The sequence below is a fragment of the Xyrauchen texanus genome, chromosome 16 (genome assembly GCF_025860055.1).
Source record: "Xyrauchen texanus isolate HMW12.3.18 chromosome 16, RBS_HiC_50CHRs, whole genome shotgun sequence".
In the NCBI taxonomy this organism is placed as follows: domain Eukaryota; kingdom Metazoa; phylum Chordata; class Actinopteri; order Cypriniformes; family Catostomidae; genus Xyrauchen; species Xyrauchen texanus.
Window position 1 is genome coordinate 7311912 of NC_068291.1, and position 72089 is coordinate 7384000.

The window sequence follows — 72089 nt, forward strand, 5'->3', positions numbered from 1 at the left end:
AGCATTACAACAGTAGATGCTGGTAGTGCGATTCTACCTTGTTCATCTCTTAAGATACCAACTTGATCTGGTTTTACTTCATTGGCTGCCCAATGAGTCAAATCATCTTGAGTAGGATTCGCTTGTTAGATTTTAACATCCAAATCATTAATCAACGATGAATTCATCATCGGCACTTCACTCTTTTGTTCATTTACATGCGGACTACGTATTGCTTCTTTTGCTGCCCATTTCGCTACTTCGTCCGAAAATCTGTTACCTTTGGCCTCGTCAGATTCACCTGTTTTATGACCAGCTACTTTAATTACGGCAAGCTTCGATGGTTGCTGTGCTGCACTAATCAGCTCGGCCACAATGTTATGATGCGAAATTGGTTTTCCTTCGGAGGTTTTGAAATTTCTTTCCTCCCACAATTTAGCAAAATCATGGACTACGCCATAAGCGTATTTGGAGTCAGTATATATGTTGATACACTGACCTTTTGAGATGCAAACAAGCCGGAAGTCCCTTAGCGACCGAATCAAGGGTCTTAGATAAATAAGCTATTGGACGGAAAGTGCCCCCATGCTCTTTGGCCAGGATTGCTGCGGCTGTGCCACCACTTTCGTACACGTATAGATGAAAGTCTTGTGTGTAACAGGGTAGGCCAAGGGCAGGCGGCCTTAAGAGTGATGATTGCAAATGTTTGAATGCTTGATTCATCTCACTTGTCCATGTAATATCATCTTTGTCACCCAGCGTAGCTTCTCGCAGGATTTTGTCATACATGGAGCAATGCTTAAATATAGCGATGGCTTTGATCCTGTTCGCAGACAGACGAACTTGGCCTTGTGACAGTTCATGTCCAAGGTAATTGACTTTTCTCTGCACCCATTGAAGTTTGTCTCTAGATGCCTTGAAACCAGCCTCTGCAAGAACATTGCAAACAATCTTTGAGGCAGCAGCACACATGTCCTCAGAGGCACCAGTGACAAGAATGTCGTCAGCATATTGGAGCAGACAGGTGTCTGGAGGAAGCTTGACATCTTTCAGTGTATCGTGCACTACAGCGGAGAAAACAGCCGGAGAATCTCTGAACCCTTGAGGGAGACGTGTCCAACTGTATTGACAATTCTGAAAATAAAATGCAAACAATGGCTGAGTCTCATAATCAACAGGAATACTGAAAAATGCGGAGCTTAAATCAATAGCAGAATAAAATTTATGTTCTGAAGGAATAAAATTAATTATAGCCTGAACTTCTGGTACAATAGGAGCAAATGGTTTGATAAAATCATAAATTTTTTCAGGTCTTGCGTTAAACGCCAAGTACCATTAGCTTTCTTAATTGGATTGATTGGTGTATTATAAGGTGAATGAGTTCGAACCAGAACGCCTTGTTCCAAAAATCGAGCAATGAGAGGTTTAAGCCCCTCCTCTTATTTCTTTGAAAGCGGGTATGGTTTCTGAAACACAGGCCTAGTATTTATCAAATTCGCCCTGTAGGGCTGGATATCTATTAACCCTACGACATCCTTGTGTTCTGCCCACAATCGAGGGTTGACTCCCGAAATTTCTGGTAACAGCACAGTTGCAGACAAATCTTCAACAAGAGCACTTCCTGTGTCGGTTGTAATGGAAAAAACTGAAGGAAACAGAAGTGTCAATGAGTTAGAATCAAAATGCAATTTTCATACCAAGTTTATGCATCAAGTCTCTACCTAACAGGCAGAATGGAGAATTCGGTATGATTGCAAATGAATGCATTTTAAACAATGTCAGTACATCCTTAGAAGTAATTGGTAAGGTGGGCGTCAATTCGCATTTCACAGGAACATTATTAATCCCTACAGAATTAATTTTCTTTCCCGTGATGGAGCCTGAGTACACATCGGAAGATAACGAGGACACCGAAGCGCCGCTATCGATTAAAAACATGTATGGTTTATGGTCAACATTTAATTCAAGGAATGGCAAAACATTTGATTTATTTAGATATTGCATCGAAAGTTGTGACAATTCAGACTCTTTTGCTCTCACACCGTCAGGCGCGATTCCATTCAGTTGGATATCTCCCTGAATCAGTTACACTCTGTCTCTGAGTAGGAGAAAACGAAGGAGGGGGTGTTTTGTCATAGACATTTGAGCATTTACACATCTGGTTTGTATTAAGCTGCTGCCTTTTTCCTCTCCCCTCCGGCTGTGAGACTGACTGTGCACTGAGATGAGCCCTTTGTCTGCAAAACTTTGCAACATGTCCTAAGCGACCGCAGCAGTAGCATTTAACAGGCTTTTTTGTGTGAAAGAACGGACGTTTCTGAGCCGCAGCATCAACTTGTAACATTATCAGAGTTTTTCCTTTGGAGGAAGCAAAAGGCTCCAGCAGAGGAAAGCTCACGTAAACGCTTGTCAAGGTCATCAATTGACATCGTTAAAAAATTAGTCGTAGTGATAGCTATAACATCAGCAAAAGGCAACGGATGAACCTTAAATCCTTCTGCAGTTTCCACGAACGGAAATGCAGTCGCAGCTTTCAAATCAGGATACAGTTTATTTTTCACGGGCTCACACACTAACGGAGCCTGAAGATAATCATAACTCAAAAAAGTTTTGTCTTTCTCCTCAGGCTGTGAGACTGACTGAGTAACACTCACCACTCTGTCAGACTGCGCTCTGAGATCAGCCCGCGGGGTAGAAAATTTAAGATCTTTTTTTTTTCCAGCAGCTTTGTCTATCTCAGGTCCACGATCCCAGTACTTTTTCATCATTTCCCAAGTTTTATAGGATTGTTTCATATAATCAAAGTCCCATTCTGGATCACCCCAATTGCCATAAATCATGTCTTTTGCTGCAGACATGTCTGTATCTTTGAACGATCCTTGACGGGGAAATGCATCTAATTGTATTTTGTCCTCTGACCAGCCAGCTAAATTTGATAGATAAGGTTCCGTAAAAAGGGCTTGATTATTTCTATCCATAAAATCTTTCGGACATTCATTAAATAAAGGTGGACTTATTTTATTTCCCATTTTTGAAACCACACAAAAATGTTCTCCTCTAAACCAAATAAAGAAAATTCAAATAATCAAATAGAAAACAAAAAAGAAAAATTCTGCAGTGTCATTTGTTAGTAAAGCATTTTTGTCAAGGAAGCAAAGAAAGAAGAAGAAGAATAGAGAAAGAGGGGAAAAAAATAAAAAAAATCAAAATAAACTGTGCATTGATTCACTCACAAAAACCCCCCAAAAAACGATGGAGGTTTTTTATGAGATATCTCGCAACAATCCTTCTTACAAAAGTAAGGAAATCACACAACGAAGAAAATTGATCACGTTTTCTTTACGTTCGTCCCGTAGGTTATCAAAAACTTACGGGGTACTCACATAACAAAAAAGAGAAGGGATCCTTTTCTCTTTCTTTGTTCTTCCCGCATTTCATTAGAAACACGAGGAAAACTCTTCCCGCATTTATCAAAAATACGAGGAAACCGTACTAATGATAAATAAACTTGATCATGTCCTTTATCGCTCTTCCCGCATTAATTAAAAATACAAGGAATAACGCAATACGGCACTATCATACCATTATAATCATATACTTAAAAATTATTTCTCAACAAACAATAAGAATCAACTCCTCATTAAAAGGAGAATTAGATTAGATTCTTACCGTTTGGAGATTCCCGATGACGAGCCCCCAATTGTTAGAAATAAAAGTCTTCTAAACGATAGCAGTGCCTTTTCTCTCCGTCTTTTATTGAGTCGTGAATGAATCAGTACAAAGCATCCAACGTTGGGGAGCAGATAAAGAATAGCTCACTCATCTACAGTGTAACATGCAAGGATATACTGCAATAAGAAAAGGGGGGTTACAGTATTATCCAATAGGAGCACGCATTACCTCATACAGATAACAATTCCATACGGCAAAAGCTCCTCTCTTGCTTGAGAGCCTAAGACTCACATGGAAAAGGCTCCAAGTTCTATGGTAGCCTGTCGGACCAATGTCATACACAATCGTACAAAGTACACAAACAGTCGATGTATGCTCAGACAGAGTGAGGAGGGGGCCTCCACAGCTCCATCTCAATATGAAACAGATGTTTGATAATGCATACAGAAAGGAATGCAGCAACTCAGCATCTCTCTTGGACAGAGCTGAGATGTAGAAATAACATTTCTATTTCTTACAACGTATAAACCCGTTAATCCGACAAAGCTGTCAAACGAGACAATTTGCAAGTGTGCAAGGTTGGATCGGTCTTTTCACGTTTTAATCATTTGTAGTGTATTCAAAATCTATACGTTCAAAGTGAGCGGTGCAATATGCAATGAATCCAAAATAATTACAAAGTGCTTTTCGCTCTTGTTCTACAGCTTATTTTCGAGTGTCAAGTGATGTTTCTTCAGTATTCATTTTCCTGTGCCAGCACGAACGAGATATATCCAGCTGCAGACCCGCAGCACCACCAGTTTCAGAACCCCAGTTTCAGAACCAAGCATGGCGGAGAGCACGGTGAGTTGTGATGTCAACTTTTTTGACATCATGTGGTGAAAAATTATCGCATATATTAAGTTCAGCGTTTATCTGCTAAATATTTAATTTGTGCATAACTTTATCATCTTATTGAAACTTGAATATGTTGTCATACTTTATTGTATTAAAAAAAAAATTCTACGGATGGTTCGATAAATTTTTGCGTGTTGTAAATGGGCCTTGCGGTGATAAAGAAGTCTGCTAAAGTTGGGACTGCTGAATTGTCAAACCCTTAATAAACTCATGCTTTTTTTTTTTTAAGGATATCCCCCAACAGATTGGTGGTGTAGACTGTGGAGTCTTCATGTTGATGGTGATACATTGTTTTGATATAATTAAACCAATGATTGGTGTGGTGGTGTTTTTATTTTAATTTTTTAAAGTTGTTAAATACGGAACAAGGAAGAATTTTTTTAATTTGACGTTTACAGAGATAATGTTCCTTAATTTTTGCTGTTTTCCAGTATGCTCTACATCTTGTCTTGGGAGCACCCTTTGATTTTACATCTGTAAGTAATTACCAGTTCAAGTAATTGACCTTTATGATGTTTTAGCAGTTGAAATATCAAGATTTCTCTATTTTTGTCTTCCAGTGCGACTTTCCGAACATACAGAGATGGTGGGCTCTTATTCTTCTGGAGAACTTTGGGGTTTTCTCTGAAAGGTAGATACTGGACATTTACTCCAGCCCACCGTTACATTTGCACCCTCTTCTGATCAATTTTAAATTAACCAAGATATATATATTCCAGTGCAGAAACCCTACAAGAGTCCCTTCCATGTGAAGAACAAGCTACGCTTATCAGCAGTGAGGCGGTGTGTATATATTTATATATATATATATGTATATATAATCTCTTAACATATAATACATTTATATGTCACATTTATAAAGTCACATTTTCCTTTAATATTCTGTAATGAAGGCACTCCCAATAATCCGGCACATGAAAGAAGCTGTGAAATGCTCAGGGGTCCAGTGGAAAGAGCCTCTTTTCATTCGAATGAATGAAGACGACAAGGAAAAGGCCCGCAACAATCTCCTGGAACAGTCAGAAGCTTCCAGAGAGCCCTTTCTATTTCATTTTGTGTTCAGGGATGACATGGAGTTATTTTTGCAAGAATGTAAGGACAAAATGGACCTGAGAGTGAATTCCTCATTTGATACATTTTAAGTTTAAATTATACAGGACTGTCATGATAAAATGGGCCTAGGGGTGAATTGGTCATTTGTTGTATATATTTTTATTGTTTCTTTTAAAATGATGCTGAATTTTCTCTCTTTTTTAGTTTTTTGACATGTTTTATTTTACATAAAGAAAAATGCATGCTGCACATGTTCTTGTGAAATAAAGTATATTTTATATAAAATGCCCATAAGTTTCAAGCATTATTTTTCACCATCATGATCAGGAAGTAACTCTCATAATACATTGAAATTGATAACTATATACAATTATATTACACAAGATCAATGTTTTAAAATGCTTATTGTACTGTACCTTAATGTATCATTATAACATACGTATAAAGTATGATGTTTCGTTTGTAATAAAAGCAAACTACGCTCCAAAACGTTAGGTGGCGCTACTCGGTTTAGAACGTAAGCTCCGCCCCTCACTTCAGGTTCTGGCGCTGGGGTTCTGAAACTGGTGGTGCTGCGCATAGACATATTTATTATGTCTATGGTGCTGCGGGTCTGCAGCTGGATAATATTGGCACGAACAGCGTCTGCTCTCTGCCTCACATTACTTCAGGTGGATTTTTCACAAGCGACAACATTGGAAAACAAAAGTGCTAGCTAATTTTTATTTAGCCAGTTTCACCGAAATTTGCTTAAAAACAGATGCTAGCAGCATGTCCGATGAACACAGTAATGTCATTTTTCCAGAAATAACTAGCATTAGGCCTACTCCTACAAATAAATACTTAGTAACTAAAACGTTTTGACTTTCAATAGAAAATACAGACAACACATGTGAAATAACGTTCTTACCTTGCAGTTTTTAATTTGAAGCAGTAAGTCCAACACTGGAATAAATCTCTTGTGATATCCCCTCTTTCTCTTCCCATTCAAATGAAGGATGACGGTGATGATACATTTATTATTCTTGCCCACTATATACCAATTAACCAATTACATGTGCACATGAGCTTATATTGTCATGAGTATCTGGGCAGATTTCAGAAATAAAATCGGTGATTGGATGGTGAAGACACTGAGACAGGAACCATGGGAATAATTGTTCCCAAATTTGAACGCTCCGGCTTGAAAGGGTTAAAGGTTCTTATCAAAGATTGCATCCGCAACTCCGTTGATGTATATATTGAGTGGGGACACATTGTTTTCATTTTTTTTAATGGGATTCAACTGCAAAACACCTCAACCAATTCATGAACTCAGTCCCCGCCCATCTGGACTATTGGGAATCATTCAACAATGGAGCTTGGATCCCCTCTATTGGACATTTCTATTATTAACCCCTAATAATAATATGAAAAATAATAAGAAAATTGGAACAAATACAATAGAAAATTCATTATTTTCCCTTACCTTTGGTGCTTGGACCCCTAAAAATCCTATGAAAAACAATATGGTTTCTAGCCCTTCGGGTTTGAACCCCTAAATATAGCTGCAAACAGCGATTAACAGGGTTCAAACATTTAAGATCACATGCAAAAGATATGAAGTATTAATTGGCCTGAAAACAACTAAAACAATATTAAGTGCCTTAATTTGGAGAAACATCAGGTGAGGTATCACACAGATATGGTATTGTTTATATTCCTGACTGTTATAGCGCCAACAAGAAGCGCTATAACTTAAATAATTTAAACATTGGCCCTGTTCACTTCCATTGTATGTGCCTCACTGTAATGCAGATTTGTTTTTCTTTTTTTAAGGAAAAGGAGTGATGACTAAAAACGTCTCAGGTTACATGTGTAACCCTGTTCCCTGAAAAAAGCGGAACAAGATGCTGCGCTGCTAAGCGCTACGGGGAACACGTCTCAGTGTGACCAGCTGTGAATATGTATGCAACAGGTCAATGAACATTGACTGGAATTTATAGCCTCTGCCGATGTAATCATTGGACGCACCTGGCGCAGTGACTATAAATAGATGCGTCACCGGTGCATCATCAGATATTTCGTCTGAAGAGCAGTCTGGGACGTCACAGTGCGGCAAAGAAGCTCAGCATCTCGCTCTGCTTTTTTCAGGGAACAAGGGTTACACATGTAACCCGAGACGTTCCCTTTACAAAAAGCTTCACTACGATGCTGCGCTGCTAAGTGCTACGGGGAACGCAATACCCACGCCGCTGCACTGGGGCTATCCGGACCCCTACGGTTGTGGTGTGCTCACAAGAACGCGAGAGGTCTCAGACATGAGCTTGAGATGTCGACTCAAGGGTGTAAGAGCCCGGAGTAGCATAAACATCTAAACCATAAAATTTTATTAATGTGTGCAGAGAGGACCAGCCTTCCGCATCACAGACTTGTTCAGTGTCAACTCAAGGGCGTAAGAGCCCAGAGTGGCAAGAACATCCAAACTATAAAAGTTTAATGAATGTGCGCGGAGAGGACCAACCTGCCGCACCACAAACTTGCTGCAGAGGGAGACCTCTAGCCAAGGCTTTAGAGGAGGAGAGTCCTCTGGTAGAGTGCGCCCTAAAACCTACTGGCGAAGTTTGGATGCCTCTTAGAGGGCACCCCGCCCACCAAGGCGTGGCAAACCGAAGTGGAGGCCACATAGAACCTGGCAGTGGTGAGGCAAGTGCCCGCTGACAGTTCTTTCTACAGAGACTCCAAAACTGAAGCAAACTGGCAGTTAGCTGGTTCTGTAATATGAACTTATTAGAAGGAAACGCATGCAGGCACATTAGTGCCATGTATGCGCCACCACGATCAGGGGGGTTAGTGGCTCAGGGAGAAGTAGAGGAGACATTGCGCTATCAACATAGGCGAAGATGTCCTCTTCTGCCCTGTAAAATCTACCCAGATCAGTTCCAAGTGGAGGGAGCCCTAGCACTTGAAATGGTCTCGATAACCTCAGGAGAAAGCCCTGAGAACCTCAGTTGGTACCCTAAAGGGGCCAAGCATGAAAGGATTCACAATTCGGGCCGAGGATGAATATGTCCCCTGAGCCTGAGAAAGAAGGTCCTCCCTGTTCGGAATCGACCAAGGCGAACCGTAGAGGAGAGATATTAACTCCGAGAACCATATCCTGTTCGGCCAGCGCAGCGCCATAAGTAGGAGACAAGACCCTTGCTGGTGAACAATGGCCAACTACTACCTTAGGGTGGAGTTTTCACTCCCCCATTGGTATTTTCTGTCTGGACAGTAAATCTGCTCCCACATACAGGCATCCAGTTATATAAACTGCCCTGAGTGACAGGAGCTGCCCTGGGCCCCAGGGAGAATCCGCCGCATCAGAAATACAGCTTGTAAGAACATGGATCTCCCTGATGGTTTATGTAAGAGGCTACCGCTGTATTGTCCACCCGCACCAAGACATGGCAGCCTCAGGAGGAAGTATTTCAGGGCCAGAAATACAGCCATCAACTCGAGACAGTAACTGTGACAACTGAGCTGATGACCCTCCTATCCCCTTAAGCTGGACGACCACTTAAGGCCGCTACCCAGCCCATCAGGGAGACGTCTGTCGTTAGCAGCCTGCGACAACATGACGCACCTAGAGTGGGACCCAAGGTAGAAAACCGGGGTCTGAACCACATAGAAAGGTAAAGAAGCCCAAGGCGCGTAACCCTTATTAGCCTAGGGGGTTTGGCCCTTGGAAGAAATCCCCTGGCTTTGAGCCACAACAAAAATGGTCTCATGTGCAGAAGGTCCAAAGGGATCACCGAGGACACGATCACACTGAGACCTAGTAGAACCTTGACCTAGCCTAAATTTGCTCAGGGTATATTGAATGGACTCGATTCTAGCGGGAGACATTTGTGCCCGCATAGCAATTGAACCCCATACCCAATGGATAGCTTTTCATGGTGTTGAGCCCCAACCCCATGAGCTAAAACGGTATCCCTGTGCTGAACTGCCAGTTGCTGGAACTGTGCTAGGATCAGCCAGTCGTCTATGTGATTCAAAATGCAGATGCCCCGGAGTCACAAAGGAGCCAGCGCTGCATCATGCATTTGTGAACGTGCGGGTTAAGAAGGCTAGGCCGAATGGAAGAACCCGATACTGGAAGGCTTCGCCCCCGAAAGCGAACCTCAGGAGCTTCCTGTGAAGTGAAGAAGTGCGTCATAAGACCAACGGTGACCAGCCAAATGTGACGTTGGGCTTGTGACATGATCATCTTGGTAGGCAGCATCTCGGATTGAACACCCAGACTGGTAGTTCAGGATTTAAGATCTAATGCCAGACGCAACCCCTCACCCGCCACGGGAACCAGGAAGTATATATTATAATAACCTGACTCTCTCTCTGGAAGGGGAAACGTTCTATGGCCCCTTTAACCAGAAGATTTGCATTTTTTTTTTTGACATGACTGATCCAGTTTCACGGAGGTGGAGACCACGTTGTTGAAATGCTGAGAAGGCGAGAGAATTCAATTCTGAAGTCACTTTCTACTGTTCTTAGAACCCACATAGAAATACCAGGCAGAAGTTTCCATGCTGCCAGGTTTTCTAGGATGGATACTAATTTCAGAACTTCCTGTTGAGGGGATGTCAGGTGTTCCGAGTCCTGAAATAAGGCAGGAAACAGCGGTACACGACTCGCCACGCTCTGTTTTTGAGCCTCTCTTCTAAGAGCACCGGGGTGGGACTGATGGCCACCCAGAGTGCGGCGAGGGAAGAATTGTCCAAACGCTTCCTCATGGCTTTTTGCCTCCTGGAACCTGGAGATAACCGTAGTCATAGCATCTCCGAAAAGCCCAGAAGGCGAAATTGGGGCATCAAGGAGAAAAGTTTTATCTTTGTCCTTGATGCCTGATAGGTTGAGCCATAAATGCCTCTCCGTGCTGAGCAATGCGGACATAGACCGGCCAATAGCACGGGCTGTCTGTTTGGTCGCATGAAGAGACAGGTCCGTAGCTCGACGAAGCTCAGAAAATGCTTCCTTGTCGAGCGCGGAACCTGCACTCAGGTCCTTAAGCAGATCAGCCTGGTATGCCTGCAAGACCGCCATGGTGTGCAGGGCAGCACCAGCCTGACCCGCCGCTTGATACGCCTTCCCCACTAGCGTGGAGGTGGTCCTGCACGGCTTCGTGGGGAGTGAGGGTCTTTTCATTGATGATGCCGAGCCTGGTGAGAGATAACCCGCAAGTGTCTCTTCAACCGGCGGCAAGTGTCTCTTCATCGAATATCCCCGTGCCTCAGCACCCACGATAGTCGAATATATCGACGTCGAGGGCACGTGAATACGGGAAGTATAAGGTCTCCTCCATGAACGAGAAAGCTCGTCATGGAGGTCATTAAAGAAGGGAAGGGACTGATGAGGCGTTCCCTTCCCCCAGCCACCAGACAAAAATCTATCCTCCAATTTGGAGCATTTGGGGGTCTCTTGTTGTCGTGGCCAGTCTATTTTAAGCTTGGCCACAGCATGAGTACCCACGTCGAGCAATTCCTCTGTTGTTTTATTATCAAACCCGGAATGCCCGGAGGTGGATAGCTCTATCTCCGCTGAACCAAATGAGTCACGGTCCTCCTCATGAACTGAAGAGGCGCCGTAGCGCGCTTCGAGATCACGGGAAGGACCGGCTGGATCTGAGGAGAGAGCGAGCAAAAGGGGCAAACCGGTCTCTCGCTCCTCACTGGCTCCTCCACAATCCATGCGAGAGCCCCACGAATGAAGTGTGGGCGCTGACTCCCGGAGGTGAGCGAGGTGAGCGTGGAGCATTTTGCCCGAAAGCAAATCACAATGCTCGCACCCGCCCCGCCCCAACGCGAGAGCAGCATGCTCTTCCCCCAAACAAATTAAACAAAACTGATGCGTGTCCGTCTCGGGCATAGAGCGGAGACAGGGAAACACGCATCGTTTGCCTTGATTTTCATCGCATCATCGTCATTTTTTTTTAAACAACAGATATATATATATAGATATATATATATATCTATATATATATATTCTTTTCTTTTCAGAGGAAACTGAAAAGAGAAAAGGTTTCAACTGCACACTGCCTAACAGAATCTAACTCCTAACAGAGGAAAGAAATTTTGACAGATTGTGAAAGCACACATCACAGAATGGCTCTGAAGACGAAATGTGCGATGATGCACCGGTGACGCATCTATTTATAGCCACTGCGCCAGGTGCGTCCAATGATTACATCGGCAGAGGCTATAAATTCCAGTCAATGTTCATTGACGTGTTGCATACATATTCACAGCTAGTCACACTGAGACGCGTTCTCCGTAGCGCTTAGCAGTGCAGCATCGTAGTGAAGCTTTTTGTAAAGGGAACTGATTTTTGTGGTAATCATTATGTCACAAATGCTTTCAAATGATCTAAACTTGGTTTTTAACCTGGAATATTCCTATAATTCAATCCATAATGCTCCATTGATTGATGTCTTCCTGATGTCTCAGAAGTCAAAGTCTGCAGGTTTCAGAGCCTTTTAGATGGTTTACCCCTCATCATGCAAATTATGCTTTCACATCTATCACGTTCCTAACTAAATTTTTCCCCATTTATTTGAAAATAACAATGAATAGAAATTAAACGTCACATGTTCTTAGTAGTGCCAAGGCTTCAACATTACATGGCTATTATTATTTTTGGATTGTGCAAGTTTTTATATTGTGTGGTCTCCAAAAAAATAATGTCCATCATGTCCCGATCTAAACAGGAAAAAACTTGCCTACTTGCACTGTGTTCTTTACATGTGAAGTTAAATTTCATGTTTTACTGCAGAACTTGGCTGCCCATACATAATCTTAACAAGCAATTTTTTTTTATCTGTCAGCAAAAATTTTTTTATATTCAACCATTATACTTTTTTTATTTCTCTGGAATAATTAAATAAACCTGAATTACCTGAATAAAGTCTTGATGGTAAAAATCAGATGCCTCAGCCTCACACATATATGATGCAGAATCAGGGGAAGGCTGAATGATGCTTGTTTGGATGTCATTATCCACGTTTCCTCTATTGGGCCAGTGCGAGCCAAGGCCAATATACGCAGACCTTGAGCAGCAAGACCACAATTGACCTGCATTCTCACCATTGGCAACCATCACAAAACCCACCCATTTCACAAGCAAGATGTAAGCTCAAGCTGAGGTATCAGCCTTTGGAGACTAGCTGGCCCTCAAAATGAACATGGTGGAACTGAAGCTGCTGTCTGTTTGCTTATTTTGATCTTTGGTGGAAAGTGAGACCTGACTCTGTGAAACTCTGCCTTTGACATTGACCCCGCCTCAATCCTCAGTTGGACTTCTTTGGTCAAAGGGTAATTGGCGGGCCAGAGGTGCTTGGCCATTGGATCCAAGGAGGTATGAAGAAGCCTCTGAAGTAACAGTGGGAACACAATTGGCCCTGGCACGCACTATAATCACACATTTGATCCAGTAGTGGAAACGTAGCTATTGGGTGTCAAATGCTTATCGATTATCCACAGGACCGCACATTCTCTATAAGAAATTAACTCCCGATGGGATCTTAACACCCCCCTCCCCCTCTTTTAGTTTTTACAGATTTACACAATTAATGTGGGTCACAATTTTTTGTCAAAAAAACTTAATTCCAGATCAATCCGGAAAAATCACATCCCTGCAAAGGAGTCGGTCCATTTGGGAGCCATCCAAATGATTCAGAGTGAATTGCAAACTGCTTGTGTATTTCACTGAAAATAATTAACCGAATCAGAACAGGGTCTGTGCATGCTTTCTCCATGTGTACATCAAGGATTAACAAAATAAAACAATTCAGGCCTGCATAAATTGCAGTTTAGTCCAATCTGGCCCACAACATAGAATGAGTTTGACACCAATCTTCTATGTAATGTCATCATTAATCACCATAGTTTGTTTCTCCTTTCTGTAATGATATTCATTGATTGTGCCTGTTACTCAAGAAAACCAATAGATGGCACTGTGTTAAGTGTTATGCATTGGATACTATGCAACGTGTAACGAAGAATAACAACACTGAAAATAAACAGACATGTTGAGATTGTATGGATAAGTATTTTATTTGAAACGTTGAACAAAACACGTTCGTCCTATGTTTCTGTCATTATTTGGGGAAACCAGGGCTAGTTGTCACACAGGAAGATGCAAAAAGGCCTATATCTCAGAAACTGTTTTGAAAACGTCTACAGTTTTAAATTTCAATTACACAAATGTGTTTTCTCTAGCAATGGTTTTGTATGCTGGTTTTCAAACACCTAGTTCAAAAATCTTTTAAATAAGAATAATTTTGTCCACACTAAAACTTGACTGGCATATATTTAGGCTAGAGTCAACATTCAGGTAGTGTCCCCCCACATATTCTATGATTTTATGTGGATTAATTATCTTTCTGTGCTTGATGTCCTGGTTTTTGTTCTTGCTCTTTGACGTGGGAGATACGGATCATCACAATTTGTCACAGCAGGCACTGGTTGTTTTATTTTTCCACTCCACTCATTCGGTCTCTACTGGTGCCATCATTTTGGACTATGCTTTGGAATTATGTTGTGTTTTTAGTAAGGATTTTGTGTTTGTATTTATATTGTTAGGTTTTCTTTGTTTAAATGATACTGTATAGGTTTTAGCACCTTGGGCACTGGCACACTCCGTGTTGCTATTTTAACCTATTTATTATTAGTAGTAGTAGTAGTGCTATTAACTTGAATCATTACAGGGCTAGTCATGTGATTGCAAAATGGTGAGGCACTTGAGGGGGCAACCTGCTCCAAAATAAAACTATAATTTCTCATGTGAGTGTACATAATTTAAATGATATTTCTCAAAAGTACTATTAATTTCTGTAAAACTTTCACAGATTGGACACTACAAATTATCTTATTATTATTATTATTAAAAAAAATTAAGTTTGATATAGTTGTATTAATATAGATTAATGGGATAGTTCATCCAAATCAAAGATTATTTGATCTACACACAGTTATAATGAAAAAGGAGATTTCCTTTATGCTGCCTTATGTCCTTTTTGGAGCTTGAAAGTTTTGGACCCTATTGACTTGCATTGTATGGACAAAACACATCATGTAAACATCATACAAACTTACAAAAAAAAAAAAAGAATCTTAATTTTTGCTCCCCAGAAGAAAGTCATACAAGTTTGAGACTGCATAACAGTGAGTGAATGATGGGAGAATTGTCATTTTTGGGTTAACTATCCCTTTAAGAAAGATCTGAAAAAATATGTAATATTTACATTGTTATAGAATATATAAACACTTATTCTCTCTCTATTGTTAATCTTCGAGACCTACAATGACCAACTCTTACATAAAGAAAAATGTATTGAACAAACTGATTTTGTACAGCAAAAAGTAATATATGTTTGTGTGGTGTGATGACAGTAACTGTCATTGTCAATGAAAAAGCAAGTACAAAAAGAGTAATAGAAATCTTTAGAGCAGATTTTAAACCCAGCAGTGTCATTCAGAAAGGTGATTTCAAATGTAATCATAGTTTTATCTACAGTACATGCTTTAGACAAAGTGATGTGCTCTTGGCTACCCAAAACATTTAGCATATTCTTTTTAGTAGAAACTATTAACTATGAATTTGAAAACAATTAAAACAAATTTACTGTTAACCTTTAAAGAATATTTTAAACATTTATTACTTTATTACTATAACATATTACTTTAATAATTCATATTAACTAACCACATATTACATTATGATAGGTAGATCTCTGTTTATACAGTAGGCACAGTATTCAGACCCTGGTGTTTTCCTTACTGCTGTTAAATTCAAAGCTCATGTTCCCTCTGCCTTTAGTCCTTTTACCGGCTGACCTTTGACCTCATCCACAGGCATTTGTTGGTCTCCGCCATGTCTTCCCCTCATGTAAGCATTAAAACTCTCCAGTAAATCAATGGAGTGATTGATGAGTACAGCGAGCCACGCCATGCCAAAGAATATCCAGGCTGCCATCAGATAACTGTACCACTCTGGGTAGTGTATTGCTGGGTTGTGATCTGGCAGGAGCAACAAAGGTGTAGAGATGTTGTGATCAGGGTTAAGCAAAATTCAGAATTTAATAATTGGCTCCCTTTCATGAGTTGTAATGTAAATATAATTTGCCAGGATGCAGAATTAAAATTTGAAGGAAGAGGGATTTATATGAAGGTAAAATAGTGTCTAAATTTTCATACACAGAGTGAGATTTGTGAAAGTGTAAATCAAAATACAAGCAAAATTTGTTTTGCGTGCACACTGAAGGTTTTGAAAAGGTGTAAATCAAGTAGCAAGCATAAGAAAAAAAGGATTAGCAATAATTTAATGCTTTGCATAATCTGCGATTTCATATTAACACAAAGTAAATGTGGTCTGTATTCTTCTGACTTTTTTTTTGCACGTACACTTTTGGCACTGTTTTTGCACCTAAATATGGCCAAAAACATTGCAAACCTACGATCAGCGATATGCAAGCAAAGAATGGTGTCATGGACAGAGAAGCGTATTGACTGTATAGAATCAGTCTGTATGTGTAAAATAAACTACTGCAAGTGTGTAAATGACTTGTATTTGTGGCAGAAATCATTTCCAAAAAATAATCTGATATACACTGTTCAATCTACCCTTTTGTTGCACTCACACTTTCGGCACAAATTTCTCACTGAAAAGAGGGTAAAACTTTATAATAATGGTCCGTAATTAATAGGTAATTATGCAGGAATTAATGCAGGACAAAAAAGTAGTACTACATTAACACTTTAGTTACTTCTATTAACTAATATGTAAACATGATTAACGAATCAGTAAGTAATAGTGAACTGATGACTGAGGTAATCAAAAATTACTGAATTTGATTTGCCTCATTGAGAACTGTTAATTAACTATGGCTCATTTAAAATAACTACTAATCAAAACATTTACATGTCTAAAATGTGAATGATTATGTTTTTATTGTGAACAAGCTCAAGAAATGCATCTTCAGAAAAACATGCTTCTCACATGCATTCTTTGTGGAAATTAATTTATGAATGTAACAGATTGCTAAATAAAGGCTACAGTGTCTGGTAGAGTATCATAGTCTGCTTACCTTACAGAAAAATAGGGATGTACAGTATGTGCCATACCTGTGTATTCCTTGGAATATCTCTTTTCATTACAAATGATTAACTTTGGCATGTTAGATTTTGCTGTAGGTCTTTTTTAATAATTTTGGTAACCCATAAGTAATGAATCAAGCATTACCATATAAATATGAAGGAATTACTAATGATCTGGACCATTATTTTGAAGTGAGTGTCATCGTAATGCATGATTGAATGATTGATAATGAATGAGACTTTTTCCTTCCTTGGGAGTTAAAGGGTATCTGAAACATTATTACAAAGTGAAAATATATTATAAACCATTAATGGTAACTGAGGTGTTACTTGTCAGTTAGTTATGAATACTCAAGTGTTTGTTCCTACATTTCTTTCAATTTAATCAAACAGAGTTAACAAATATATATAAAAATAAAAGTCTGACATTAAATTATGAATCAGTGAAATAACTGAACATAAATGCATACTTCACTAAACAATGTATTTTCGCAAACCTATAGAAGGATAATGCTTTTAATGGCTGGTGCTCATGGTTACTACAGTACAGTACAGTTTTATCTTAACAAAGTAAAACAATAAATCAAGATAAATATTAAAATTATGAATTTAAAGGACTAGTGTTTCTCCACAAACTTCAACAGAATACCAGAGAAATCCTTCATCCAGCTATGAGGACGATTCCACCCATCTGTGTACTTCCACCCTAGAAAGTCCACTTTGTAAATACATACAGTTTAAATGTATTTTACATGTTTCCATATGCCTATGTTTGGTCTGAATAGAGCAGAATGTATGTTAAAGGTTATCGCTTCTACATTGACATTTTAGGCGCATGTTAATGTTTTGATTAGTAATTAATTAGTAGTTATTTCAAATTAGCCATTGTTAGTTAATAGTTCTCAATGAGGCAAATACATTTCAGTAATTGTTGATTACCTAACAGTGAATTCTTGTTGCTGTTTATTATTTTAATTATATTTTTTAATTACTTTGTATTATCATTGCATGGCAAATGGGTGGCTGGATATATGGAACTAGCTAGTATCATATAACTAATTCTAGAAAAGAAAAGTAAACTCTTTTCTGAGAGTTTCCTTTTATATGGCTTCCTTTATTAATTTGTTTTCTAGCATGAGTTCTATGATACCAGCTAATTCCATATATTCATCAAAATGCCTTGGCAATGATAATTAAAAGTAAATATAATAAAAATAATAAACAGCAACCAGATAGAAACATTTGAACACCAGACTGAGAAACATATTTATATCAATAAACATGTCAGCTCAAATTTACTCTCACAATAAAAAAACATGTATGTTTTAATATTTAAGTTGAATATTTAAGAGAGGAGAGATACACAGAGGAATGACACTTAGCCATATGAAGAAGAAGCTGTCTGTCACGTTATTAAACTAATCAGGTCAGAGTAAACTGGTCAATGTAAACCTAATTTCGATTAGTTACTAGAAGCAGATAGACCCTCCTTCCCTCTAGCTTGCAAAACTCTTTTCTTTTCTTTGTTTTGGCCATGTTTAGGCGCAAAAACAGTGCCACAAGTTAAACACGAAAAAAGTACGTCAGTAGAATACAGACCACATTTACTTTGTGTTAATATGAAATTGCAAATTTACAGCACATCAATTATTTAATTTATTAATTACACTTAAGAAAGCATTAAAATTGCAAAAAAATTTCTTAAGCTTGCAACTTGATTTACACTTACAAAATATTCTGTGTGCATGCAATTTATTTTACGCTTTACTTGTCTGCTGCCACAATATAAGTATATTATGTAATGTATTTGAATTATTTGCAATATAATATTGATTATTATATTAATTGTTACAATTGTTATATACTAAATTATATTCATTTCAGGGCCTTTCTCAAGTCAAGTCATTTTAATTTATTTAGCGCTTTTCACAACACACATCGTTTCAAAGCAGCTTTACAGAAAATTATGCTGTAAAAGATAATTAAACTGTAATGTCTTTAATGTCTTAAATTCTTCGTTGTGCAGTTGGATGAAAACCATGACTGCAGATTATACCTAAAAATATTATTTGTCTTTATATAAATATTGATATGCAGCATATTCGATTAATGAATCAGCTTATCATGTAATTAATTAAATAATATATTTTTTATCTATTTATTATATATATTTTACATTTATGCATTTGGCAGACGCTTTTATCCAAAGCGACTTACAGAGCCCTTATTACAGGGACAATCCCCCTGGAGCAACCTGGAGATAAGTGCCTTGCACAAGGACACAATGGTGGTGGCTGTGGGGCTTGAACCAGCATCCTTCTGATTACCAGTTATGTGCTTAGACCACAACACCACCACCATAATTGTTTTCCCAACATTTATATAATAAAATGTACATATATTTATTAGATGGCATTTCGAAAATTGGTATTCATATTATTTATTATTTATCATCTAATGTAAAATATGTTGTGTGTGTATGATAACGTGGTTATAGGTACAGAACTATACATATGAAATATAATATTACAAACTATACTAGTAGCAGTTAGCCTATATAATGTTTTTTTATTTCATTCCATTTAAATTCCACTTCCTAAATTTTAAACTCTTATAATTTTCTGCTAATAAATTCTTTACATTACAAATTTTATTTGGGATGTGGGAGAAATGTTGTCAGTACTTTATATAATAAAACAGAAATGTTCATTTTACACATATATTGCTGTCACAATGTCTAATTCTTCAATAAAGTGATTTGTGTTTTATTGTTAACAAGTAATTTTAGCCCTGGAGTCAGAAAGTGACATCACAGTCCGTTTTTTTAATTTCAAACACAAATGATACACCGATTCATCACAACCAGGGTTGTGTGGATTCACAAGTGAATTAAATTGCTTTTTAAATTCCTGAATTTTCTAAACTCCTCAGTTTGAGTAAGCAAACAGGGTCAGATTGGTCAAAATAATAAAAAAAGATGCAGTGTTTTCAGACCTCAAATAATGCAAAGAAAACAACTTCATATTAATTTTCAAACAACACAATACTAATGTTTTAACTCAGGGACAGTTAAGAAATCAATATTTGGTGGAATAACTCTGAATTTCAAATCACAGTTCCCTTTACAAAAAGCTTCTCTATGATGCTGCGCTTTTGCTAAGCGCTACAGGGAACAATCCTGCATTGTGAACAGCTGTGAATTTGTGTGGAACACGTCAATGAACATTGACCGGAATTTATAGCCTCAGCTGGTGATGATCATTAGATGCACCTGTGGCCAGGCTATAAAATAGAGGCGTCACCAGCGTGTCATCAGATATTTTTCATTCAGAGCATACTGTGCTGTGTGTCTCAAACCTGTTAAAAAACTTTCTTCCCTTTTGTTAGGAGTTAGAAATTGTTAGGCAGTGCGCAGAACTTTCTTTCCTTTCTCTCTCTGCTCTGAAAGAGATTATTTTTATATATATATATAAAATTCGTGGGGCTCTCGTATGGATCTGGCTGAGGAGCGACAGACGGGTACGCCCCTTTCGCTCGCTCTCTCCCCAGATCTGGCTGGTCCTTCGCGTGATCTTGAAGCACGCTCCGGCGCCTCTTCAGTTCACGAAGGGGACCTCGATTCTCTTGGATCTGTAGATTCCGAGTTACCCACATCCCAGCACTCAAAGCATGACACAAAATCCTCTGAAGAGTTACTTGATGTGGTTACTCGTGCAGTGGCCAGACTACAATTAGACTTGCCACATGACCAAGAAACCCCCAAACGCTCCAAGTTAGAGGACAGATTTCTGTCTGGTGGCCAAGGGAAGGGAACGCCTCATCAGTCCCTTCCCTTCTTTGATGACCTCCACGATGAGCTTGCTCGTTCGTGGAGGAAACCTTATACCTCGCACCCTCGACGTCGTTATATTCGACTATCGTGGGTGCTGAGGTGCGAGGATATTCAAGGATGCCGCCAGTCGAAGAGACACTTGCGGGTTCTCTCTCGCCAGGTTCGGCATCATCTTTGAAAAAACCTGCTCTCCCCTCAAGCCATGCAGAACTACCTCCATGCTAGTGGGGAGGGCTTATCAAGCGGCAGGTCAGGCTGGTGCTGCGCTGCACACCATGGCTGTGTTACAGGCGTACCAGGCTGACCTGCTAAAAGACCTGAGTGCGGGTGAAACTCTCGACGAAGAGGCTTTTTCAGAACTTCGTTGAGCTACAGATTTATCTCTCCGTGCGACCAAGCAGTCAGCCCGTGCCATTGGCCGGTATCTGTCCACTTTGGTCAGTATGGAGAGGCATTTATGGCTTAACCTTTCAGGCATCCGGGATAAAGACAGAGTTTTTTTACTCGATGCCCCGGTTTCACCTTCTGGTCTCTTCGGAGACGCCATGAATACGGTTATCTCCAGATTCCAGGAGGCGAAAAGCCACGAGGTAGCCTTTGGGCAGTTTCTTCCTCGCCGCACTCAGGGAGTGGGGCTGTCGGCCACCCAGTCTCGCCCCGATTCTGCTTGGAGGGACGCTCAAAAACAGAGCGTGGCGAGTCGTGCTCCCCTCGTAGGGACTGGGGACAGGCTCGTCGCCCCCAGCAGCCGCCCATGAAAGACCTCAGGGCTGTGATTTCTAAAAGAAAGAAACCCTGACGGGCTTGTACCCAACCTTGTGAGGGTAGTTCCTTCGGGACGGGGCGCTTGTATCATCCACTTCGGCCCTCCCGATACCCTCACGAAACCTCTTCACTCCCGCCGCCTTTGGTGTTTTGGGTGATAGAGGCTTCCAACAAAGAGTTGGGTGTACCGTTGCTTCCTGCCTTAATCCAGGACACTGAACACTCAACACCCCCTCAACAGGAAGTGTTGAAATTAGTACCCATCTCAGAGAACCTGGCAGTGTGGAAACTTCTGCCAGGTATTTCTATGTGGGTTCTAAAGACAGTAGAAAGAGGCTACAGAATTCAATTCGCTCGCCGCCCTCCATGTTTCAACGGTGTGGTTCCCACTACCGCAAGACCAGAGCAGGCATGTCTACTGTGGAAAGAACTGCAAAATCTCTTGGTAAAAGGGTCCATAGAACATGTTCCCCTTCCAGAGAAAGAGTCAGGCTATTACAGCAGATACTTCATGGTTCCCAAGAAGGGTGGGGAGTTGCGTCCAATTCTAGATCTTCGAGGCTTGAACCACTCGGTCAGGGTGTTCAAGTTCAAGATGCTAACTGTCAAATCGGTCGTGTCTCAGATCCAACATCACGATTGGCTGGTCACGATCGATCTCATGGACGCATATTTCCATATTGGAATTCTGCCACAGCACAGGACGTTCCTTGTGCGGGTGGAAAACACAGCAGCAGTCTCCTACATAAACCATCAAGGAGGTCTACGTTCTCGCCACCTGAATTTTCTGGCACGTCGGATTCTCCTTTGGGCCCAGGGCAAGCTCCTGTCACTCAGGGCAATTTATATCCCTGGATGCCTGAATGTGGGAGCAGATTTTCTGTCCAGACAAAACATACAGAGGGGCGAGTGGAAACTCCACCCCGAGGTAGTACAACAAATTTGGGAGAGATTTTACAGAGCAGAAGTGGACCTCTTCGCCTCTCAAGAGACTGCGCAATGTCCCCTCTACTTCTCTCTGAGTCACCCAGCCCCCCTGGGTCTGGACACGATGGCGCATACATGGCCCAGAATGTGTCTGTATGTGTTTCCCCTGGTTTCTCTGCTCCCGGGAGTCTTGGCCAGAGTTCACTAGCAAGGGTCTTGCCTCTTACTGATAGTGCCTCGCTGGCCAAACAGGATTTGGTTCTCAGAGATGATATCTCTCCTCGACGGCTCGCCTTGGGCGATTCTGGACAGGAGGGACCTTCTGTCTCAGGCACAGGGGACAATATTTAATCCCCGGCCCGAATTGTGGAAACTTCATGTTTGGCCCCTGAAGGGTACCAACTGAGGGACACAGGGCTGTCGCCTGAAGTTATCGAGACCATTCTTAGTGCTAGGGCTCCCTCCACCAGAAGAATCTACACCAATAATTGGGGTGTCTTCAAAAGGTGGTGCAGTTTACATGGTGCAGATCCAGTTAACTGCCAAATTGTTTCAGTTCTGGACTTTCTGCAGGAAAAACTGTCAGCAGGCATATGCCCCGCTACTCTCAGGGTTTATGTGGCCGCCTTTTCGGCTTGCCACGCCTTGATTGATGGGGTGCCTTTGGGGAGCAATAGTCCTGGAGGGTCTGGTTGAGACCCCCTTTGAACCTCTAGAGTCAGCGTCTGACAGACTTCTGACTCTCAAGCTGTTTTTTCTTGTGGCGATCACCTCTCTTAAGAGAATCGGGGATCTACAGACCCTGTCTGTTTTGCCGTCCTGTTTAGAGTTTGCCCCAGGTATGGCCAAAGCTATCCTGCATCCTCATCCTGACTACCTTCCTAAGGTACCTTTTTCGACACTACACCCTGTCACTCTGGAAGCCTTCTGCTCCCCGCCATTTTTAACGCCGGAGCAGGAAAGACTTAATGGACTCTGCCCAGTCCGTGCCCTTCAGACTTATGTCCTCTCCGTGCACATTCATCAGTTTTTATGGCAGGGTCATGCCTGAACAAGTTCATGATGCGGCAGGCTGGTCTTTTCCGCACACGTTCATCGAACTTTATGGGTTAGATGTTTCTGCTACTCTGGGCTCTTATGCCCTTGAGTCGACATCAAGCTCATGTCTGAGACCTCTTGCGTTTTTGTGAGCACAGTTCACAACCGTAGGGGTCCGGACAGCCCCAGTGCGGTGGCGTGGGTATTGCGTTCCCTGTAGCGCTTTACAAAAAGCTTCACTATGATGCTGCGCTTTGGCTAAGGGAACGTCTCGGGTTACATGTGTAACCCTTGTTCCCTGAAAAAAGCGGAACGAGATGCTGCACTTTTTTGCCACACTGGGACGTCCCAGGACTGCTCTTCAGAAATAGGTATCTGACGACACGCTGGTGATGCCTCTATTTTATAGCCTGGCCACAGGTGCATCTAATGATCATCACCAGCTGAGGCTATAAATTCCGGTCAATGTTCATTGACGTGTTCCACACAAATTCACAGCTGTTCACAATGCAGGATTGTTCCCCGTAGCGCTTAGCAAAAGCGCAGCATCTCGATCCACTTTTTTCAGGGAACAAGGGTTACACATGTAACCTGAGACGCTTTCATGCATCTTGGCATGCTCCCTACCTGTCTTTCACATTGCTTTTTGGTGACTTTATACCACTCCTGGCACAACAATTCAAGCAGCTAGGCTGTTTTTGATGGCTTGTGGCCATCCATCTTCCACTTCATTGCATTCCAGAGGTTTTCAATGGGGTTCAGGTCTGGAGATTGGGCTCGCCATGACAGGGTCTTGATCCGGTGGTCCTCCATCCACACCTTGATTGACCTGGCTGTGTGGCATAGAGTATTGTCCTGCTGGAAAAAAAAATCCTCAGAGATGAGGAACATTGTCATAGCAGAATGAAGCAAGTTTTCTTCTAGGATAACCTTGTACATGGCTTAATTCATGTGTCCTTCACAAAGATGAATCTGCCTGATTTCAGCTTTGCTGAAGCACCCCCAGATCATCACCGATCACTGACAAAGTTGTCCTGGAAGAAAACTTGCTTCCTTCTACTCTGACAGTGTTCCCCAACTCTGAGGATTTTTTTCCCCAGCAGGACAATGCTCCATGCCACACAGCCAGGTCAATCAAGGTGTGGATGGAGGAGCACCAGCTCAAGACCCTGCCATGGCCAGCCCAATCTCCAGACCTGAACCCCATTGAAAATCTTTGGAATGCAATCAAGAGGAAGATGAGTGGTTACAAGCCATCAAACAAAGCAGAGCTGCTTGAATTTTGCCATTTTCTGCAAATAAATGCTCTAAATGACAATATTTTTATTTGGAATTTGGGAGAAATGTTGTCAGTAGTCTATAGAACACACTTTTTTTTTATTTAATCGAACACATACATGTATAAAAGTAAATCCAGAGAAGCTGTAAGGAATGATTGAGACTGTACCATTGAATTATTGAAAAATAATACACACCCATGGTGGTAATGTGACCGCACGATGCACAGCAGAGTGTGCATTATTTTTCAATAATTAAATGGGCCGGAGTCAATTATTACGCTTATACCACAGTTACCACACCTTAAGACATTCTTTAAGACATTTTTAGAACTACTTTCTTCTCTGTTTTTCGCTCGTGAGTAAGTGTGTGTATAACTTATGTGTGTCCACGTGTGAGAGCTATAAGAGTGGGGGAGGGGAGCATGAGGGTGTTTCCGAAAGCTATTTCAGATAATATAGAAACTGTTGTATTGATCAAGAGTATCTAGCTTTGATACAGCTCAAGCCCTCATTGCTAGCTCAAAACTATCACTTTAGAACTAGCAACGGAGGATGCGCTGCTTTTTGGCATTGTAACAAGGTTGTGTTTGTGTGTGTGTGTGCGAGAAATAGTGAGAAACTGAGAGAGATCACGTGTTTAAAGTGGCACTTGTCAGGAGTAACATTACTTCAAATAGCCAAAGTGTAAGTCTCAGCAGCAGCGAGTGTCGCCATTCTTGTACAGCTTTTCTATTACTAAACAACCGTTTACAATCCCAGTGAGTCATGGGAGTGTGCTGTCTTTGCTCCCGAGAGAGGGAGCTATTAGGGCTAAATACGATGAAACATAAAAATTGTTTTACATATTAAAAGATTTTCAGATAATAGATACTGTTGTATTGATCAAGTCGCAGGGTGTGGCTCTATTTGTTGGTCGCGACTAGAGTCTCAATGTGTGTGTCTGTGTGTGTGTGTGTGTGTGTGTGTGTGTGTGTGTGTGTGTGTGTGTGTATGTGTGTGTGAGACAAGAGTGGAAAAAAAGAGAGAAAGAGACGGAGGGAGCCCCCGGACGCATTTCAATCGAAATTGAAATAAATTTAGGGTATTATAGACACAGTTTGTCATTCTTGTCCGATGTACTTAAACAATATCTTTGGTTGAATTGGTTATTTGGTTGTAGTAGTCTGTAGGGATTTTTGAAATAACAAATAATTTGGCAATTATATCAAATTGATATAGAACCGTTATGCAGTCAAGACCTGGAACTACTTCATAGCCGTGCGTTTACTTGCACACATTAGAACATCCATCAACCAATCAGAATCAAGGATTCAACAGACCCCTGATATTAATAAATACAGTAAGTAGATATAAATATCCATCTTATGACAAATGCTTTTATAAAACATCTTATGTGCCTAAGAATTTGCACAGTACTGTATATATTAAGGAATAGATAGCTGCACATGGATGGTGTGACTACATATGTATGTACTACCAATGTTGTCAGAAGCTATTTGTATGTTATCAAGTAGTACGATGAGTGTGGAGACTGCCTGTGCATCTTTTTGCTTTAGCATGTCTGGTTTTTTTTACCTGCAACATAGTCCCCAAATCCAATGGTGCTGAGTGTAATGAAACAATAGTAAATGGCTTCAGAGTAAGTCCATCCCTCGTACTGTTTAAAGAGCAGCATAGGAACCACAAGGTACAGGAATGCTGATGTCACAAAGGATAAACTGTGGATGGATATCCGCACACATTTCTGTGGAAAAGATTGTAGTCATGGACCCAGAATATGGGCCTGATGTAAAGCATGTTCATTTCTATTCTAATTGCCAATTAATTTAAGTTTTTTTTTTTTTAACTTACAAACCACCTTTGCCTCTGTAATGATTACCAATGAAGAATTATTTAAATTCTTACCCCTCGATCAATCTTTTTCTCGAGAAAGTTGCAAAAATTCCTCTCAATGGCCAACATGTACTTTCCAGCCCTGTTTAAGATCACCACATTCAAGGGAATCCCAAAAAGAGCATAAAATACACAAAAAATCTGACCAGCAGTTGTGAGTGGAATTATATTCCCATAGCCTGTAGAAAGATGAAAACATTGTGTAATATTTATCCATTTTAATAGATGTCACAGAATAAACCAGATTATTCTGGAAAGTTAAAGGTGTTCATCTTCACATCTCACCAATAGTTGTGACCACTGTAGCTGCAAACACAGATGAGCTGGTAAATTTCCAGAAGCCATCTGCGGTGTCATTGCTGTCTATACTCAACCCACTTATGGAAGCAGATTTAATCATCTTTGGGACAGTGATGACAAGTAACGAGTACTTAGTAGTGATACAGGACAGAATTCATTGCAAAGGGGAGTGCTTTGTTTAAATAAACATGTACATGATCTTAATAAGATCTGGAGAGAAGCAGTCAACAGTAAATGCACGTAACAAAGAGAAGTTTGTAAGGACAATTATTTAAGAACATTAAATAATAAATGTAATGTAAAAGACACATTGTGATTGTCCTATGCATTGTATGCTAATTGAAATACACAAAGATTTTCAAAAACTATTTGAAATAGAAAAAAATATATATATTTAAATCAAAAGAGCCTTTTGCTTAGACTGTAACAAGTTGTCCAAACACTACTTCACTGTATTTTCCTGTCAGTTTCTGTGGTTATGTAAATCAATTATGCAAGAGCAGTTTGTCATTGCTGATGAACATGTCCTTTTAAAAAGTTTGGATAAAACAAGTACAATGTTAAAACACTGTGCTTACACCATTTATGTAGGCAGTTTATAGTTTCAATATCCAGTCATACCTCTGCTAGTTCTCGGAGGCCACTCTGACCCAAACAAGGGTACTTCACGAGCAGTTTCATTCTCTTATCCTTCAGCTGATCAATCTGTTGCAACACATTCCATCCTTCCAGCTTCCAGAAGACCAGCCCTCCGATAAGGACATATGCTACATAAATAACTCCAAGAAACAGGATAGAAGGAAACCGAGCTATGCTAAGGTAATGGCATAACTTCCCCGAAAACACAGGTAGCATTTTGCCTTTGTTCACTCGGCCTGTTTCTTTTCTGCCACTGCAAATGCAGGTTGATGCTGTTGGGTGTGGATATACCCTGTTTGTGTGGCAGGCAAATCACCCCCTCGTGTAATGAACGCCAGTATTAGAGCTTATGACCAGGCATGCAAATGCTGATTGAAGGGGTGCAGAAGACACAAGTTAACAGAAGAGGTTGTAATTGTTAGATGGTATTCAGTACTCTCTGCTAATGACATTTTCATCTTGAGTATTAGTTCTACCATTCATTGGAATCATCGAAACTTATTGAACTTCTGCAGTTATAGGTTATTTTCTTGATCAAATGTTCCAAAGGTTTTCCAAACCTAAAGTCTAAGCTCACAGCAATGAGTGGAAAGCCATTTGGGTGTCTAGTATGTCTCAACAACAATTGATCACAGTAATGTTTTTTAGGCCTAGTACAGACACTGACACTCATACACCACATGGATTCACAAAACTTAACTTCTGAACCAGTGCTCATGATCGGAGTTATGCATTTATCACTAAATAGAGAAATGTATATAGTTTTGAGTTATATTCATTTGAATGTGTATTTGAATATAGATTTTTAAAATAAAAGTTAGGATAAACGTAACAACATATGTGTAGACAAACTAGATGAAGCAATATCTATTTAAATATCTGATATAGCAAACTATCAAAATTATAATTTGTAAATGATCACATAAATGAATATGCATATTATTTAGAGAGCTCAACAGAACTTGTTTAGAAGTGTTTAGAAGACTTTGGCTTGCTCTCCAGGGGTACTGCGGATCTTTTGATTGTAAAACTGCTTTGACACAAAACATATTGTGAAAAATTGCTATACAAATAAAATTGATTTGACTTTAAATCAGATTCAGTCAAAGTCACTTTACATAAAATGTATTTACATTTCTAAATTTGCACTGACTTGCTTCCTTCCAGCCTACCAAAATCAAAATACATGTACATATGACAGAAAGTTTCCTGAAATTATTATTATTTCCTGAATATTCATTGTTAATATTCCTTAATACTGGGCAATATGTCAGGACACCAAAGATCCATTAAATCAACATTTAGCCCATTATTTTTCTCTTAGTTGGATACCCTCCTCTTGTTTTTTCACATTTTTACCAAGCAAATCCAGATTTTGAATAAATTTTTACATTAATTGGCAATATTAACACCCAGGGATTTTTACTGTCAGTGGGATATTTGTCCCAAACCCTGGTTACGTTATGACCCTGATAAAAGCACTTCATAAACCTATACTGATAATTCAGTTAAGGTCTGTACTATTGAAAGACACTCACCTATAACTGAGTGTTATAAAGGCAAAGTAAAACCCTTCTCCATGTAGCTAAAGATTAGAGGGAAATGACCAAGAGGAGTGCGCTGCCCATAAGTAGGAGCAAAGCACATTTATTCACATTTTAATTTTTACAGTCTATGCACATTATCATCTTGTGATTATAAGTTGTTTACTATGCACCTCACACACTCAAAAATTATTAACCTTCATTTATTGTCTGAAAAACCCATTTCTGCTTTATCAAACCTATCAAATTTACTTTTGTTTGTGGAACCTAATTTGAACATTTTTGACTTGACTCTGTCTCTTATAGTGATAGGATGTTAGACTATGGGCAGACATACCTTGTGTGGAATCAATAAGACATTGGCACTTAAACAACTAAAAAAAGCTACATGCAATACAGTAAAATCCAAAGTATATTATACTGTAAAGTCAGCAAGATGTCTGTAATAGGGTATAATGACATGACATGTTTAGACTATACATCTAAAACTATTTTAAAAAACATTTAACAACATATAATTGCTTTATTATAATTATACATTAAATTGTTATGGCATAATATTAATCCAGAGACTGCTTGGAATATTTTAACTTTTAAAAATTAATTTGGCGCACAGCATGACTCTGAACAAAGTTAAAAGAAACATGATCTAATCCATACAATTAGCTTTGCTGGGGCACTTAATTTGTCAGGTTGATTCAGTCAGATATTAATAATATTTTTAACAGTTAATTTAGATATTACCACATGAATACAATTTTAGGTTACCTGACAAAACACTTTTTACCGTGTATTTCAATGAACTGCAGAAAAGCTAAAAGTTATTAAAATTCTAAAAATAAATAATTACCAGTTACAGTGCCTAGAATCGTCTAGGTTACGAATGTAACCTCCGTTCCCCGATGGAGGGAACAAGACGTTGTGTCGGAGAAGCGACACTAGGGGTCTCTCTTGAGCCACCGAATATACCTCTGATCTGTGAAAAAAGGCCAATGAGAAGTTGGCAGTCAGTATTTGCATACCCTGCCCCCGGACATACGGGTATAAAGGCGAGGCAAATACTAGAGTTCATTCAGGATTTTTCTGAGGAGCCGGAAATGGTCCGGCCATTACAGCAGCTCGGCTCAGCGAAGTGGCCAGGAAGGACACAAAGTCTCATTCCCTCCATCGGGGAACGGAGGTTACATTCTTAACCTAGACGTTCCCCGTCTGTCGCTCTCTCCACGTTGTGTCGGAGAAGCGACACTAGGGGTCCAATTTAAATCACGCCATGCGCTGAGCCGTGTACGTGGTCTGACACAGGAGCGAGCAGGTGTTTTTTATGTGCCAGACGACCAGCTGTATCAGACTACACGTACCCTTCCCCAATGCCCCACCAAAGTCGTCGGAATCCTTTTGGTTACCCTGACAGGGGAACAAGGTGACGCTTGCCAACCTGGGAACGGGCCAAGCCTGGCTGGGCCTCTTTTCTCTCTATGTTTCTCGCATAGAGCAATAGACAGCCGGGGCCCTTACACGCACTGAGGGAAGGGGGTCTTACCCAATTTCCTATTCTTTCAGGGGGAACAGACCCTGCGGAGACCACCCCTACCCAGCTGGGGAGGTAAGGTGGTGAATACATCACAAGTGTTTTTAGGCGACACGTGGAAGTGGCGCGGTGGTAGATCCAGCCTCAGCGAGGGGGGAGTTGCTACACAGGGCGACCGGAGGGCAGCCGAAACTTACCCAAAGGAAAACGTAGGTCCGCTCGTAAGGGGACCGTATCGCGGAAAATACACACAGGGGGAGTCCGCGTAGGAGTCTTCACACTGTGGAGCACCTATTCCAGTACAGGGTAGATTTGAGTACCCGCAGTGGATTGGGTCGGCAAGTTCCTCCGCCGAACTGCGGACCCATGAGGGCTAGGGAGGAATCGACCAGGGATTCGAGCTGAGTGGAATCTCCTGGGAAAAAAGACGCACAGTTTTACCTCAAGCAAGGGAAAGGGCGTATATGCAAGCCCGGTCAGCCCATCAGCGTGTTACCGAGTTCTACTGGCTCGGACCTGAGAAAACACGGGATGAAACCGACTCAACCCTGAGATTGTAGTATCTCGTAAAGGTGTTGGGTGTTGCCCAACCCGCTGCTCTACAAATGTCTGCCAGGGAGGTACCCCTGGCCAGTGCCCACGAGGACGCAACACTCCTTGTCGAGTGAGCTCGGACCCGCAAATGGGGGGGCACGGCCTGAGTGTGATAAGCCAGTGAAATGGCATCTATTACCCAGTGGGAAAGCCTCTGTTTGGAGACAGCGTTTCCTTTCCGCTGTCCCCCAAAGCATACAAAGAGCTGCTCAGAGTGTCTAAAGCTCTGCGTACGGTCCAGATAGGTACGCAAAGCACGTACCGGACACAGCAACGACGGGGCTGGGTCTGCCTCCTCCCGGGGCAGGGCTTGCAGGTTCACTACCTGGTCTCTGAAAGGCATGGTAGGAACCTTGGGCACGTAGCCCGGTCGCGGTCTTAGGATCACATGAGTGTCTACTGGACCGAACTCCAGGCAAGTGTCGCTGACAGAGAACGCTTGCAGGTCTCCGACCCTCTTGATGGAGGCGAGCGCAATCAGCAGGGCAGTCTTAAGAGAGAGGGCCCTGAGTCCAACTGATTCTAGTGGCTCAAAGGGAGGTCACTGGAGGCCCGCGAGGACTACCGAGAGGTCCCAGGAGGGGAACAGGCTTGGCCGGGAGGGATTTATCCTCCGAGCGCCTCTTAGGAAGCTGATGATTAACTCGTGCTTACCAAGGGACTTGCCATCTACTGCGTCGTGGTGGGCCGCGATAGCAGCAACATACACCTTCAAGTGGATGGGGACAGCCTCCCCTCCAACCTTTCCTGCAGGAATAGGAGCACTGACCTAACTGTGCACCTCTGTGGGTCTTCAGCCCGGGAAGAACACCAATTTGCGAACAAGCTCCACTTCAGGGCGTAGAGCTGCCTGGTGGAAGGGGCTCTGGCTTGATTGATCGTGTCTACGACAGTGGGTGGTAGGCCAGCTAGATCTTCAGCGTCCCGTCCAGGGACCAGACGTGGAGTTTCCAGAGGTCTGGATGTGGATGCCAGAGTGTGCCCTGCCCCTGAAAGAAGGTCCTTCCTCAGGGGAATTCGCCAGGGAGGGGCTGTAGCGAGGAGTACAAGGTCCGAGAACCAGGCCCGGGTGGGCCAGTATGGAGCCACTAGTGTGATTTGCTCCTCGTCCTCCCTGACCTTGCACAGCACCTGTGCAAAAAGGCTCACTGGGGGAAATGCGTACTTGCGCAACACCGTGGGCCAGCTGTGTGCCAGCGCGTCTGCCCCGAGGGGGGCCTCTGTTCGGCCATACCAGAGCGGGCAGTGGGAGGTCTCCCGGGAGGCAAGCAGGTCTACCTGGGCCTTGGCGAATCGTTCCCAAATCAGCTGAACCGACTGGGGGTGAAGCCTCCACTCTCCACTGGGCAAGCATTGTCGTGACAGCGAGTCCGCTACCACATTGAGTTTGCTGGGGATGTGAGTGGCACGCAGCGACCGGGCGCCCCAACCCAATCTGGATGCATCGGTAGTGACCAGGACGCGTGGGGACACCTGCTGCAGGGGCACTCCTGCCCGTAGAAAGCAGAGGTCTGTCCAGGGTTTGAGTGTTTGGCGTGCGGGGGTGATTATCACACGGTGCATGCTGTGGCGCCATGCTCGTCTCGGGACACAAGTCTGAAGCCAGTGCTGAAGCGGTCTCATATGCATCAACCCCAGTGGCGTGACTGCGGCGGAGGATGCTATATGCCCCAGGAGCCTCTGGAAGAGTTTTAGAGGGACCGTTGTGCCTGGCTTGAACTTTGCAAGGCATTTCAGCACCGACTGTGCACGCTCGTTGGTGAGACGTGCGGACATTGAGACTGAGTCTAACTCCATGCCGAGAAAGGAGATGCTCTGAACCGGAGTGAGCTTGCTATTTTCTCGGTTGACCAGAAGCCCCAAGCGGCTGAGGTGTTTGAGCACCTGGTCTCTGTGAACGCATAGTAACTCTCGGGAGTGGGCCAGTATGAGCCAGTCATCGAGGTAGTTGAGTATGCGGATGCCGGCTTCTCGGAGCGGGGCAAGAGCTGCCTCTGCGACTTTCGTGAAGACGCGAGGGGACAGAGACATGCTGAAGGGGAGGACTTTGTACTGAAATGCCTGGCCATCGAACGCGAACCGTAGGAAGGGTCGGTGTCGCGGCAGAATTGTGTACGCGTCCTTCAGGTCTATCGCTGCGAACCAATCTAGGTGCCGGACGCTTGTTAAGATAGACTTTAGCGTGAGCATTTTGAACGGGAGTTTGAGCAGTGCTCGGTTTAAAACTCGCAGGTCCAAGATTGGTCGTAAGCCGCCGCCTTTGTTGGGTACAACGAAGTAAGGGCTGTAGAAACCCTTCTTCATTTCGGTTGGAGGGACAGGCTCGATCGCGTCTTTGAGTAGAAGAGTAGCAATCTCCGCGCGCAGGGATTGGGCATGTTCGCCGTGCACTGTGGTAAAGCGGACGCCCGCGAAGGGGGGCGGGGGCCTGGCAAACTGAATTGCGTAACCGAGTCGGATGGTCCGGGCCAGCCAGCGTGACGGGTTGGGAAGTGAAAGCCACGCATCAAATCTCCGTGCTAGGGGCACCAAGGGGACGAGTATTTTTGATGTACCCGGTGGAGCTTCGCAGCGGGGCGGAGCAGGTAAAGTGCCGTCGGGAGGCAAGGGTGCGTCCCGAGGCTTCGGTGCTGAGAAAAGACTCGAAGCACTTACCTTGCTCCGCGCACCTGGCAGGGGGCGGGTTAGTGACTGAGGAGGAGGTCTTATGGTGGCGTCCTCTGGACTCCTCAGAACCGTCCGGCCGGGGGTCAGTCGTGGGGCTGAAGGCGGACCTGTGGCCGCGTCCAGCCTGCCGGGACTGTTGAGATCTGGGGGCAGAGTGCCGTGAGAATGGCATTTGCGGGCCAGATGACCCAGAGGCAAAGGAAATAGCTCTTTTATTGAGAATTTGGGTACCGCAACCCTGGTTAAGGGGAGCGGCAAATGAAATGTATTCAAAACAAAATTCTCCTCCCGGCCCTCCACCGGGGGACGGAGCGGTCTTACCATCTCCGTCTTGGGCTCTGGGTCGTCCGTCTCAGGAGCGCCTGGGAGCCTTCCGGAGATCGCCTCCGTCTGTTTCCTCACCGCTGAGAACTGCTGGGTAATGTCCTCGACGGTGTCGCCGAAGAGGCCGAACTGGGAGACTGGGGCGGCGAGAAAGCGAGTCTTGCCGGTCTCACGCATCTCGACCAAGTTCAGCCACAGGTGTCGTTCCTGGACCACGAGGGTGGCCATTGCCTGCCCGAGTGACTGCGCCGTGACCTTTGTGGCTCTGAGGGCGAGGTCGGTCGCTGAGCGCAGTTCCTGCAGCACATCGGGATCAGGGCTACCCACGTGCAATTCTTTGAGCGCCTTGGCCTGGTGGACTTGCAGGAGGGCCATGGCGTGCAGGGCAGAAGCGGCCTGTCCAGCGGCGCTGTAGGCCTTCGCTGTCAGCGAGGATGTTGTCCTACAGGCCTTGGAGGGGAGTACAGGGCGACCCCGCCAGGTGGTAGGGTTTCCGGGGCATAGGTGAAGCGCAACAGCCCTATCCACCGGGGGAATCGGCATGTATCCGTGGACCGCTCCGCCGTCGAAGGTAGCGAGAGCGGATGAGCGAGTGGCTTTGCGAGAGGTGAAAGGCGCTCTCCAAAGTGACGTCAGCTCATCATGCACTTCCGGGAAGAATGGGACTGGGGGGGCGTGGCGCCCAGACCCCAGGAACCAGTCATCCAACCGCGATGGCTGTGGGGAGGATGGAGGGTTCCAATCCAAGCCCACGCTGGCGGCGGCCCGGGAAAGCATGTCGGACATCTGAGCGTCAGCCTCAGCCTGGGGGTGCTGGCCCGAAGGTGGCAGCCCAGGGGAGTCATCCGCGTCAGATGCCGCGTTCTCCAATGCAGCGGCGAGCTCATCCGTTTCGAGCTCTAGAGCATAGGCAGGCTGGCTGTGAGGCGAGCCGCTGTTGCCTCGAGCCCGGACGGGAGTTAACGAGCGTGCTGGGGAATGGGTGGTCCACGGGTCTCTGGTACCCGACGGAGCAGCACCCGCTGCCGCCCCCAAATCGCCTCCAGCGTCACTTGCACCGTCCTCAATCCCGTGGGAAGAAGGAGCAATGCGAGGTGCGGCTGGAGTGGCTTGTTCTCGGTTGAAAACAAGTCGCGACCGCAACGTTGTCATGGTCATGCTCTCACAGTGAGAACATGAACCATCCACAAACGCAGCCTCGGTGTGATCGCTACCCAGACACACGAGACAACGCCTGTGGCCGTCTGAAATGGAGAGCACTCTACCGCATCCAGGAACTACACACCGGCGGAACGGCATCTTTATAAAGACGCGTCCTGAAAAGGACGTTCACGCTCGCTGTGTTTGCTCTTTTAGAGGAAATTACTCTTAAATAAAATCACTCTTTTAAGAAACTCTTTCGAGTTTTTATCTGCGCTGTCGAAGCGCCCAGGTGCAACAATGCACAGCCGTGCACAGGATAGGAGAAAGCCGCTGTTATGCGCCGTCAAATCCAACAGCATGCAGATCGTCAGAGGAATACACGGGTGTGTGTAACTCATAGCAGACAGCATACAAGACCATCGGCTCCGAAGAAAATTTCTGAATGAACTCTAGTATTTGCCTCGCCTTTATACCCGTATGTCCGGGGGCAGGGTATGCAAATACTGACTGCCAACTTCTCATTGGCCTTTTTTCATAGATCAGAGGCATATTCGGTGGCTCAAGAGAGACCCCTAGTGTCGCTTCTCCGACACAACGTGGAGAGAGCGACAGAAGGGGAAATACACTTTCCCTTATACATTCATATAATTTTGTAACTCAAGATTTATTAACTTGATGTTGAATAAAAAAAGTTCATAGCATTTGTCAACAAACCAATAAAAAAGAACAATAATACTAAACAGGTTGTTACTTACCAATTGTGGTGACCACTGTTCCAGCAAAGAAAAACGAACTGCTATAGTCCCAGTGGCAGTGGTTGGTAGAATTTCCTGATGGATTAACCCCATTTTCCCAAGGATCTACAATCACCTTTAGTGGGACAAGAAATGACACAGTTTCACCAGAGTATGAAGAAAATTGGGTTTCCTGTGTGTTGGAATTTCTCAGTGGTCTACCAGATGTTTGACACCCTGCATTGTACGAGTAAGTAACTGGTTCCTTTGACAACAACTGATTATTCATCCAATAATTTGAGTCTGGGTCTCTCCATCACACTTGTGCCAGGAGCACACATTGTTTAATGTTTCACCTGAAGCCAAGAAGATCACTCAAACACAAAGTCCCTCACACCCATCATAATAAGAATAAAGATCATAATAATTTGAGCAGCTATTCTCTTCATTTACCTGCTCAGGACAATAGTACCATTGACCCTATTATGTCATTTGAAAGATGTTTGAGTTTTGTGACTGATGTGTGTGTGTGTGTGTGTGCCTTACTATATGGACAGTTGACATGAAGTACTTTAGGAAAATTTGAAAATAAAAATGTCCTGTGTGGTAACATTACACCTCATCTACAACTGTTTTAAATAGCATTTTGCTAATTATTTTATCATCATTATGAATGCAGTTTTCCTCAATTTAATTGAGAGACTACATGGAAATAGTACTTTTAAAAATGTATCAGACATACTGCAGGTCTATTTTAACTATATGAAAATAATATTTGAAACATGTGTTATATACAGGGGTCAAATAGAAAATAATTATCCATATAGTTCTAAATATACCGTAAACCGTAAATGTAAATGCTGAATATATTGTTTTTAAATGCCAAAGCTTAGTAAAAATGAAATCCCAGCTTTTATGATAGTTTTTTCAGGTTGTTGCAATTCTTCCAGTTGCTATTTGGTACATTTGTTTTCAAACAATGGCCTGACTTCTCACAGGGAAGTTGTAACAAGGGCAATATATCTCAGTAGGTATTTGTAGATCATTGTGATAAATGATCGGTACAGAAGTACAATATAATTTGTGTATTATTAACAGGTTACTTTAAATGTGCTGGGCTCTTTAAGAACGTTTGTTCCCCCCCCCGTGATGTGCATGTACGGAACACACACACGGATGTGGGCAGTTGAATATACGGGATCGTGTTGACAAGCAGAGCGGTTTATAAAAAGCATTGCATTCACTAATGGCAGTTGCTGTGTAATTCATCGGACATGCAACATGGTGTCAGAAGACGACACGGACCTTTCACCCATGAGTGAACCAACGGTGTAAGAAGACACTGGCTGATCTGCTCGTTATAGTTTTCTCACGACCGCGCACGCAGTGAGTGATAATGGCGGACTGTTTTAGAAGACCAGACCCGCTCACTTTTGATGTAAATATTACCGACAATTGGCGAATTTTTGAGCAAGAGTATGACATTTTCATCGCCGCAGCACACTATGATAAGCCTGCCAGGACAAGGGCATATATCCTCCTCAATCTTGCAGGGTCGGAAGCCATTGAACGGGAGCGTTCATTTGTCTATGCAGCGGAGGTGCGTGCACCAGGCGAGGGCGGCGCGATCGTAACTCCCGCGGAATCCAGAGAGGATCCGGAGTGCCTGAAAAGGAAATTTCGTGAAATATGCAACCCACAACAAAATAAAACAATGGAGAGGCACAAGTTTCACTCAAGGAATCAGAAACAAGGTGAGGCTATTGAGGCTTTCATCAGCGATCTCAAGATTAAAGCTAAAAGTTGTCATTTTGGAGAATTGACTGATGAGCTGATCTGTGATCGGATTGTGTGTGGCATCAACAATGAAAATTTAAGGAAATTACTGCTAAGAGACAGCGAATTAACTCTGATCAAAGCAATCTCAATTTGTCGCATACATGAAATGACAGAAGAAAATAATAAGACGTTGGCTAGCCTACCTCAGACTGCAACTAACGTTGATGCAATACAGCCATTTTCCAGCAGGTGGCGTCAAAACACAAAACATAAACAAAGAACAGAACAATACGATTCAACTATAACCAATTGCAGAAATTGCGGAGGTAATCATGCAGCAAAGAAAGAAAAGTGCCCTGCTTTCGGACAACAATGTCATAACTGCAAGAAAGTGAATCACTACAAGAAATGTTGCAAAGCATACAGTCAATTTGGTCAGAAGAAATTTAATCACAGGAAAGCGGTACATGAACTGGAGGTAGACAAACCCCCTGACCATGATGACACCTTTTATGTTGATGGCATTGAACTTGACAAGTGTGTCAACGTTGTTAACCCTTACATGCCAGTGCTGGAGGAGGGATTTGTCACTGTACACATAAACAAAACTCCAATCGAGATGAAAATTGACACTGGGGCAAAATGTAACGTAATGTCACAAAAGACTTTCGAACGAATTGCCAACAACGAACGGCCAGTGAAACATTCAGATACACCTAACCTTGTAGCTTATGGTGGAGCTAAAATTGAAAGGAAAGGTTTGGTCTCATTGCAATGTAGCCTGAATGGGCAAAATTATCCACTGTCATTCTTTTTGGTGGATCAAGATGTTCAACCGCTGTTGGGATTCCGTGCATGCCTTGACATGGCGATCGTTACAATCAGATCAGATGTGCATCATATCAGTATGGAGGGCAGCACCGGAGATATTCTTACAGAGTACAAGGACTTATTTACTGACCAGCTCGGAGAACTTCCAATTACGTATTCTATGACAGTAGACCCCAGCGTGCAGCCAGTAGTTCGCCCTGCTCATCGCATTCCTCTGGCAATGCAAAGCCGTGTCAAAGCAGAACTGGACCGCATGCAGAGCCTTGGCGTCATAACGGCAGTCCCAGAGCCGACGGATTGGGTTTCGTCCATGGTGGTTACACACAAAAAGGACAGGCAAGAAATCAGGTTGTGTATTAACCCAAAAGATCTTAACATGGCTTTAAAAAGACCCCATCACCCTATGCGTAGCGTAGAGGAAGTAGCATCTCGCATGTCAGGAGCAACCGTATTTTCCGTGCTAGACGCAAAGAGCTCTTTCTGGCAGGTACGCCTCGACCAAAAGTCCTCCATGATGACAACATTTAGCACTCCATTTGGGCTTATAGATTTCTCCGTATGCCCTTTGGCATTAACTCCATAGCGTAGGTGTTCCAGCGCTCAATGGAGCAGCTCTTTTCAGGGTACCCCTGTGCGATTATTGTTGATGACATTATCATTGGAGGTTGCAACCCTGTTGAACATGACATCAACCTGAAAAGGGTTTTGAACAGAGCACGTGAAAATCAAACTCAAGCTAAACCCTGTCAAATGCAAATTTCGGCAGGACCAAGTCAGCTATGTGGGCCATATCTTTACAAGAGAAGGCCTAAAACCAGATCCTTCCAAAACAAAAGCAATTTCTGAGATGCCAGCCCCGAAGGATGTCCTTGCATTACAGCGCTTCCTCGGAATGGTAAATTATCTGGGGAAATTTATCCCAAACTTCAGCGACATTGCTGCGCCCCTCAGAGAGCTAACACACAAAGAGACAGTATGGTGCTGGTACCAGCAACACCAACAAGCATTTGACACCCTCAAGTCATGTTTGTCCACTCCACCTGTGTTATCATACTACGACGTGAAGAAGCCAGTTACGTTAACCTGTGATGCTTCCAGCTCGGGCTGGGTGCTGCATGCATGCAGGAGGGAAAACCAGTTGCGTACGCGTCTCGCACACTCACAGACACAGAGACACGGTATGCGCAGATAGAGAAGGAGCTGCTAGCCGTCGTATTTGCCTGTACAAAGTTCAGGGATTATGTATATGGGAAACCCACACTCGTTGAGACGGACCACCAGCCCCTGGTAACTATTCTGAAAAAACCAATCCACACAGCTCCTGCATGATTACAAAGGATGATGCTCAGGTTACAGTGCTATGACATCACCCTGGTGTACAAGAAGGGTAAGCTCATGTACCTTGCAGACACCCTATCTAGAGCTCCAGACACTCAAGTCCAACAAGACACTGAAAATGACACATTCGAGGTCATGTCCATCAACTACATTTCCACTGCTAGACTGGAGGAACTCAGAAAGCATATGGCGGAGGATGATGTGTTACAGGATCTAAGCACTGTGATTCAACGAGGTTGGCCAATTAAAGAACATGGCGTGTGGCCCACTGTGAGTCCGTACTTTCCCTACAGAGATGATCTAGCTGTGGAAAACGGAATAGTGATGAAAGGCCACAAAACAGTCATTCCTCGCTCAATGCAGAGAGAATATATCGAAATAGTCCACAGAGGCCACCCAGGGCTGGACGCTACCAAACACAGAGCAAGAGGTATCATTTTCTGGCCAATGATGACGGCTGACATCACGGCAGAACTCCTCTCATGCTCAGTCTGCAACAGCGCAAAGCCACACCAACAAAAAGAACCATTAAGACCATACCCAGTTCCAGACCTGCCTTGGTCCACGGTGGCAACAGATATGTTCGAGTGGCATGGACAAAATTATCTGGTGCTTGTGGACTCATACTCGGGTTGGTATGAGATTGACTTTCTCCGCAACATAACGTCATCAGCTGTAATCATGAAACTAAAGAGGCATTTCTCAGTGCACGCACACCTCATACACTCATTTCTGATAATGCTAGTCAGTATACGTGTCAGCAATTCAGAGACTTTGCCAAACAGTGGGACTTCATTCATGTCACCAGTAGTCCAGAGTACCCACAGTCGAATGGCCTGGCAGAAAGAGCGGTTCGCAGCGCAAAACAGCTGATGGAGAAATCCCACAGAGATGGCACGGACATGTTTCTTAACCTCCTGAATCTGAGAAACATTCCTCGTGACCCAACATTGGGTTCCCCTGCACAACGCCTGTTGTCACGACAGACACGGTCAGCCATTCCTGTTAACTCTAGACTGTTAGAGCCAGCCCCAAAATATACCAAGCAAGTCACTGCACAAAAATAAAAGAGGTGAACAAGGAGCCTCGCTCATACACCATCCAATGCAATGGGAGAACATACAGGAGGAACCGACGCCACATCCTTCCTGTAGCAGAGCCCCCCCCCCACCACGGCTCACCCCAGAGAACATTGACTTTCAAAGCACCGCTACCCATTTACCGGACTCACCACAAATACACCTCCCACAACCAGAATCCACACCTACTAAGTGGACAAAGAACACAGGACAGTCTCCCACTAAGGTCAATAATGCGCCTTACATAACGCGTTCAGGTCGCATAAATTTTAGTTTTGTAATTAAATACATTAATATATTGGCACAATTATATTTTTGTCTACAAAACTAATTTCAAACATTTAAACATACACCAGATCAAAAGGTTTTTAAGATCATGAGAAACATTTCAGGCAAGTGACCACAAAGTTTTGAATGGTATATTAGGCACTTAAGATGCTTCACTAAACATTTGTCTTAAGAAGATTTATATCTGGTGAATTCTTCAAGAAGCTTGGAACATCCTATCTGCCAACAACCAAGAAAAACTGTGTCCAGGTGTACCTAGGAGAATTGGTGCTGTTTTAAAGGCAAAGGTGGTCACACCAAATATTGATATATTTCTTTTCTTTTAAGTTTACTGGTCTTTGTATGATGTTAATATATATCCAGACTCAAATTTATATATTCAGATTTGCAACAATATATTCAGATTTGAAACTATACATTTTGATTTTTAAATATATATTCTGAATTTCTGATTCTATATTCAGATTTACAACTACCTTTATATATTTTGGATTTATTACTAAAATTCTGGATCTGTAACTATATATTTGAATTTGTATCTATACATTCAGATTAAAAATAATATATATTTAGATATATAACCAATGTTTACATTCAGAATAATTGTTTCCTGTTTATCACCATAATTAGAATCTCATAATAACTATATAATTTTATGTTTGGTAAATTATAATATGTTAATTATACAGAATAAATTGAGATGGGGTCTGTATATTTTTGTAAGACTTTGAAAGAAAACATAGAAAGCAAAAAGGGCTGTGGTTATTTATCTCTGTCCATTCTGATGAAAGAAAGTGCTGCTCCCTTATGCAAATGACTGTTCAGCACCTTATTGCTCAAACAAATGTATTCAGAGTCATGCAAAATAGCCAATCATAAGCAAAATAAAAAGATCTCAGTCTTAAGATTTTTAAGCAAAATAAATGTCAATAATGGAAACTAGTAGCAGGCAAAAACTAAAATTTAGAACCTCTGTAAAGTAGAATGTCATTTTAAATATATGGTTACAGACTATTTCAAAGAGTCACAAAAATTATTATTCACAATATATAAATACATTAATAAAAGTATTTTCTCAGAAGAGGCTCTTTGTATTAAAGTCCAGTTTACCATTGATTAAAAAAAGCCTTTTACTACTAAACCTACAAAAAAAATACAGACATTTACTATGGATTAGTGAAACACCTTGGTGAAACAACAAAATGACCAGCAAAATGACCAGAAACATCTAACAGGCAGCTTTATAATGAAAAAGGAAAAAAGATAAAAAATAAAAAAACTGTCGTAACCTCCGTTTCCTGATGGAGGGAACAAGACGTAGTGTCAATTTAGTGACACTAGGGGTCTATCTTGAGAGCCAGAGAAACCTTCAGATCTTTGAGAAAAGGCCAATGAGAATTGGCGAGTAGAATTTGCCACTCCCCCGACATACATAAAGGGAGGCTGGAATTTGGATTCATTCAGGTTTTTGCACTGAGGATCCGAGACAAGGTCCCGGCCATTACAGCGGTGTAGTTCAGCCTGTGGCAAGAGGGACACAGTGTCTCATTCCCTCCATTAGGGAATGGAGGTTACGACGAGACGTTCCCCTTCTGTCACTCACTAGACATTGTGTCGATGTAGAGACGTATCTAGTATGAGAGCAGGCCGCACCAGCCGCTGCCTTTCCTCTCTAAGTTTTTCTCTCCAGAGAAAATTAGATTCGGCTGGGGCCTTAAAATGCTCATAAAATGCCCCGGGGAAGGCGTTCTTTTCCGTTCCTATACTTTCAGGGGGAAAAGACCACATGGAGGCCACACCCTGCCTTGAAGGTGAGGGTAAATAAGTGGCAAAAACATCATGTGGGCCTAAGGCCACACATGGAAGTGGCGCGGTGGTTTGGTTCTGCCCTTCATAGGGAAGGAGCTCTACAAATGCAGAGACCGGGGCAAAGAGGGCTCTGCCAAGGGAGACGTGGATCTACCGAAAAAGGGAGGCCGTACTGCGGAAGATGCATCACAGGAGGTTAACAGGGTAACCGAGAAAGAAGGTCCTTCCTCAGGGGAATTTGCCAAGGAGGTGCGGTCAAAGGAGCGTGAACCAGGTCTGGGTGGTCCAATAAGGAGCCATGAGAATGACCTGATCCTCGTGCTCTCTGATCTTGCACAGAACCTGTGCAAGTAGGCTCACTGGGGAAATGCGTATTTGCGCAGCCCCCAGGGCCAGCTTGTACCGAGGGGAGCTCCTATCAGGGCATACCAGAGCGGGCAGTGGGAAGATTTCCGGGAGGCGAACAGGTCTACCTGTGCCTTGCCGACTCGACTCCAAATCAGCTGGACCACCTGGGGGTGGATTCTTCACTCTCCCCTGAGCGTCACCTGCCGCGACAGAGCATTTGTCGTGGCATTGAGGTTGAAAGGGACTTGAGTGGCCCGCAGCGACCGGAGTCGCAGCTGACTACAGATGAGGAGGTGATGGGCGAGTTGCGACATGCAACATGAGCGTGAACTGCCTTGGCGTTTTATATAAGCCACTGTCATCATGTTGTCCATACGGTCCAACACGTGCTTGCCCTGGATCAATAGGAACAGCCTCCGAAGGGCAAGCAGAACTGCCAGCAACTCGAGGCAGTTGATGTGCCAACCACTCGAGGTCCGGTCCAGGAGCCAGCGGATGCATGTCCGTTGCACACGGCACCCCAGCCGGTCTTGGAGGCGTCTGTCGTAACCACGACGCGCCTGGACTTTATGGGGAATCCAGCCCGCAGGAATGCAAGGTCTGTCCAAGGGCTGAAAAGGTGGCGGCATTCTGGGCGTGAGAACCACGCAATGTGTGCAGTGGCTCCATAAGTACCTCGGGACTCTGGTTTGGAGCAAGTGCTGTAGCGGTCTCATATGCATCAACCCCAGTGGCATGACTGCCGCTGAGGATGCCATATGTCCCAGGAGCCTCTGAAAGTACGTCAGTGTGACCGACAATTCCCATCTGGACAAGTTCAGGCAGTTCAACACCGACTGCATATGCTCACATGTGAGGCACGCTATCATTGTCACAGAGTCCATGCTGAGAAAAGAGATGCTCTGACCCGGGGAGAGACTGTTCAAGGCCCAGATCAGAACTCGCAGGTCCAAGATTGGCTGCAACCCACCTCCCTTCTTGGGAATGATGAAGTAAGGGCTGTAAAACCCCTGTCTCACCTTGGCTGGAGGGACAGGCTCTATCACACCCTTTTTATTAGAGGACTGCGATCTCCGCCCGCAGGACGGCGATGCTCTCATCCTTCACTGACAGGAAGAGAACTCTGCAGGACCGGGGCAGGTGCCTGGCAAATTTAATCGCATAGCTGAGTCGGATGGTTCTGGCCAGCCAGCACTGTGGGTTGGAAAGCGATAGCCATGCGTCCAAACTCCGGGCAAGTGGCACTAACGGAAGGATCGCATCCGACGTTCCTGGTGGTGGGGCCTTGTGGGGGGGGGCAAGGAGTGCCACGTCGGGCAGTGGTGCTCCATCCCGGCATAAGGCAGGCCAGTGAATGAGGAGGAGGGCCTCTCGGGCCGTCCTCGAGACTCGTCACCACGGGCCGGCCGGGGGTGTGGTTTGTGTGATGCAGAGGGGCATGCAGGGCGCCGGGGGCCACTTTCGTGAGGCCCAGGCTGCAGGTGCTCAGTGTCTGGTAGCCGTGGGGGCGGTGAACTTGAGCACAAGCGGTGTGACCCGAGGAGAGAGGGGCGTAGTCTGCAGTGGAGTGCAGAGTGGAGAGAAAGCCTGCTGGAATGCACCGTACATCCAACAGCACACGCTTCTGAAGAGGTGAATGGATCAGTAATAGTATTCAGCTCGCTGAAATACTACCGCTCGGCTCTGAAGAAAAAATCTGAATGAATCGCATTCCAGCCTCCCTTTTATACCCATTTTTCGAGGGGAGTGGCATGCAAATTCTACTCGCCAATTCTCATTGGCTTTTTCTCAAAGATCTGAAGGTGTCTCGGGCTCTCAAGATAGACCCCTTGTGTCACTACATCAACACAATTTCGAGTGAGTGACAGAAGGGGAACTGTTGATATTGTTTTACAGTAAGACTTTTATATAGACCAGTAAATCAAAATGCTAGAAAAAAAACAAAGGACATGATTTGATCGCTTTGTAATTAAGACTATATATATCAGATCAGGTTAACACTTTACAATAGCTTTTAAAAACATTTGCTCAGGTTAGACAAGAGCCTTCACCAGTGATTTATATGGCTGCTATGCAAATGCATCACTCGGCAATGCAGCCTCTCATTTCAGCAAGTACTGAACTAAAAGATTACAGATTGATAAACAGACAATTTTAAATGGAGAGGTGTAATACACAGTAACCAAAGGAAACCTCTGCTGAAGATTCATGTGCGCCGTTCACACATTCCAAGCAGGCGGGCAGAGACGGGCCCAACTAGGCAGAGACAGTGAGGCAAGTTACTTCACACCAAACAGCTTTCTATAATGATAACACACAACAATCACTACAGACTATATTCATTCAACAATCCAACAAAGACACTGAAACAGAGTGGGCATAACACTAGAAGCGCCGAGGCACTGTTGTCAGACTTTCGTGGGTGACGCAAGGTCAAGGGAACTGAGCTCAGGGGAAAATGGGGAATGTGGACCCAGTTGCAGAAATGAGCTCAGTCAGGGAATACACTCTGGTCTAATTAAAAGACATTGAAGGTAATTCCAAAAACAAAACAAAAAGTTAATCCAAACTGAAAACTCCAAAAATGTCCCAAAAAGTCAATAGGGGAAAAAATATAAAATAGTTACCAACAGAAGATCCCAAATGTTCCAAAGGTTATGCAAAAAATCAAAACAAAGTTTAGAAACCTCCAAGGGTAACAGAGTGTCCTCAAAACAACAGAAGCCTAGAGGTGTTGGTCTCAACATAACACACTGTGGCAGAGGGAAAAATATTTCTCCTGTGCCATATTAAAACGCTAGGATACTTTCTCTTTGAAATTTCATGACGTAAAGGGAGGCGTGCGTTAATTAATGGGGGAAGCCAATTTAATGGAGAAGGCTCACGCACCTGGGAGGAAAAAAAACAAAAAACAAGTGACTCACAAGTGAATGCAGATCTCTTGAGAGGGTTGTCGGAGAGGAGAAAAGAACTGGAGTGCCATGTGGAATGGGGCTCGTGTTTCTGTCGGTTGACGCTTCCAGACGTTCTGGTTTCATTAAGTCGGTGAACTGGCGCAACGCACCTTCACGGATTTCATTCAGCCGTCCTTAGAGGAAAGCGTGATCGGGAAAGGGTTCACCTCAGAGTCCACGGCGGTTCCAGACACTCATCCGAGACATTGGGGGCTGCTACATTCGTTTGGGTCAGTGCAACCAAGCTTTTCCTCCACACAAACATTACCACGCTCTCTCAGAGACGCACATCGTCCGAAATTACACATGCCGGCCGGACACACCCACTTACTATATCAACACACACACACACACACACACATACTTCCGAGGAGTCTAGTTGACTGATGTTTATTTTGGTTGCTTAAGTATTTTGTCCCTTTTTCTACTAATAACTGCTGAGTTACGGTGTTTGTGTGCTTGGGAGAAAATTGTACTGTTGTGGAAAATCTGTTGTGACGTATGTGCACTGATTCAGCATTTTGTATGTTTTTTCCCCTTTTGCATGTCGTGGACAAAAAAACAAAAAAAAAAACACCAAAAAGAAGTAGTGGGGTTTAATATTATGGTACGACTATTGTTATTTTGTTTTATTTGTTTATTTTCCTCTCCATCTGAACCGATTTTGGAGAGAAAGTTGTTATTCTTTTCTTATACAGCACTGGAATTGCTCACTAATTTTTGACACTGGAATAAGTTTTGTGGCCATTAAAAAGTGATGGGAACCAAACACCAGACTATGTCAATTTTGTATTGTGATATGTAACAGGTGGTTGATTATGCTATCCTGGGTTAATTTTTGACAGGCATACACCTGTCTGGCACCCGAACAGCGGCTTAAAATATTTATTGTTGTTTTGAACTGTCTTTTGGGGCCACCACCGTTACTGAGCAAAGAACAGAGAAACAGAGCAACTTAAATACACTCACAAAAAATGAGGCACAGGTGAAAACAATAACACATGATACAAAGACGGGCAACTGAAATAAAATGCAATGAGGGCCTCTAGTGGCCAAAACTAGTCCATAAACCTAACAACTGTAACCTACGAATAGCGCAAATTCAGAGGTCAGATGACCGGCTAGTCTTCAGACAGGGACACTGCTACTGACACATAATGATCGCTTGATGGTGCCTCTTGCGCGTAACCAATGGATTGGTCTTAAAAATGTCACTGCGAGTTAGGCAGCAGTTAGCCTATAAATGCTTCTAGACTGAATTTATCTACATTCTGTCTACGGTTGATCTAGATCCATTTGTCCTGGCAACATTGTCTTACAATTATTTTAGGATATGCTCAAATATTTAGTGTGTATAATTTCGTTCTAGTTTGGCATAAATTACGTTGTGATTGAAGGCTTGTAACTGGAGGAGCGCAAGTTTATATTTAGCCTATAGTCATTTTTAGCAAAGGTGTGCTTTGTCTTGCGATAAAAATTATTATAATATAAATCAATAATAGTGTATATAGTATAAATAATAATCATAATAATAACTTGTACTGTGAGAAACGACTGCACATTTTGGTAGGGAACAGTTGTTCATCAACGGTTTATGTTCTCACCGGGCGTTCTCACCGGGCGAAAAGTGAAAGTTTGATTTATGATTGTTAATCTGTCCCATTACTTTTGGTGGGAGGCACATATACAAACTGTTGTAATTCCTACACCGTTCAACTGATTTGGATGTAAATACCCTCAAATTAAAGCTGAAAGTCTGCAGTTAAAGCACATCTTGTTTGTTTAATTTCAAATCCATTGTGGTGGTGTATAGAGCCAAAAAGATTAGAATTGTGTCAATGTCCCAATATTTATGGACCTGAGTGTATGTGTATATATGTATACACACAATATATATATATATACACACAATATAGAGAGAGAGAGAATATATGCAGATTTGTTTTGATCTCTTACTGTTAAAACCATAGTTTAGTCTGGTCTGTCAACAGAATAATCACAATAGTCTATAAGTAGAAATAATAATAGTAATAGACTTTTAGTCTTTAGAAAGCAGAATTAAACCATAATAATGGAAAATTTGTTAAATTAGGTTTTTACCCTTTTCCTTTTTACATACAGTATATGCGCTTTTTATTTGAACACATAGCACCCCCTTATGACCCCTTGGGGTCCCTTAACCACAGTTTGAAAACCCATGTTTTATAGTACACTAACACGTATTAAAGGGACTGACCCCCCTGGAGTCAGCTGAGGTTAAATCTTATGACCATGGCCATATCTCATACAAATGTTGAGTTACACCAACCCTAAAGTCAACATAATTTAGTAGCACTGTTGTGCAAAAATGTGTTGATTGATTGTATGGTTATTGATGGTTCACACTACTTTAAGTTTGTGATAAAAAATGTTTTTATTGTGCTACAGCATTGATTCTTCACTGGATGATGGATCACTTGGATGTCTTGTGAATGATGACAGTAAACCCAATTCAAAAATGAAAATAATCTTGGTGAACCACATACCACATTTTTGTTTAATTGTGCTCTGTGACATTCAGCAAGATGATGAGATAACATTTGACTAAATCATAATGGATCACATAGACATCTTGTGAATGATTACAGTAAACCCAATTCAAAAATGAAAATAATCTTGGTCAACCACATACCAGATTTTTGTTTAATTGCGCTCTGTGAAATTCAGTGAGATGAGGAGATAAAATATTACTGTTTGTGTGGTATAATGTGTCTGGTGTATAGGCATCAATTTATGTTCTTGCCAATGGATGTGCTAAATGAAAAACTCCTGTGCAAAAGCCTTGTTTTGCAGTGATTTGAATGTATATTATGATTATATATATATATATATATATATATATATATATATATATATATATGGAAAAAATTAAGAGACCACTGCAAAATTATACATTTTTCTTGATTAAATATTTATTGATAACAAAGCCAAGCTGCTTGAATTTTTGCACCAGGAGTGGCATAAAGTCACCCAACAGTAATGTGAAAGACTGGTAGACAGCATGCCAAGACTCATGAGAGCTGTGATTGTAAATCAGGGTTATTCCACCAAATATTAATTTCAAAACTCTAAGTCAAAACATTAGTATTGTGTTGTTTAAAAATTCATATTAACTTGTTTTCTTTGCATTATTCGAGGTCTGAAAACACTGCATCGTTTTGTTATTTTGACCAGTTGTCATTTTCTGCAAATAAATGCTCTAAATGACAATATTTTGTTTTTTTAAAAACTCAAACACATACCTATAAATAGTAAATCCAGTGAAACTGATTCTTTTTTGCCATAAATGTATTGCATCGCCATGGTGACAGTTTTCAAAATATCAAACTTCCGTTCACAATTTCCTTTTATGGAGTACTTTTTTGTATTTTAGAGGAACTGTGAAGAAGGAAGAGCTCTTTGCCTTACTGAAAACTAATGAGGCATTGCTTAGTCCAATATTTTGCATGGGAAGTTTTATGCTCTGTGTTGATTGCCTAATTTTTCTGTATTTGCAACTATTTTCTCATCTATTTCAATTTTGAACTTTCTTACTACTTGATGAATGAATATTGGTGTAAATGGTGGCTTATACTTTTTGCACCGTATTGTACTATAAAACAGAATATAATATATTAACATGTTCAGTGTACAGTATACAGTATATAGTAGTATCATTTTTGTGAAGGAATGATTGCCTTCCCTTTTATCTGTGGTGCCCTGTCCTGTCAAGAAATTTTTATTTGTATACCACCTTTTCACAACACATCGTTTCAGAGAAGCTTTACAGAAAATTAGACTGTAACAGAAATTATGCTGTAATTTCTGTAATGTCTCAAAATCGTTTCAACCATATACAGTTAGTACAGTACACAGCAAAACGAGACAACGTTCCTCCAGGACCATGGTGCTACATAAAAACAACAAAGGACCAACATAGGACCACGTGAGACTACACAACGAAATAAAATACCTATATAAACTACCTATATATACCTATATAAAGTGCACGTGCAAACATGTGCAAAAAGTACAGGACAGTACAACAAATTACTGACAATGAACAGGACAAAAGACAGTGCAGCGCCGACCAGTACTCAGTAGTGCAAAAAGATGACAGTTTCTAAAATGTAAACATAACATACTATGAGATAATGTTCTATGCACATAGCAGTTATTGAGGTAGCAGACAGTTATAAAGTGACAGTAATTAAAGTGCAACTCAGGACACGTGTGTGTCAAACCAGTCTCTGAGTATTGAGGAGTCTGATGGCTTGGGGAAGAAGCTGTTACACAGTCTGGCCGTGAGGGCCCGAATGCTTCGGTACCTCTTGCCAGACGGGAGGAGGGTAAAGAGTTTGTGTGAGGGGTGTGTGGGGTCGTCCACAATGCTGGTTGCTTTGCGGATACAGTGTTTTTTGTAAATGTCTTTGATGGAGGGAAGAGAGACCCCAAAGATCTTCTCAGCTGTCCTCACTATCCTCTGCAGGGCTTTGCGGTCCGAAACGGTGCAAGTCCCAAACCAGGCAGTGATGTAGCTGCTCAGGATGCTCTCAATAGTCCCTCTATAGAATGTAGTGAGGATGGGGTTTGGGAGATGTGCTTTCCTCAGCCTTCGAAGAAAGTAGAGACGCTGCTGGGCTTTCTTGGTGATAGAGCTGGTGTTGAGGGACCAGGTGAGGTTCTCCGCCAAGTGAACACCAAGGAATCTGGTGCTTTTGACGATCTCCACAGAGGAGCCGTCGATGTTCAGCGGAGTGTGTTCACCTTGTGCTCTCCTAAAGTCAACAACCATCTCTTTTGTTTTGTCGACATTCAGGGACAGGTTGTTGGCTCTACACCAGTTCGTCAGCCGCTGCACCTCCTCTCTGTATGCTGACTCGTTGTTCTTGCTGATGAGACCCACCACAGTCATGTATCGGCGAACTTGATGATGTGATTCGAGCTGTGCATTGCTGCACAGTCGTGAGTCAGCAGAGTGAACAGCAGTGGACTGAGCACACAGCCCTGGCGGGCCCCAGTGCTCAGTGTGGTGGTGGTGGAGATGCTGTTCCCGATCCGGACTGACTGAGGTCTCCCAGTCAGGAAGTCCAGGATCCAGTTGCAGAGGGAGGTGTACAGGCCCAGCAGGTTCAGCTTTCCAATCAGGTGCTGGGGAATGATTGTGTTGAATTTAAGTTGCTATATTATACTTAAGTTTAAGTATAATATTGCACAATTCCATTGCGCGGAATCTGCGCCTATATGGTCCTGAATGACAAGGTTGAAACTCTTTGGATTTATCAATTGTTCAACCTAAGTATTTATGGGCAATGGCAAAATGTGTTTTGTTTATACGTGTGTCACTTTGGTATTTGACTATATGTCTATTTTTTGGTATTTGACTATTGATTTAGTTCAACACCAAGAGCAAGAACCATGCCAAGAGGGAGGACCTCAACCAATGACAACGGAACAGGTTAAAATACATTACCTTAAAGAATTATGTCAAATAATGCACAATGTTTTTTTTTTATTATTTTAAAAATATTATACTATTTTAAAATCTTGCAAATTAAATCCAAGCAAAGATTGTGCAAACTGATTGTGTGCTTGTTGACATGTGATTAACAACCATCTCAAACTCTGAAGATGGAATATCTTGAGAAACATTGGTGATATTTGCTTATAGTACTGGTGATTTATCATCCAGCTTTGTGTGATTACCAATTAAAATAATTTATTGATATCCCTACTTCCCCTTCTGTCGCTCTCTCCACGTTGTGTCGGAGAAGCGACACTAGGGGTCTCTCTTGAGCGCCGATATCCACCTCTGATCTATGAAAAAAGGCCAATGAGAGTTGGCAGCCGGTATTTGCATGTCCCGCCCCCGGACATACGGGTATTTAAGCGGCGCAAATACGGGAGTTCATTCAGAAAATTTCTTCGGAGCCGATGGTCTGTCTGCAGTTTGCTGCGAGTTACACACCACTAACGTTCCCGTTTCCCCTGACGATCTGCATGCTGTTGGATTTGACAGCGCACAACAGCGGCTTTCTCCTTCACATTGCATCGCGTGCATTGTTGCCCCTGAGCGCTTCGACAGTGCAGACACACACACACATTGTGTATTTAAAAGAGCAAATTCCTATTAAAAGAGTAATTTCTCTAAAAGAGCAAAACACAGAGGCGTTGAACGTCCTTTTCAGGACGTGTCTTTTTCAAGATGCCCTTCCGCCCCTGTGTTGTTCCTGGATGCGGTAGAGTGCTCTCCGCTTCAGACGGCCACAGGCGCTGTCTCGTGCGTTTGGGCCGCGGTCACACCGAGGCGGCGTTTGTGGATGGCTCATGTTCTCACTGCGAGAACATGACCATGACCACGTTGCGGTTGCGGCTTGCTTTCAATAGAGAGCAAGCCACCCCAGCTGCACCCCGCATTGCTCCTTCTTCCCACGGGATTGAGGACGATGCGGTTGGTGCTGGGGGCGATTTGGGGGCGGCAGCGGGTGCAGTTTCGCCGGGTAGCCCCCCGCGAACCTCCCGTTCCCCGACACACTCGCTGGTCCCCGTCTACGCTCGTGGCGATAGCGGCTTGCCTCACGGCCCGGCTGTCTATCCTCCCGAGCCCGAAGCAGATGAGCTCGCCGCTGCATCGGAGAGTGTGATGTCTGATGCCGAGGACTCCCCTGGACTGCCGCCTTCGGGCCAGCAGGCCCAGGCTGAGGCTGATGCTCAGATGTCTGACATGCTTTCCCGGGCCGCCGTGAGCGTGGGGTTGGATTGGAACCCTCCATCCTCCCCACAGCCTTCACGGTTGGATGACTGGTTCCTGGGGGCAGCACGCCGTTCGCGGCCTCGCATCCCCCCGGTCCCATTTTTTACGGAGGTGCATGACGAGCTGACCACCCTCGACGGCGGAGAGCGCCACGGATACGGGGCGATTCCCCAGGTCGATAGGGCAGTTGCGTACCATCTATGCCCCGGTAGCCCTACCTCCTGGCTTGGCCGCCCCGTACTCCCATCCAAGCCCTGTAGGACAACATCCTCACTCAACGCGAAGACCTACAGTGCGGCTGGACGCGCTGCCTCCGCCCTGCATGCGATGGCCCTCCTGCAAGTCCACCAGACCAAAGCACTCAGAAGCATGCACGGGGTGGACCTGATCCTGATGTGCTGCAGGAACTGCGCTCAGCGACCGACCTCGCCCTGAGAGCGATGAAGGCCACAGCGCAGGCACTCGGACAGGCGATGGCCACCCTAGTGGTCCAGGAACGCCATCTCTGGCTCAATCTGGTCGAGATGCATGAGGCTGACAAGAACCGCTTCCTGGACGCACCTGTCTCCCAGATTGGCCTTTTCGGCGACACCGTCGAGGACTTCGCCCAACAGTTCTCCGCGGTGAAGAAGCAGACGGAGGCCATCTCTCACATCATGCCCCGCCACACACCTGCCGCTACAGGCCATGCCCCGTCTGCTCGCCGAGGGCACCCCCCTGCGGCGAAGAAACCAGCTCCTGCTCTGCCCCAACCCGGGCCCAGCTCTCAGCCCCAGGGTCGAGCACCCCGCAGGCGGTGTACGCCCCCTGTCTCACGAACCCCCTCTAGGACCCGGAAGGCTCCCAAGCGTTCCTGAGACAGCCGACCCAGAGCAGAAGACGTTAGCTCCGGAGGTGGTAAGACCGCTCCGTCCCCGGTGGAGGGCCGGAGGAGAATCCTTTGTTTTTTCATTTGCCACACCCCCTGACGGGAGCTGTGGTACCCACATTCTCAATAAAAGAGCTATTTCCTTTGCCTCTGGGTCACCTGGCCCGCAAATGCCGTTCTCACGGCAATCTGCTTTCACATATCGACAGTCCCGGTACACCGGACGCGGCGATCCCGTCTTCTGCCTGCCCACAACTGTCCCCCGGCCGGCCGGTTCAGACGAGTCCAGAGGACGCCAACATCAGACCTCCTCCTCAGTCATGAACCCGCCCCCTGCCGGGCGCGCAGAGCAAGGTAAGTGCTTTGAGTCTATTCTCAGCACCTCAGCCTCAGGCCGCAACGAATCCGCCCGACGCTGCATTACCTGTTCCGCCCCGCTGCGAGGCCCAGCCGGGTATGTCCAAAATACTGGTCCCTTTGGTGCCCCTAGCGCAGAGCTGGGAAGCGTGGCTTTCGCTTCCCAACGCATCACGCTGGCTGCACCGGACTATTCGACTCGGTTACGCAATTCAGTTTGCCCGGCTCCCGGCCCCCTTCAGGGGCGTCCGCTTTTCTGCAGTACACAGCGAGCATACCAGTTCCCTGCGCACGGAAATCGCGACCATCTTAGCCAAGGGCGCTGTAGAGCCCGTCCCTCCAACCGAAATGAGTAAGGGTTTCTACAGCCCTTACTTCATTGTACCCAAGAAAGGCGGCAGCTTACGACCAATCCTGGACCTGCAAGTTTTCAATCGGGCCTTGTTAAAACTCCCGTTCAAAATGCTCACGCAGAGAAATATTCTGGCTGGCGTTCAGCATCTAGATTGGTTCGCAGCGGTAGACCTGAAGGACGCGTACTTCCACGTCTCAATTCTGCCACGACACCGACCCTTCTTACGGTTCACGTTTGACGGCCAGTCGTTTCAGTACAAAGTCCTCCCCTTCGGCCTGTCTCTGTCCCCTCGCGTCTTCACGAAGGTCGCAGAGGCGGCCCTTGCCCCGCTACGAGTAGCCGGCATCTGCATACTCAACTACCTCGACGACTGGCTCATCCTAGCACACTCTCGAGAGTTACTATGCACACACAGAGACCAGGTGCTCCGGCACCTCAGCCGCTTGGGGCTTCAGGTCAACTGGGAAAAGAGCAAGCTCACTCCGGTTCAGAGCAACACTTTTCTCGGGCTGGAGTTAGACTCAGTCTCAATGACAGCACGTCTCACGAGCGAGCGTGCTCAGTCGGTGCTGGACTGCCTCGCTTCGTTCAAGCCAGGCACAGTGGTCCCTCTAAAACCTTTCCAGAGGCTCCTGGGGCATATGGCGTCCTCCGCGGCGGGGGTTGATGCATATGAGACCACTCCAGCACTGGCTCTAGACTCGAGTCCCGAGACAAGCATGGCACCACGGCACGCATCGGGTAAGAATCACCCCCGCCTGCCTCAAAACACTCCGACCCTGGACAGACCTCTGCTTTTTACGGGCAGGACTGCCCATGCAGCAGGTGTCCCGACGCGTTCTGGTCACAACCGACGCCTCCCGGTCCGGGTGGGGTGCCGTGTGCAGCGGGCACGCAGCAGCGGGCCGTTGGAAAGGGGCCCCGCTGCGTTGGCACATCAACTGCCTGGAGTTGCTGACTGTCCTTCTTGCTCTCAGGAAGTTCCTCCCATTAGTTCGGGACAAACATGTCCTCATGAGATCGGACAGCACCGTGTACCGTGTACGCTCCCACCAAATGTCACAACTCGCCCGCAGTCTCCTCCTATGGAGCCAGCAGCGACTCAGGTCGTTGCGTGCCACTCACATCCCCGGCAAGCTCAATGTCGTAGCGGACGCGCCATCACGACAACGCCTGCCCGGCGGGGAGTGGAGGCTTCACCCCCAGTTGGTCCAGCTGATTTGGGAACGGTTTGGCAAGGCCCAGGTAGACCTGTTTGCCTCCCAGGAAACCTCCCACTGCCCGCTGTGGTACGCCCTAACAGAGGCTCCCCTCGGGACAGACGCGCTGGCACACAGCTGGCCCTCGGGGCTGCGCAAGTATGCATTTCCCCCAGTGAGCCTTCTTGCACCGGTGCTGTGCAAGGTCAGGGAGGACGAGGAGCAAGTCACGTTGGTGGCCCCCTACTGGCCCACTCGGACTTGGTTCTCGGAACTCAGACTTCTCACGACAGCTCCTCCCTGGAAAATTCCCCTGAGAAAGGACCTCCTCTCTCAGGGACGGGGCACGCTCTGGCACCCGCGCCCAGACCTCTGGAACCTCCACGTCTGGTCCCTGGACAGGATGCGGAAGAGCTAGCCGGCTTACCGGCGACCGTTGTGAATACAATCAACCAAGCCAGAGCCTCCTCTACCAGGCACCTTTAAGCCCTAAAGTGGCGCTTGTTCGCAGATTGGTGTTCTTCCCGAACTGAAGACCCGCAGAGATGCGCGATCAAGTCAGTGCTCCTGTTCCTACAGGAGAGGCTGGACAGGAGGCTGTCCCCGTCCACCCTCAAGGTGTATGTTGCCACCATTGCCGCCCACCACGATCCTGTAGACGGCAAGTCTTTGGGTAAGCACCGACCTGATCCTCAGGTTCCTGAGAGGCTCGGAGGTTGAATCCCTCCCGGCCAGGCCTAGTTCCCTCCTGGGATCTCTCGGTAGTCTTGGCAGGACTCCAGAGACCTCCCTTCGAGCCGCTTGAATCAATTGGTCTCAGGGCCCTCTCTCTCAAGACGGCCCTGCTGATCGCGCTCACCTCTATCAAGAGGGTCGGGGACCTGCAAGCGTTCTCTGTCAGCGACACTTGCCTGGAGTTCGGTCCGGCAGATACGTCTGTGATCCTAAGACCGCGACCGGGCTATGTGCCCAAGGTTCCTACCACACCCTTCCGAGATCAGGTAGTGAACCTGGAAGCGCTGCCCCGGGAGGAGGCAGACCCAGCCTTTTTGTTGCTATGTCCAGTGCACGCCCTGAGCATTTACCTGGACCGCACACAGAGCACCAGACGCTCTGAGCAGCTCTTTGTCTGCTTTGGGGGACGGCAGAAAGGGAATGCCGTCTCCAAACAGAGGCTCGCCCACTGGGTTGTCGACGCCATCACACTGGCTTATCACACCCAGGCGTGCCCCTACCCTTGCGGGTCCGAGCTCACTCAACAAGGGGTGTTGCGTCCTCGTGGGCACTGGCCAAGGGCACCTCCCTAGCAGACATCTGTAGAGCCGCGGGTTGGGCAACACCCAACACCTTCGCGAGGTTTTACAACCTCCGCGTTGAGTTGGTTGCGTCTCGTGTTTTCTCAGGTCCGAGCCTGTAGAACTCGGTAACACGTAGACCTACTGGCCGGGTGGATCGCTTGCACCCAGCGCCCTTTTCCTGACGTCAAGGTAAAGTAGTGTGCCTTCTTCCCAGGGCGCCCCACTCCGAGTCGGGACCCTGGTCAATTCCTCCCCAGCCCTCCAGGTCCGCGGTTCAGCGGAGGAACTCGCTGACCCAAGCCACTGCGGGTACCCTGATGGCTACCCTGTACTGGTATAGGTGCTCCGTAGGTAAGGCCTCCTGCTCGGACTCCCCCTGTGTGTAATTCCACGGTTCTGTCCCCTTACGAGTGGACCCCCGTGTCTCCCTTAGGCAGTTACAGCTGCCCCGGTTGCCGTGCTGTAGCAACTCCCCCCTTTCAAGGCTGGATCTACCACCGCACCATACTTTCCACACGAGTCCTAAGACGGCCATGTGACGTGTCTACCACTTTTCCTCCCCAAGAAAAAGGGCAGGTGTGGTCTCCGCAGGGTCTGGGTAAGACCCCCTTCCATATATGCATGTAAGGGCCCCGGCGTGATTGCTCTATGCGAGAAACATAGAGAGAAAAGAGGCCCAGCCAGGCTGGCCCGTTCCCATGTTGGCAAACATCGCCTTGTTCCCCTCCCAGGGTAACTAGAAGGATTCCGATGTTCTTATGGGGCATTGGGGAAGGGTACGTGCAGCCAGGTACAGACAATGCGCGGCACTGGATGAAATCCCTGCCCACCTCTGTATCTGCGGTTCGCATATACGGTTCAGCGCATGGCAAGATTGAAATGGGTCCCCTAGTGTCGCTTCTCCGACACAACGTGGAGAGAGTGACAGAAGGGGAACGTTTGGTTACGTATGTAACCTCCGTTCCCCGAGGGAGGGAACGACACGTTGTGTCTTTCCTCTGCCATGTCGCTGAACCGAGCCACTGTTGTGGCCGGACCATTTCCGGCTCCTCAGAAAAATCCTGAATGAACTCCCGTAGTTGCGCCGCTTAAATACCCGTATGTCCGGGGCGGGACATGCAAATACCGGCTGCCAACTCTCATTGGCCTTTTTTCATAGATCAGAGGTGGATATCGGCGCTCGAGAGACCCTTAGTGTCGCTTCTCCGACACAACGTGTCGTTCCCTCCCTCGGGGAACGGAGGTTACATACGTAACCAAATGATATCAGCCTACATTTTATTTCATCAGTCAAAGTTTGACTAATTTACATATGTAATTTATTTATTTATTTGTATCATAAATTAACTTTAAAGCAGTTTGTTTCTCAGAAAACTGAAAAGGTATTAATTAGTCAACTTTTTTTTCTACTGCATGTTGATTGTATACTTTTTCTGAATTTCAGACAATAGACCTATTCAAACAAAGAGTTTTAATATATTAAACATTAACAAGCCATTGTGATTTACACGGTAGTCCCATATACATTCTATATGCGGTACTATTGTAACTCGCTAGTTAGGTTGGCTTGAAAGAGCCAACCTACTGATAATCTACTTAAACGTATTATTAGGTTGGCTTGAGAAAGCCAACTTACTGAAATCCTATTTATACTTATTAGGGCCTGAGCACTGAAAGTGAGGAGCCCTATTGTTCTTCTAAGGATTATTCTTCTTTTCAAGGTTTTCTGTACTTTTGGGGTGCATAACATGCATGAAAACTCTTGAAAGTTTGCACACACATCAGAGTCGCTGGCCATTAGGGTGTGGCAGATGTACAGGTGGGGGTGCAGAAGGGGCTCTACGGCACCACATTGAACATGGGCATGTTCGGGGGGGTTATCTAGCACATCCCTTTTGAGGTATAGTCACCAAACTTTGTACACATATAGATCTCATCAAGCCGGACATCTTTCACGCTGACAGTCATAGGCTCTGCCCAAAAGGAAGTTGGCCATTTTGGATTGTTTGAAAAAGGCATGCTGAGGAATTTTTAAACACTTCTCCCAAGGAGTGTGTCACTTTTAACAGACATTGAAAAATCACTATTATGTTCACCTGAATTGCTTAAAAAAATACAGATTAATGTCAAGGCATTGCACATTTTAGATTCTGAAGGGTTACTTGATATCTTAAATACTGTTGGCATGGCAATGCATTAAATGTCATTATTCCTTTTTGTGCATATTCACATGTTTTGAGTTATTTGGCATAACTGAATTTGAAAGTTTAATGTTAATAAACATATTTATTACATTTATTAAATAAAATATAGTCAAAATATCAACTGAAATGTAAAAATACAAGAAAACCAGTGTCTAATCCACTGTCTGTTAATTGTCTGACTGGCAATTACAAGAAATGTCCAATAGAGAACATCCAATATCCATTGCTGAATGATTTCCAACAGTTCTGAGTCCGAGTCCAGAATCAGAAGGGACTGAGTTCATGAGTTGTTTGAGGTGTTTTGCAGTCGAATCCCTTAAAAAAAAATGCAAACAATGTTTCCCCACTCAATATATACATTAACTGAGGTGCAGATGCAATCTTTATTAATTAAAATATATAGTTTTATATGGACGGATTAGAACCTTTAACCATTTCCAGCCGGAGTGTTCAAATTTGGGAACAATTATTCCCATGGTTCCTGTCTCAGTGTCTTCGCCGTCCAATCACCAGTTTTATTTCTGAAATCTGCCAGATACTCGTGACAATATAAGCTAAATGCACATATGATTGGTTAAGGGGTTACTGAGCAAGAATAATAAACGTATCGTCATCATAATCATCCTTCATTTGCCTGGGAGGAGACAGAGGGGATATCAAGGGAGATTTACTCCAGTGTTGGACTTACTGCTTCAAATTGAAAACTGAGGTAATCTTTCAAGGTTGTCAATATTGTCTATTGAAAGTCAAAACATTTAGGGACACAGCATTTATTTATACGAGTAATGCTAGTTATTTCTGGAAAAAATGACATGACCGTCTGCGTTCATCAGACAGGCAGCTAGCCTCTATTTTTAAGCACAATTCTGTTAAACTTGCTAAATAAACATTAGCTAGCAATACTATGTACACTTTTAGCTAAATATCAATAAAACATTTTTGCCAATGTTGTTGCTTGTGAAAAATCCACCTGAAGTAATGTGAGGCAGAGAGCAGATGCTGTTTAGACCTTTTTTTTTAAAGCTGTTTTTTTAAACCGTCTGAATGCCTGGATACTTGCTTCATGTTCCACCTCTGAAACTAAAATGCTCCTGTTCTTATCAAGGTACAGACACGGTGTAAATAATTTATTTATTGTGCTGATTAGACAGCTTTGTTTTTAACGAGAGCATTTGTGAGAGTGTAGAACATTGTGCATAGAATCACTGAGCTGAAAAGTGTTAACCTGCAGTGATTAAGAGCATTCATTGCAATGAGAGAGTTTGTCGCGTTGTTCGATTTCTGTGTACAATTTATTAAAAATGGAATACCAGCTTCTAAGTGTGTTTTGGAAGTGTAGCCAACGTAAAGAATATGGCATGAATAGCATATTTCAGGAAACACCGTCATTGTTGTCGCATCTGCTCTAATAAGACCCATTTGCACACAGCTGGTATTGGTAGATTTAACATTTTCACGAATCGCACAAACTCCGAAAGCAAATTACTTTTTAATTTCCAAAGTGCAACAACTGAGGCCAAAAATGATCTAACAATGATCTTACATATGGCTGAACGATTTGGGGGAAAAAATCTAATTGCGATTTTTCTGCCAGATATTGTGATTACGATTCGATTTGCGTTTAAAAAAAAAAAGTTTCACTAAAGTTCAATATTCTCCGTGTAATAGATCAAACGTGTCATGGAACATTACAACATGAGACACCATCAAAACTGCTTTATATTCTAATGCAAGGATGAGAACATATGAATTGCCTGTAACAAGTGTTTTTCTTTTAATAAGCATGTAACATTGAACATTCAAACACAGGACATTTATTACAAAGGCTAAAGTTATAATAATAATAATAATAAAATTAATACAATTATTTTATAAATAATAAAAAACTATTCCAATAAAAAAATAGCAGTACTTTCCTGTAAACTGAAATTTCTGAAATGCCTCAGTTCAACAGCATCGTCTACATATTGCACCTTCTTCAATCATGTTAAATAAAGTAATAATACAAAATAAATTAAAAATCTACTGAAAATGGGACATTTCTGTAAACAATCTGTAGTGATATGTATTGTATATATTCTTCTGACAGACCCCAGTTGGACAAACACGCTCTAAGTCCATAAGCAATATTCTCTCCTGTGTGGTCAACGGGAAAGTATGCCGTTTGCAGGCATCGTCTCTTCAACTGAAAGTCATCAGTGAAATGTATGGTGAGACTAGGTACGGCTCGGTCGTCCTGCTCAACCACAAATCCGTTGTTGTAGCATAATACACCACATTTTCCAGCTCTGCATCCACTTTCTTTTTACACTCCACGTACATTTCTGGTACGTCAACCTGACTGAAATATGTACGGGAAGGAATTGTGTATCTTCTGTCCAATGTGCAGATACGTTTTTGAAAGCCGTCTTTTGTCACCGTGTTAAGAGACACCATATCTTTTGCAAGATAATTTGTTATGGCGTTTGTTATCTCGCGGTGTCTTCGTGAGCCCTTTTGATAAGGAGTCACAGTCAAAAACGTCTTTGCAATGTTAGACTGCTCGGTTGACTTGGCTGCAGCAGAAATAATTTCCTTAGACTTTTTGGCCATACACTCCTCGTATAGCCCCACGTGGTGCTTTTTCAAATGTTGGTATAGGTTTGTCGTGTTGCCCTGTGATGTGGCAACTGCTGCACGACAGGCTTTGCATATTACCTTTTTTTGGTTTACATCTGATTTCTCAAAGCCGAAATAGCCCCAAATCACTGAAGTGCTGGTAATTTTTGGGACTAGCTCTGTAGATTCAGCTGACGCTATTTATCCCACACATTTTCACCTAGCTTCATTTGTTGTTGTAAAATGTACATGCCCTGTGCTGACTCTGATTGGTGAGCAGGACCGTAACAGGAGGCGCATGGCGCTTGTGATTGGCGAGCAAGTCTGTCACAAAAATAAGGATGACGACGGAATTAATTTGTAATTGCATGACTGTTTAAAATGGTCAGATGCGTTGTAATTCTAACGTTTTTAATCGCAGTCTTCACGATTAGCTAATCGCATTCTTTCAAATCACGATTCCGATTTGAAAACGATTTATCGTTCAGCCCTAATCTTACATAAACAAGATCACCATTGGAGATCTAATGGGATGAATGGTCCTCTGTCTAGCCACCTAAGGGCTAACTGAAAAGAGTAACTTGGTTGATTTCAATATTAATAAATTTTAATATTCAATATGCCATATTATTTACTGTACGTGAACTAATAATTTAAGCAGTAATTTAGCAATAATTTAATTTATTTCATACCATAGATATCAATTTAAAATACATATTTGTTGATTTGCCTTACCTTAACAAACATTATTACAATATAAAATACAATACAATATAATTCTTAAAAGAAACTGGATCGCAGCTCATATCCACCATTGAAATCTGCTACTCCGAAGAACCACACGGTTGCTTAATTTGTGACATCACAGTAATTTAATATTTTAATCGACATTAATAATTGCAGTTACATTATCAAAGGCAATAATCGACAATTATGATTTTTGCTAAAATCATGCAGCTCTAAACTGGGTATATATGAATGTGTATGTATTGTTTGTTTCTATTTCTCATATGACTGATACTCACAGTAAAACTAACACTGTTACTCTTTATATTTTGGGTATGGCTGGCCATTCTCGTACTGGTCCCAAGTCAACTAGAAAGCGTAAATGCTTCCCTGACTCTGTTTCTTATCCCTCGTACTCTAATATCGATGCAGCTTTACAAACTGTCAGAGGGTGGGAGCTCGTCCTAAACTGTAGTGCCACCAACTGGTGGAAGGAAGTGTGTCACTTTAATAGTGTTGTCATGGCAGTGGATTTAATTACATGAAGTTGTAGTCAAACTGGAAGGGTGGCATATATCTATTACACATTGTATGTTTAGGGTTCATGTTTACTTTATGTTGAGTTGTTGCTGTGTCTATCATGCTTTGTTTTCCGAAAGCCACAGAGTGGAAATGGACCCATGGTGCTTGGGCCCGTCATCGCTGCTTGCAGCTATATTTATTATTATTATTATTATTATTAACAACCAAGTATTACAGTCCATGTCATTTATTATACGTTATAAATACGGATTGGACATTTTAATGACTTTTTAACACGTTAAAATATTGTCTTAACGCAACCAAGGCAGTATCGTTTTTTTTTTTACTTACAGAAACTTCACTAATGTTAAGAGAAAATAATAATTTTGAGATTCAAAACATAATTTTGAATCTCAAAGCAAATTGAGATTCAGTATTTAATTTGGTTTGTACAGTTGAAGTCAGATGTTTACATACACTTAGAGTTTAAAGTAATTAAAACAAATTTTTTAACCACTCCACAGATTTCATACTAGCATACTATAGTTTTGGCAAGTTGTTTAGGACATCTACTTTGTGCATGACATGAGTAATTGTTGCAACAATTGTTTACAGACAGATTGTTTCACTTTTAATTGACTATATCACAATTCTTGTGGGTCAGAAGTTTACGTTCACTAAGTTAACTGTGCTTGCTTGGAAAATTCCTGAAATTATGTTAAGCCTTTAGTCAATTAGCTTCAGATAGGCTAATTGAAGTTAATTGGAGGTGTAACTGTGGATGTATTTTAAGGCCTACCTTCAAACTCAGTGCCTCCTTGCTTGACATCATGGAAAAAAATAAATCAGCCAAAACCTCAGAAAACAAATTGTGCACCTTCACAAGACTGGTTCATCCTTGGGTACCACGTTCATCTGTACAAACAATAGTACACAAGTATAAACACCATGGGACCACGCAGTATGAGACCATACCAATCAGGAGATTAACGTAGTTTGGTGCGAAAAGTGCAAATTAATCCCAGAACAACAGCAAAGTACCTTCTGAATATGCTGGAGGAAACAGGTAGACAAGTATCTACAGTGAGGGAAAAAAGTATTTGATCCCCTGCTGATTTTGTACGTTTGCCCACTGACAAATAAATGATCAGTCTATAATTTTAATGGTAGGTTAACTCGAACAGTGAGAGATTAATTAACGTGTCTTACCTTGAAATATTTACCTCATTAAATTGCATTTTAATGAGGTAAATAAGTATTCAACCCCCTCTCAATCAGAGATTTTTGGCTCCCAGGTGTCTTATATACAGGTAACGAGCTGAGATTAGGAGCACACTCTTAAAGGGAAAATAATCATTTTGAGATTAAAAACATCAGCAAATTGGTTCCCCCTGCTCAAGAAAGCACATGTACAGGCCCGTCTGAAGTTTGCCAATGAACATCTGAATGTTTCAGAAGGAGAACTGGGTGTAAGTTTTGTGGTCAGATGAGACCAAAATCGAGCTCTTTGGCATCCGTCTTTGGAGGAGGAGAAATGCTGCCTATGACCCCAAGAACACCATCCCCACTGTCAAATATGGAGGTGGAAACATTATGCTTTGGGGGTGTTTTTCTGCTTAGGGGACAGGACAACTTCACCGCATCAAAGGGACAATGGACGAGGCCATGTACCGTCAAATCTTGGGTGAGAACCCTCTTCCCTCAGCCAGGGCATTGAAAATGGGTCGTGGATGGGTATTCCAGCATGACAATGATCCAAAACACACAGCAAAGGCAACAAAGGAGTGGCTCAAGAAGAAGCACATTAAGGTCCTGGAGTGGCCTGGCCAGTCTCCAGACCTTAATCCCATAGAAAATCTGTGGAGGGAACTGAAGGTTCGAGTTGCCAAACATCAGCCTTGAAACCTTAATGACTTGGAGAAGATCTGCAAAGAAGAGTGGGACAAAATCCCTCCTGAGATGTGTGCAAACCTGGTGGCCAACTACAAGAAACGTCTGACCTCTGTGATTGCCAACAAGCATTTTGCCACCAAGTACTAAGTCATGTTTTTCAGAGGGGTCGAATACTTATTTCCCTCATTAAAATGCAATTCAATTTATAACATTTTTTTACATATGTTTTTCTGGATTTTTTTGTTGTTTTTCTGTCTCTCACTGTTCAAATTAACCTACAATTAAAATTATAGTCTGCTAATTTGTTTGTCAGTTGGCAAATGTACAATATCAGCAGGGGATAAACTACTTTTTTCCCCTCACTGTATATCCACAGTAAAACAAGTCCTATATCGACATAACGTGAAAGGCTGCTCAGTAAGGAAGATGCAGATGCTCCAAAATGGCCATAAAAAAAGCCAGACTACAGTTTGCAAGTGCACATGGGGACAAATATCTTTCCTCTGGTCTTATGAAACCAGACCATGAACCATGAAACCTTTTTTTGGCCATAATGACCATCGCTATGTTTGGAGAAAAAATGGTGAGGCCTGCAAGCTGAAGAATGGATGTGGCAGCATCATGTTGTGGTGGTGCTTTGCTGAAGGAGGGACTGGTGCACTTCACAAAATATATTGCATCATGAGGAAGGAAAATTATGTGGATATATCTCAAGGCATCAGACATGAAGTTAAAGCTCCGTCACAAATGGGTCTTCCAAATGGACAATGACCCCAAGCATACCTCCAAACTTATGGAAAAATGGCTTAAGGACAACAAATTCAAGGTATTGGAGTGGCCCTCACAAAGCCCTGACCTCAATCCAACAGAAAATTTGTGAAAAATCATGTGCAAGCAAGGAGGCCTACAAACCTGGCTGAGTTACACCAGTTCTGTCTGGAAGAATGGGCCAAAGTCCAGCAACTTTTTGAGAGAAGCTTGTGGCTACCCAAAACGTTTGAACCAAGTTCAACAATTTAAAGGAAATGCTACCAAATACTAACAAATTGTGTGTTCATTTCTGACCCACTGGAAATGTGATGAAAGAATTAAAAGCTGAATTATAATCATTCTCTCTGCTTTTATTCTGACATTTCACATTCTTAAAATAAAGCAGTGATCCTAACTGACCTAAGACAGGGAATATTTTCTACAATTAAGTGTAAGGTATTGTGAAAAACTGAGTTTAAATGTATTTGGCTAAGGTGTATGTAAACCTCTGACTTCAACTGTATAATGCCCTCGAAATATACACTTAAGTTTATCTTTCCATGTTGATGTAAATCGACTGCTTGCACTGAGCCTCGTGACATACTTTCGCTAGTACGACTCGCTAGTTTCTGGTTATAGGAAGATTTTAAGGTCCGGACATTTTCAGAGACAGGAGAAGAAATATTAATTAAAAAAAAGAATACACATACCCAACTAAACTACAAATCCCTCTCCACTGCCCCTCCCCGAGAACCCACCAAAAAAGCCAAATATCCACCCCACTTCCTGACAAACAAATCCCATTTTCTGAGCCCTCTGATAATCACCTCCTTGAATGCCGCCACCCCGCCCATCTCCCTGCACCACTGCCCAAATGGGGTTGCCCCAGCCGACTTCCATCCCCTGAGGATAATTTGTCTGCCAATCATGACTCTGTCTAGGACCCAACTTTTTAAATATCCATCCCCAATATTTATTTCTGACGTGGGTGTGTCTTTAAGACCAAGCCTATACAATCTAGAGGGTGTCCAATAGAATCGATGCAAAATATTAAATTGCATCAGACAGACCCTTGCATCTCTAGATGTAGACTTAATGTTTTTTAGAATCCTAGCCCACACTCCCTCCACCAATACCAAATGTAAATCTTTCTCCCACAATCTCTTGAGAGAAGTTGAAGCTCCGTCCCCCAGACTCAGGGAGGGAATTAACAGGGAGTAATACACCGAAGCCTCATGACCTTTTCCAAAAGCAGTAATCACACTTCCAGAGCATCTGCCACTTTAGGGGGGTGTATGCTACTCCCAAAGATAGTACAGAGCAGGTGGCACAGCTGTAAATACCAAAAGAACTGAGATCTAGGAATCTTAAAATGTTGAACCAAATTTTCTCAACACTCCACTCTCATATAGGTCAACGAGTGCAGTAACTCCCCTCAGAATCCACTTTGACCAACAGAAAGGGGACTTATTAATACGTAATTTGGGGTTCTGCCATATGTTCGAGGCAAAATGTAAATAAATGTCTAAATCAAACACTCTGGACACGTTTGTCCATACCGCGTACAAATACGAGATAACGGGATGTGACTTAATTCTGCGGATAGTTGAATAGAAAGGCTTTGCAATGGTGAAACAGGGGCAAGGACCTCCTGTTCAAGTTAAAATCAGGGAGGGGCTCTCTCAGGTGGAAGCGAACAATGAGCCAAATGTCTGAGACAAAATGCATAATAATAAAACAAAATCTTGGGTAGGCCTAGCCCACATTTGTCAATCAGCCTATGTAACTTATTGAAATGTAATCTGGGACATTTACCATTCCAAATGAAGGACTTCGCTATGCTATCAAATTGCTTGAAATAAGAGAGGGGGACATCTACAGGGAGAGATTGTAACAGGTAGCTGGATTTTGGAATACAATTCAATTTAATTACATGAACCTTCCCAATCATAGATAAATGTAATGAAGCCCACCTACACACATCACTCAAAAATCTTTTTATTAAGGGGTCAAAATTTAATCTAACTAAATTACACAAATTTGCAGGAAATAAAATGCTCAAATAGTTAATGCCCTGTTTGGGCCACTGGAAGGTGCCCAGTTGAAAAGTCATTACTGGTCAGCATGTTGTCACAGCCAAAGCTTCGGATTTAGACCAGCTGACACTATCCTGAGAATTTAGAGAAGGAATTAATAATCCTGTGGAGGCAAGGCATAGATCTAGTTGGGTCGGAGACGAATAATAAAATATCATACCTCCAACTACCACCCCTGGAAAATCATCCCCCTTTCTTATCGTGGCTGCTAATGGTTCCAGAGCAAGACAGAACAATATCCAGAGTAAAATAATCTGAAATTAATCCATTTGTTTGTACCGCCGCTATCGGGTGTCTATAAAGTAACTTAATCCATTCAATAAAAGTATTCCAAAACCCGTATATTTCCAAAACCTTAAAAAGATAATACCATTCTACCATATCATAGAGAGGCCTTTTCAATTTCAAGTGAGATGGCAGCGACCAGAGTCTGATCATTCGCCACTGACCACATGATATTGATGAATGTTATCAGAAAAGATATGGCCCCGAATAAACCCCACCTGATCTATTTGTATAAGAGATGTCATAACTTAATCGGTTAGCCAGAATTTGACAAAATGTTTCCATCTAGCTTGATCAGGGAAATTGGATGGTAACTATTACACTTGCTTGGATTCATGTCCGTTTTTAGAATCAGACTGATCCAGGCTTGTGTCATGGTTGGCGGCAGCCTTCCATTCTTTAATGATTCCATATAAACTTCTAAGAAAAGTGGAGCCAGTTCTGTAGCATAAGATCTAAAAAATTCAGAGGAAAATCTGTCTGCCCCCAGAGCCTTACCTGTAGGCAAGGCCTTGATTAACTCACCAACCTCCTCCAAGGATATCGCAGAATCAATATAATGTTGCTCAGTCGTCAGTTTAGGAAGTTTTAATGGTTCCACAAAGTTTCTAATATCTTCATCAGTAGACGAAGACATGGAACTATAGAGATCAAAATAGAATTCTTTAAAAGTATTATTAATATCAATGGCTGAGGTAAATATTTCACCACCAGCAGATTTGTAGATAATGAGGGAATGGTAGATAAAGACTCTTTATTCTTTATATATCTAGCCAAAAGCTTCCCTGCTTTGTCCCCTGACTCAAAGTATGACTGTCTTGCCCTGAATATCCAAAACTCTACCTTTGGTGACAAAAGAGTATTATATCTGTATTCCAATCGGGTAAATTCTCTGAGGCTATCAGACAACATTTGGAGCTCCAGCTCTGCCTCAGCATTTTTTATATTCCCTTCCAACTCCACGATCTTTGGATTTATTGATGAACGAGGCTCGCTGTATGGAAGCATTCATAGAAGCATTGATTTCAGCCTTTGACATTTGTTGGAAATCAGAATTTTGTAAAAGGGATACATTATAGCACCAACTATATGATTTATTTGTCTCCGTAAGTCCGTAATTATAGCATCAACTATATGATTTATTTGTCTCCGTATTTGGCAACACCTAACCAGTTTTGCCAACTACTTTCAAGGAAAAGTAGCTAAAGCCTGCTAAAAAAGTTTGCTAAAAGTCACTAGATGACATATATTTACATGTAAAATGATCACTCAGAGAGAAAGTTAGAAGCAACAGAATATCTTATTTGTTCTCTCATACAGTGCACAGCCTCCGTCTGTGTAACAGTGAGTGATTAGCAAGAAAAATAATGGTCAAATTAAATTGTTTAAATTAGAAAAAAGAGGAGCAGACCATACAGATTATTGAGTGGTCCTTGGCAACTTTGTTTCACTTTGTTAGACATAATTTGACTCGGGTGTAAGCGCCCTTACCGCTTTCTCTCCCAGCCCTTTTCTCACGGGATATTGGTGTCAAGGGGATCTGGCAATAACCCTTCATTAGATCCAAGGTTGAATGAAACCGAGCAGTACCTAACCGATCGAGCAGTTCATCAACACTGATGGGCATTGGGTACGTGTCAAATTTAGACACCGCGTTGACTTTTCTATAATCCACACAGAATTGTACAGACCCATCACTCTTGGGAACAAGAACAACCGGGCTGGACCAATCACTGTGGGATTCCTTTATTACTCCCATCTCAAGCATCACATCTAATTCCTCCCAAACTATTTTCTTTTTATGTTTGGGTAAGCGATATGGGCGCAACGTACCACCACTCCCGGCTCGGTCTCGATGTGGTGCTGTATGATGTTTGTATGGCCTGGTAGAAGGGAAAACACATCTGCAAATTCCTTTTGTAATTCGGAAACCTCTGTGAGTTGACGCGGTAAGAGGTGATCTCCACAAGTAACCGGAGTGTTAAGATTGCCGTTTTTGTTTACCTCCGGTCCGAGCTCCGCCCTTTCCGGAACTACCGTAGCCAACGTCACAAAGGCCGCCTCCTCCCTCCACAATTTCAGGAGGTTGAGGTGGTATATTTGACGTGCGCCCCCTCTATTGGTACGTTTAACCTCATAATCGAGTTCACCTACTCGTTGTGTGACCTCAAAGAGTCCTTGCCATTTGGCGAGTAATTTAGAGCTTGATGTTGGGAGTAATACGAGTACCTTATCTCCCGGTGCAAATTATCTTAGCTGAGTACCCCTGTCATACAGCCGCCGTTGGCGTTCTTGAGCCTGGAGCAAATTCTCCTGTGTTAGTTGCCCCAGTGTGTGGAGTTTTGCTCTAAGATCGAGAACGTATTGGATTTTATTTTTGCTATTCGAAGGTCCCTCTTCCCAAGCTTTGCGGATGACGTCAAGGACTCCGCGTGGGCGCCGCCCATACAGCAGCTCAAACGGGGAGAACCCTGTGGAGGCTTGCGGGACCTCTCGTACCGCAAACAACAGGGGGTCAAGCCACTTATCCCAATTTCTAGCGTCTTCATGCACGAACTTACAAATCATATTTTTGAGCGTTTTATTAAATCGTTCCACTAGGCCATCTGTCTGTGGATGGTACACGCTAATGCGAATCGATTTAAGTGTCCGTGACATAAAAGTTGTGCCTTGGTCGTGAGGATTTCTTTCAGAATCCCCACACGGGAGATTATCTTGAAGACTGCCCCTGCAACACTACGTGCTGAGATGTTGCTCAGGGGCACTGCTTCCGGATATCGCGTCGCGTAATCCACCAGGACTAACACAAAGCGACGTCTGCGTGCTGTCCGTTCTAATGGCCCGACGAGGTCCATCCCAGTTCTTTCGAAGGGGACCTTGATCAATGGTAGGGGGCGCAAGGGCGCTTTTGGGGTGGCTGGTGGGTTTACCAGCTGACACCACCTGCGGACGTCACCGCTAATGTCCGGCCAATAGAAATGGGCAGTGTCTTCCATTCCCCTAGGTGACCGGCCATAGGATTATAGTGAGCCGCCTCATCCCACGGTTTCAACCTCATCCTGCGGACTCCATAAATGAAAAAGGTTTTAATGATATCTGAGCATCATTAAAAGTGAGCGAATGTTTGATTATTCCTTTTAACTCCTTTAATTATATTTTACCCGTTCAGATTAGGAAACTATGTCACTTTGAGGTCCTCGTGTGTTTTTCTCTAGAATGCGGGTCTCACGATCACAAGCGGCCAGTATTGGATCATCAAACAGAGGTAATTGCTATATACCTGAGATCGGTCACATTCACGTTCACACAAACAAAGATACTTCAGTATAGCCCCCATGGAATTGCATACACTTGAATTTAACTTAACGTTTTCTTCAGTAGAGGTCACGGCCACTATTACAGATGTAAGTTGACCAACATAACTTCTCTTGTAATAGCTTTGGATTGGCCATGCGTGGTTTCCCACGTACACTTATCTGGAGAAACATAAAATTAAAACAGAGGTAAGACACACCCGAATTTAGATTGGTCAAGCAGCATTTGCTGTTCTAAATGGAAATTCCCTTTTTGTCTTTGCAAACCAAGTACACTTGAATTGATGCCAAATATTAGTCATCACTAATCTGACGCAGACTTGCGGTAACATACGAATCGTTTAATCTGTTTGGGAAAAACAATGTCAGAGTCAGTCAGAATAAAATCTGATGTTTGTGCCTAAATTGGCCTGAGGTTAGATAGAGGCCAGATGTGAGATTTGTGTTTTATTGTCCTTGCTCAGTAGGATGTGTTGACTCAGGCGAAGATGTTCTTCTATGTGTGA

General features: G+C 43.4%; 1 protein-coding gene across 1 annotated transcript; it reads right to left on the reverse strand.

Annotated features, from left to right (window-relative positions):
• Window positions 1–13659: 13659 nt before the first annotated feature.
• kcnk17 (potassium channel, subfamily K, member 17) lies at window positions 13660–27670 on the reverse strand. Its single transcript, XM_052145966.1, has 5 exons — window positions 27369–27670; window positions 26733–26847; window positions 26460–26626; window positions 26130–26298; window positions 13660–15635 (listed from the first exon to the last, which is right to left on the reverse strand). The coding sequence occupies exons 1-5, from the start codon at window positions 27600–27602 to the stop codon at window positions 15415–15417; spliced, it is 906 nt and encodes a 301-aa protein (XP_052001926.1). The 5' UTR covers window positions 27603–27670; the 3' UTR covers window positions 13660–15414.
• Between the last annotated feature and the right edge of the window lie 44419 nt (window positions 27671–72089).

Coding starts and splice junctions, on each gene's coding strand:
- kcnk17 (XM_052145966.1), bottom strand. CDS start 27,602: ATGCTACCTGTGTTTTCGGGGAAGTTATGCCATTACCTTAGCATAGCT. Junction 26,627..26,732: donor TACAGTGGTCACAACTATTG/GTGAGATGTGAA, acceptor ATCTTTCTACAG/GCTATGGGAATATAATTCCA. Junction 15,636..26,129: donor ATTTGGGGACTATGTTGCAG/GTAAAAAAAACC, acceptor TGCTCCTGCCAG/ATCACAACCCAGCAATACAC.